General features: G+C 42.9%; 2 pseudogenes; both read left to right on the top strand.

The window, feature by feature from the left end:
• The first annotated feature begins 36590 nt into the window (after nt 1-36590).
• On the top strand, nt 36591-36709 carry LOC120602688 (uncharacterized; annotated as a pseudogene).
• Nucleotides 36710-41813: 5104 nt separating this feature from the next.
• On the top strand, nt 41814-42306 carry LOC120602138 (glutathione peroxidase 1-like; annotated as a pseudogene).
• Nucleotides 42307-72089: the final 29783 nt, after the last annotated feature.

Genomic DNA, 72089 nt, shown 5'->3' with positions numbered 1-72089 from the left:
GTGCACTCTCTGTGCAATCACAGAAATGTCTTCGCTTCTTATCGTAACTTGGGTCTCAGTCAGTCCTCCCTGTCCTTTCCATCCCTCCTTCCCACTTCTTTGCCCAAGACTAAGACCAGCTTCACTAGTCCCAGAATCTTACTTCTTCTCATTGACCTGGTCAAGGTCCATATTCACACAGTAGCTCAGGCTTCAGGTGAGTTTCTGGATGAAGGGGAGAAGGTGAATTGAGGCTTGCAGGAATCCCATTACAATGTCTGACAAGTTAAGCTAATTCCTAGAGTGGAACAAAGTGGAATGTGTACAGAAGACGGTCAACCACCTTTGACACGAACACACCAGGGAAATAAACAGTTATGGGCTTGAAGTCTGAAAAAAGAAAAAAAAACACACACACACGTAAATTACATGCACATGTACGCACACAGGAAGACATGCTTGTAGAATGAGAAATAGTTAAGAATAATAAAAGGCAAATAGATAGTGCTCTTAAGCACTGTCTGAGAGGGTAAGACCTCCAGCCTTGAATTCCTACCATCTGAGTTTGCAATCCAGCTCAGCCACGTGCTAACTACCTAAACCTGTTTTATTATCTGTGTGATGGGGATAATAAAAAGATCAAAGCATCATTATGAAGTTTTGAAGATTAATGTGATAATGGAGGTAAAGTAACCACAGTCATTATTCATTAAATGTTAGCTAGCATTGCTATTATTATAGATATACTATGACAGTATCATGATAAATGTACATTGTGACCTTAAAAGAATATGTTACGGGAGCATAGTACATGCTGCATAAATGGTAACTGTTATTATTATTACAATTGTTAGTTCAGACAGTGTAGCAATTTGTCACTACAAAGGCAAAAAATTGCCAGTCTGGTTCTTGACGGTGGGTTTGCCATCCTTTGCTGCCTTTTTGGTTTTCACTCTTGGGGGTGGGTGGTCCTGGGTTTTGTCAAATCTGGTTTTCCTGGTGGAGTCTCCACGGCTCCCCATCCCAGCTGTAGATATAAGAGGCCCCGAAGTCAGTGCCTTCGCTACAGTTCTCCGGAATTGTCTGAGCCCAGCCTTCAGCACTTTCCAGTAGGAAATTCAAGAGAGTTTCTGATCTAAAATGAAAGGGAAGGAAGGGGCGGGGGATGTGTAGTTTAATACTAAGAAGGTTTTCCCCACTGGACATTTTTACAGCCTCATACTTAAGGAGAGTCCTTTCTGACAGCATGTTCTGTTTGTTTCATAGTTTGATGGCACGTACAGCAGCGTTTTTACACTGAAAAATGAAGGCTCTAAAATTAGATGGTGGCCGTAAATTTTTAATGGGTGCCTTGCACCGTTCACATTCTCGCTTTACCCCCGTGCTCCACTCAGCTGGAACGGCCTGAAGCTGCCAGAGACCTGCAGCTTGATTTGCAGCCAGCTCCTCACGCGGAGCGGCGCTTGAAGCACTGAGTGGCGGGCAGGGCAGCAGACTCTCTTCTTTCTCCAGGTGTCATCACCAGCTGCCTCTGCTTTCTCTAGAAGCCATTCTCTCTTGGCCTCCTTAGACCACAAGCTGCCTGGGGTCGAGTCCAGCTCTGCTCACCAGCTGTGTAATCCTGGGCAGTGGTTTGACCTCTGTGAGCCCATTCCTCACCTGTAAGGTGAGAATAACGGTAGACTCACCTCCTACCGTGGTGGGGAGTAAATGAGATAATGCATGGCAAGGCTCTGGGCCTGCAGAATAATTTCTCACAAGTGCCCGCCATTACTACTGAACAGACTGGCAATTACTGAGCACCTGGTTTGTGCCACGCCACCCATGCCAGGTGCCATACTGGTATCACCTTGTCAAATCTTCACAATCCTGAGGGGCAGTCACTGTCACCCCATGTATGTGTGAGGGAGCTGAGATTCAGGGGTGAAGTCCCTTCCCATAGACCCACCGCTGATGCGTGTAGAACTGGAATTCTAACCTGGCCAGTCTGATTCCCCACACGCAGCACACAGAGGCTTCGTAAATAATACATTTCTCATGGGGCTGAAAGTCTGTGGATGGCGATCTTGGCTTGGCTGTGGGTCCTTTCCCATAAGCAGCACAGCAGGGTCTGCTTTGGGCTTTGTGGTTCCCCTGGAGCCATTTGTCAGGCAGGATGCAAGATGTGGGGTGCTCACTTACCAAGCTGGCTTATCTGCTTTGGGGCAGGGCCTTCCTGGCTCAGCCCTGTGGGTTCGTGACTTGACACAATTACAGTGACCGCAATGAAGCCACTGGCTTTTGCCTGGGAGCCACTCAGGCCAGGAGTCTGAGAGGAAGCGGGACAGGGCCTTGGTTTATATTTCAAATCCTGAAGATGAAGGAGTCACCCCTACAACTTCCCACGTTGTTCTATTTAGTAGAAGCAGCCATCTCTTTATTCCTTTCGTCCTTCCATTATTTCAGGAACTGAAAGCCGAAATTATTTTTCCCTCTCTCATGCCTGAGTCTCTCTCTATTGCAAATGGCAGTTGTAGAGACAGTTGTCCAGTTGCTTGTTTCCACCTGTACAGGTCAGCTACTGATGGGCTACCTGACAGCCATTCCCCCTTCTTCTGTGCTACGTCTGGATTTTCCTCTGAGGAGTCGCAGCTTCCCTCATCTCAGCCCCACCTGACCCCCAGGCTCACGGGTATGTCACGTGACCCAGCCCAAGCCAATCAAGGCATCGCCCTCCACTGACCACAGGGTGGTCCAGGACTAGACATCAGTCTGCCAAGATGGAAAGAAGCCTTTGTCAGAAACCTCTTCATTTTGAACTGGTTGCCATCAAAGAAGGAAATAAAGAAAGTTTTCATCCATGTTTATGTACTCTGGCATACACTGGGTACGCCTGGAGGTACATGTCTTCCATTTTGAGAAGCAAGGTCCTACAGGTAAAGTCCTAGCTCCTGAGTACTCCATATAAACATCTTTACAGTTCAATAAAAATCCCCCTTCTCAGCCCCATCTCTTACCACACTGAGTTTCTTGCTGTTTCTGGAGCAGCCATGCTCTTCCACTCCTCTGCATCTTTGCTCAAACTCTTCCCTTTGCCCAGAATGCATTTCCCCGTCTATGCCTCAAAAATTCTACTCAAGCCTCTCTCTAGTCCCACATCAAATGTCTCCTCCCTGAGAAGCTTTTGAACCTCCCAGATTTTTATCTGCTTTCTCTTCAGTTAGAGCACATACCTTGGCCTGAGCTTGTCTGATTCTCTTCCTCACAGAACTATTGGCACTTCCCAAGTACCTCTGTATGGTCAGAAGCTAACGCAGGTACTGAATGAAGGCTTATTGGCTGGCTGGCTGGCTGGCTGGCTGGGAAGGTGAACAGATAGGACATTGTGCCTAGAAAAACCAGCTTGTGCACCTATCACAGCATCCTGACTCAGAGAGCATCCCTTTATGTCGTAGTAGTGGTGACTAACATCTAACCTGCTTGTTACATGAGCATAATTCCATTTAGTAATTGCCAACTTTATGCCAATTCGTTTTACTGTCCATGCCTGTAGAACTCTTGAATGCTTAATAAGGAAAGGGAGGCCAGCTGCTCTTTCTTCTTAGTCTGCTTGCTTCTTGACAGCAGCCAGGAGAAGAGTCAGTCTTAGTGCTATGGCAGAGCCTGGCTAGCTGGACTCCAACGCCATTTCTATTCCTTGTGGGTCACATAGCTAGATTATATTTCCCAGCCTCCTTTAAGTTAGATGTGGCCATTGGACAGAATTCCAGCCAGCGGACCATGGACAAAAATGATATATACCATGTCTAAGCCTGGCCCATGAAAACCACCCATATGAGATGCTGTGTTCTCTTTCCTCAACTCCTGGTTGGAAGTGAAGGGCTCTGAGGTCCCTAAGGTGTAATAGAGATTCAAGATGGAGGGAGCCTGGGTCCCTAAATCACCATATGGAAAGTTACTGCCAAATGTCCACATTAAACTAGGTTATAAATGAGAAATACCATGTTATACTCAAACCCAGTGATGTGCTACAGCTGGCTAAGTCTAGCTCGTAGAGTCAATTCATTTTGATGAATTTTGCAAATCAACTGTTAAATACAGTTACTATGAAAAGTTAAATTTTATAAACCAACAATAAATGCATTATATTTTTAAAAGGTAATAATACTCAAAATTCATCCCAATCTAATAAGTTTACCATATTTCACTATTATACAGCTCTCGAGGTTATTTTTGTGAAAATACTGTATAATAGGAGTGTAACAAATATCTCTTACATTTGCATTCAATGGTGTCACATTGTGGCTTTGAAATCAGCCACGATGGCAGTATTTACACCATGGAAATTGGCAAATGCTAGCAACCAGGATTCCCCTCTACGAGAAAAGGTTAAACATTTACCAGCACATCATTCTAAGGTTTATCGCTTGTTGGAGCAAGTGTTTCCTTAACATGTTGACTTTCTACTTTAGGTAAAAAGAGCATAACAGATTAAATGCATGTTGGCTAAACGGAGCTTAGCAGAAGGGAAAAGAGCCAGGCTGTCCGCAGCAGCAGCCCAGAGCCCTGGCCAATGAAGCATCACGCGGTGCCCCACAGGCTGAGCCGAACGTGACATTGCGTGCTTGAGATCCTCACTAATCTGCAGAGCATGAGATTATTAGAAAGGAGACATGGCAGATGGCATTGCCTCTGCTTTCATGTTTATTGGGTGACAAGTGTGAATAAGTGGGAATGGAAATGTGGACGCCGATTTTCAACCCACGCTCTTGAAGGAGAATACAAAGTGGGGACGCTCTTGGTTTCTGCCCAGATTCGCTGGGGAAAGGGAGTTTCTCCATGTTTTAACTCTCGGCAAATGCATATACTTTGGCATTTGCGTCTGGAGTGGACCCATGCAGTGCAGAGAAACCAAGACGTCCATGGCCAAGGCAGATCCTGGGCTGCAGGTGTGAGGATAGCAGGCTTTGGGCCAGAGCCTGATTGACAGCGTTTGAATTCACCAGGTTCACACATGGCAAAATGATCGAAATAATTATCCTTTGTGGAAGCCATAATATTTCACATAGAAGAAGGCAGTCGGATCCTGGGGCAGCTCAGTCCTCCCCTGCAGGATATAAACTGCTGAAGAGGACCCCAGAGTGCAGGGCCATTTGCGAGAGACATCACACAATTCGCAGGACGTTATCCGTGCAGACACTGAATGAACTAATTCTGCTAATAGAGTATTTGATTTAATGGCACATTAAAGGGGAAAGGGGAGCTCCGCACACATCTCTCAGCTCAGCAGCCGATGGGTTACTGGAGATATTATGAGCGAAGGAGCCAAATTCTCCTCTGCCTTCACCAGAGCAAGTGAGAGTGGCGGGGGCAGACACGGGTCATTTTGCAGGTTGAGTTTGGGTTCAGGAGCTTGGAGCAAAAATCATCAGGTTAACACAGTTCTGTGCATTGAGGTTATAACGACTGGTTGGAAAGACTGACCCACACAATGCCCATGAGTTTCTTTCCCTTTTTGTTTAAAAAAAAGACATTTCTAGATCATGCCCTCGTGGAATAAATAGAAATAGGAGTCACTTAGTGGATTATCACATTTCCTTTCTGAATTTTTTGTTTTTAGTCTTGTGCTCTTTGGTTGCTTCTGTCATTTTTAAGTGCTTTTAATGCGCCAGGCTCTTTACATGTATGCACGTGCATTTTCATGTATTTCATTGTGTGACCTGGGAGGGACGTGTTGTCATCCAAATTTACAGATGAATAATCTGAGGTACAGAGAGGTCAGGTAAATTTCTCAAGGTTACATGGCTCGTTGGGGCCAGAACTAAGACTGAAATCCAAATTTCTAGGACCCTCGGACGCTGGGTTCTTGACCCTACAAAGTATTGTCCTTATAGCTGGAAGGTGGAAACAGCAGGACTCAGCAAACATCATCATCTCAGAAAGCCCAACAGAAATGATTTGTTTAGAGACTCAAACTGTGTGTGTGTGTGTGTGTGTGTGTGTGTGTGTGTAATGTATATAATATATATACATTATATATATAATATATATACATTATATATATAATATATATACATACATGCATATATATATCCTCAGAGATATATATTTGGAATAAACCTTTCAATTTTCAATTTCAAATTCACTTTTTCAATTTTTAAAAGTGTTTCCCTAAAACAATCTAATGGGAGTTATATGATAAATTTTTTTTTCAAGAAAAGTTTACTTTTTTTTTATAATGCATATAAGAACCCTAACTGAAAAAGGCGGCAAATCTAAATGATTTTGGTTTGCTCGTTCTGTAACTGTATAATCCCCTCTTATTAATATTTTCATTCAGCTGCCAAAATGCTCTTTCTGAAACTGAAATCTGACCAGATCAGTCCCTTCAAAGAGTTTTTCTGTTAAAAAAAATGGGGTAAACTCCCCAACGTGGTGCACTCATCATGGGGCCCAATGCACCTCTCACCCCTCCTGGCCTCCCTCTCCCTCTGGCTTGCGTCGTACGTGTCGACCACAGTGGGCTCTTTGGAGGCTTTGCACTATCTGCCTTCTCCATTTTTTGACTGAGTAATGTACGATTCTTGCTTCTCCTTTGGAACCAGGTCCGCGTCACATCCTCCAGAGAGTCACTGTGGACTTCTTCATCTCTTTGCCCTCTCCGCCTTTGGGCTGCTTCCTTCTGCCCCTATTGGAAAGCCGGGCTTACTTCTTTCCTGGCCCTTGTCGCATTTCATCACCCTTCTCCACATTAGGGTATCCGCAGTGCCTGGTACAGTGATTCCACCCTGATCGCATGATAGAATCACCCAGGAAGTCCAATGTAACTGGGCTAGAGTTGAGACTCTCTGGTCTCATCAAGGTTTGCTAACTAACTGATTGAATGGATGAGTGAATGAATGAATGAATGAATGAACACACAGGCACAGAGCCTGAGACTCTGGCCAGGCTCCACCAGCCCTGGAGCCTCGCTCTGCCCCAAAGTACTTAGAATTTGTCTGACAAGGCTCCTTGGTCAGGCACAGAGGTCAGGGGGCTGCGAATTCAGAACTAGTATGTTCAAGGACACTTGTTTGGCTTCAAGACCATGAGTGAACTTCCTCTTGTCCCAATACACAGAACGGGAATTATGATTCCTCCCACAGAAGGAACCTAAAAATGCTTTCTGGAGCTGGGTGGCAGATGCTGTGACATTAACAAATCTGACTCAGAGCATGGCCCTTTCCTCCTTGATCAGCTCATGTGAGATTGCAGCTCAAATTCTCTGCCATCTAAGAATGTCATAACCCTCAGCGGCTGGAAGGTGTAACAGCACTGCCCACTGACCACTGGAGACACCTCTGGGTGCTATAGGGCAATATCATCCGGACTCGGGCTACACCTATGGCAGAAGCTTCCTATGACCTCATCCCTGAGATCATAATGGAGCGAATCCCACCATCACAGCGGCCTCGTTCTGCCATTGCTGAGAACCGTAAGCACAGAGACCCCTTGCTAAACCTGCTCCCACCTTGTCTGCATTCTGAGGACAAAAAAGCCGGAAATCCTGGAGCGTTTAGCTCACAGAGCCCAGTCTCGCCCGCTATAAAATCGTTGGTGATCTCTTGCATTTGAAAACCACAGATGCATGCCGTGCTTTCCAGCACCAGGCAGAGAAATGAGACAAACAAGCCTGGAAAATAAATCTGACTCTCTTGCTGCTCCAGATAGCTGACAAGTGTTCGTCCATCTGCCACAAGCATTCACACTGTGAATTCATTGATTTGATAATACTCTCGCATAATTGATTGCGGATGAGCCTGGCTTCTTGACTGGCCTCTGTTTACTGTCTGATGTCTTCTCAGCAGTGCTCGCTCCATGTGTGACAGCAAAGGAAAGATCAAGGATTTTTCTGGCACTTTCTGAGGAGATGACACAGGCGCTATTGGCTTTCCTGAGACAGTATACTTTTGGAGTTCTTGAACAGCAGGAACCGTAAGTTGAGTGCTTCCTTCCACGAATATATTTTACTCATCTTCAGAATGCTGCATGCATTCTTTCCCCTCCAGCCATTCTATTGTATTTATAGGTAACAAAAAATAGCTAAGATCTGTTGCTACACCCGAAGTCTCTCCCTAATCAACAGCAACCGTGGACTGACACAGAGCAATGACTGGAGAACTGTTGTATGAGATATTAGCCTGGGGAATAGTACTGATCTTTCTACTCTCAGCAACCACAACAACTCGTCCGCCTCTCTGCAGTTGTGGCATTCAGATGTCACCATCATTTCATTAAAGGGAATCAAAACAGCTGTGAGGATGGCTGTTTTATTTTATAGTACAGAGTTATCATAACTTACTTTACAAAACAGCTAGCAGCTAGCAAGCCCTCCTGAAATGGAAAAGCCGACTGCAGAAGGATGACCAGGAAAAGGGAAGCAACTCAGAGGCTGGTGGAATTGGGAGGTGGCGAGGAGTCCCGAGGTTCACTGAAAATGACCTGGAGCACAAGATCATATGCTTCTCTGCAATTAACTAGTAGGCAAAGATTTACTACAGGATAAGTTAAGTTTAGTGTCTAATAAACAGATACCTAGATACTAAGATTCAGTTCAGCCTAAGATTAATCACTGTCTGGCCACCCATAGAAACAGAAACTCAGGCAATAAAGCATTTCCAGGTCCCTTCTCCTACCTGCAGTACTCAGCCCCAGCCTCGAGACGTGGAGTTTAAAGCTTGGAGGTACGCCAGCTTCTTCAGCTGGGTAGCACGGCCAAGGCAGTGTGGCTGAGTGGGTAAGCCATGGACTTTCAAGTGAAACAGAGGTTCGATTTGCATTTTGCCTGTGCCATTTATTACCTGCGTGTCACCAGGGAAACTGCTTAACCTCTACATTTCAGTTTACTCATCTGTAAAATGAGCTTCATAGGGATAGCAGATCTCGTCAGTGCCCTGCCCTTACCTTGAACCTCAGCACTTCCCATTGTATTTGCTTTAAAGCTTTTTCTGGTGCTTAGAGCCCAGTATGCTTGCTCACCTGGCAGGTTGGATGTACCGGAGAATTACTGCTCTCGGAAGAAGCTCTCAACCAATGAGCATGCGGTAGTGTATAAGTTGGTACTGGTATATAAATACCTCAACTCTCTGGCCCCTTGAGTGGACAACTTTAAAATACAGGTTCTATATCGACTCCCAGACTTCTATAGCAGAATTGATCTCCAGTTGACCACACGGTAACTTGCTTAAAAACAAACCCTTTCTTAGCTGCCTCCTTTCTTTGTCTCACTTTCCCATTCACCTTCCGATTAGAAATCACCTCCCAGATAATTTCGGAGGGTGCTTTCTTCTCATTGGTTTTGGGGAAGGGTGAGGGCTGCTTTTTTCTAATTGGTCTCTTCAGAGGGAATGCTCCTTTCTAACTGGGCTCCCCAGCAGGTATGCTTTTTAAAGCCTGGGACACCTTGCACATGAGATTTTTCAGTTCCCAGATGTATTTGGTCTCTCCACACAGCCACCTTCGAAATCCAGCAGTGATCCTTCCCGAAGGCATATTCATGTTTCTGCATTCATGTTGTTTAACTGGAAATATCCTAGGATTATCTTTTGAAAACTATTGAAAACATTATAAGGACAGTGAATTAGGTTGCACATTTCTATTTCTTTTCTAAAATTGGTACGTTTGGCCCCACATCATACTTCTACAGTGTGGTGGGTCAATATTATATTCTGACACTTGCCGTTCCCTGAGGTCACAATCTCACATCTCCAAGGACAGCACAGCAAATTTCTTTAGCACGAATTCCATTTTATTCTCGACTTCCAGTATATAATTGGGAATATTTCCACAGGGAAAAAAAGTCCATGAATTAGTTTTTCTTTCCTAACTTTGTAGGGTCTTGTGAGAATTCAGGCACTGAAAAAAATGAGCAACTATGCTCCAAGGGCTCTGGGTTCCTTGGTGATGGCACTAGTTGAGAATGAGCGGTGATCAGTGGGAAAGTCGAAGTCTAGAGCTTGTTAGCACATTTAGTGGGAGCAAAGGTGTTAATGAAAGTGGTATTTGCATTTATTCTTCATCAAGGCCAAATGAAACTGGGTAGAAGAGCCAGGTCAAGTTCATCTTCTGGGGAAAGAAACAATTCAGAACACATGCTCTCTTAATAGTGAAGCGGTCACATAAGAATAACAGCCAATAGTATTATTAATCCGCATTATTTTAACTCCAGCTTTCGGGTCAGGGCACTTATACAAAGCGGTATCTGTAGGCCTGGGCACCAGGGAGCCATATATAGCTACACGATGTAGTCATGGCATTTTGCCTGGGCCACCGCTTTCTAGATAGCGTACCAGTGTTGGCTCCCACTGGAGAGCTGACTCCTCTCTGAGGGTCTATAATCCATAGGAAGTCTGTTAATTCTAATGTGTGTCTCAGGGCAACACTTGTTTCAATTCTTCCCCCTTTTAATCAGCTCAAAGTCAGACCCGTTTCAGTGCTGATGGGCCAACACCATCCTTAGGGAGCACTCATGATCTGTTTTCTGCTCACTTAAGGGATTTAGGAATGCCTGACAGACAGCATCTTATTGGAACCAATGAGGCCCATATAAAGCTTAAGGGATGTTGACAAACCTGCTCTTGGCTTTCATAGAATTTCTTCCTCTGGAGTCCTGGATCACCCCATCACTTGTCCACGGAAAAGGATGCTTCAAAAAATTGCACACTTTAAGGCGGCCGTTCAGTCTCCCATCTGAGTCCTTGATAGTAAAGTATTTAAATTTAAAAGTATATTTTGATATAAAGTCTGTGCAAACCCACACCGTCCCGTCATTTGGATTCTCTTGCCAAGCAGAGTCCTTGAGACTGGCTCCTTCGTGACTGTTTCGTTTTCCCATTCAATCCATTTTCACTGAAAAGGAGACATAAGCAGTGAAGCCAATATAGTTTTATTGAATCCAATGCACTGCCACTAAAACAAATATATGTACACTCAGGCCAATACACTTTTATTAAAACAAATAGAATTTAATTCAAACCAGCATTCAATACATTTTCTCAAAGCAATGAAATTAAGCTCTACCAGTACTTGTGCTCAATATGTTTTCCCAATCAAATCTATTTGAACAAAGTGAAATATATTTACCATAGATAACACATTTTTATTAAAAACAAATTCACTGAAACCAAGTTTCCCTTTGAACTGATAGATAGAAATTCTAAGCAATTGTACAATTAGATCATAGAAAAGGATATATTTTTGCTTTAGCAAAAAGCATTTCTATGGAGGTCCACTTTAAAACACACTAATGAATAATAAAAGATGTTCCAACAATGTCTTTAATGGAGTATTTTCTCAAAAGCATGTCCTTTGGGGTCTAAGTACAACGTAAAGGGATAAAAAACACATAGGGAAAAAGAACAGTGCCGGGAATATGATTATAATAAATACAGATTTCTATTGCTTACATATTTAAGTCTACCTATGTGTACTCAGAGTGAAGTTATTGGATATGTGTGAATGCGTAAGCCAGGCTTGGGGACACTTTGTAGTTGTGTTTGCTACTATACCACATTATCCAGAAGAACCCTTCCTTATCAGTGTTGGAGTATAAATTCTCATCTGTTTGAAGTTAACTAGGGATTACCATGCATAGGGAGAACTTGATGGAATGGCAGCTCAGGTATTCGTCTGGCTCTTTGGTGCCTGGCACAAACTATCTTCGAGCCTTTCAAAGAACCATGGAAAGAGAGAACTCACTACATACAAACAAGAATATCCAAATGCATTGCACTTCTACTCAGGGCCACCGTGCTCCTGACAGGAGGCAGACCCTCAGGGAGAGAAGCACATTCAGAGAAATTAGAGCCCACTCCCACAGGGCACATTAGGGCTCTAATCCATGTCCAGCATGAACCCTGTCCTGTCTGCCTCTGCAGTGGTCCCCACACTGTCTTATCTGCTTCCACAAACACTCAAGCTGCAAGTCATAAGGACAGAAACAAAGAATTCTACTGCCTTCACTAAGCAGTCCAAGAATGCTCTTTAAATCAAGACTGTGGGTTCCCAGGACTATTTCTTCCTTCCTGCTTGGTAAAGTGCAAAAGGTACAAATTGTGCTCACTTGTCATTGGGCAAATAATTCATGGACCTCTGGGGCATCCTGGTCTTGAATGGACTAGACCTGCCCTCCCTGAAACACAGCTAATCATGAAGAATATTTTGAAAACAGCATAAGATGTTCACCACAGAATTATATAAAAATGTGAAATGTTGGAAACCCAACTATCTAGCACCCCGGGGATTGGCTAACCATATTCTACACATTCTATAGTATTCTATAGCTTTAATCTCAGTACAGTATTACAAACATTCAATCGTAATACTGTAGATATTGTAGAGGTTTTGCAGTGATATCGTAGAGAGATTTATTGAATGGGAATTGTTTGTGGTACATTATTTAATGAAAACGATGTTTAACAAAACATTATGTGTAGTAATTTCTTATCTTTGTCAAATAAACATGGCATGTCTGTGCATCGACGAAAAGACGAGAAGACGGCACTAAAATGTTAATGGTGGTTAAATGAGTGATGAAGTTATAGATTTCTCCCTTTTTAAAAAATCTGTATTTTATAAATTTTCTACAATGAGCATGTATTACTTTTGATATAAAAATTATTTTTTAAAAGATGATATTAAGTCCAATGTAAAAGGGAGTGACTAAATATTGGTGCTTCCTCGGCAATCTTTATTCTCTCATCCTTCCGGAAAGGGGTGCTCAGTTTTCCAGCTCACATGCTTTGTCTTTTTGCAAGACTCTCTTTGAAGATCTTGTTCAACTGGTCATTCAATATGCAAGAATCTAGGTAATAAATTTCTCCGAGTTCGTTCCAGGAAGTAGTGCTCAACAACAACAAAGAGATGCGCTTGATTTATTTTGTCAGATGATATGAACTATGTCACCCCAGATTTTCCTTTTTGCCTTAGCTCAAAGCCACGTCTAGCTGTTCTAATGATTTCATCTCAGATGTCTTGTAACATCTAATGGCTCTGCTCCTTCTCAGTAATTTCAGTTCTACTTTCTTCCTCTATCATTCTGGTTTTTTTTTTTTTTAAATTATACTTATTTATAAAAGAGATCCAAATTTATTTTGAAAATAGATTTGAATTACAAAAAAAAAAATCCTATAGTTTGCTCACTTGGACAGCACATATACTAAAATTGGAACAAAAGATTACCACGCCCCCTAATTCGTGAAGCATTCCATATTTTTTGATGATTGCTGGAGGGGAAGGGCGGGGGGGTGAATTAAAAGATGAAAGAGAATAAGAGGTACAAACTTCCATTTATAAAATAAATAAGTCATGGGGATGTAATATATGCTACAGGGAATATAGGTCAGTCCTTATATATAATAATTTTATACAGTGACAGACGATTACTCGACTTATCATGGTGATCATATCATAAGATATATAAATGTAGAATCACTATGTTATATATCTGAAACTAATATAATATTGCATGTCAACTATACTTTAATTAAAAAAAAAATCCTATAGAAGCAAATCCTAACCAAATAGAAATATTTGACCCTGATTATGCAAAGAAAGCTCTTGCTGCCTTCTTGGGGACATGGTGTGTCCACAGAACCCCAGCTATACTGGATGAGCGACATTTGAGGAGAAGCTTGAGAGTCATCTCATTCCCTTTGCTCTGTGCAAGATCCCAGTCCTCTGCTTGGCACTGACAGGGACCAGTCGGCTTTCATGCCCAGAGGAGCGGCTAGGGCGCCCCCTGTGGCCTGGAGGTATTGGACAGCATGCCCAAGAATGGAAGGTGTTCTTCCTTCACTATTCTCTCATCCGCCATGTTCATCCTCCATGTGACCTTCTAGGGAGGATTTGCTCTTCCAGACTTTATGGTCCCTGATCATGGGTTAAGCCCCTTCTGTTCAACTGTGTCCTTTGGTGTTTTCCTGCTCCTCACGCTGAAGAGGAGAATGGGAATGAGAAGGAAGAAATAGAGAGGGATGGTTTGGTGGATCGTGATAGAGAAAGAGAGATACAGACAGACAGAAACAGAAGAGAATAACACACAGGACACAAGACATGTTTAATTAATACATGTATCCAGCTGCAGTTGAAACACAGGTGGAAATAATTGCTGTTCGTTGTATTGTTTTAGATGGAAATGGTAAAAATAAATGGAACTGTCAAAGTTATAAACCTTCCTATCTTCATTAAAAATAAAGAGTGAAGAAATGGAAAGCAGTAGGCAAGGAGGCAGGCGTGTTCTGAGATTTCTTTTTTTTTCCCACAAGGCAATGTCCCCCGAAAAGATTGGCATCGAGACATCCTGTTTTCTGTCCCACTACTACAGTTATTTCATTTCCTCCTCCCTTGGCAAGGGTCAGTCAAAGCCCCACACCCACCCCGGGCCAGGCCTCCCTCAGCCTGGTCATTCACACTCCCCTTCAAAGCATCCCACTCACCAGTTCTTCCTTTTGGCTCTGGGGAAATGCCTTCTCCAGAAGCTGTCCGTGCTTTCACCAATCTAAACCTCTTAATGACCCTTGGAGGCAGACATCTCATCCTCATTTCACGGAAGTAGAAATGTAGGGCCAGTCATCTACCCCACCACACTGCATAGCTCAATATTTTCAAATACTTTAGCTAATACATTCAGATGCCAAAAACCTGCCACTAAAATTACTGCCAGCATTTTCTAAGAGAAAGCAGCTTAGTTCCAACCTCATTCTCCATCGTTTTTTTTTTTTTTTTAACCAGGCTCTTAATAAACAGCACAGCTGTGGTTTTGTTTCATCTCCTCTCATTTCCTATCCCCACCCCTCTGTGGTGGGAGGGGATGCTACGCATGACAACATGGTTTCAAAATGGGCCGAGAAGAGAAGAAAGTGCTTGAAGAGAATTGGTACTTCTCTCTCTCTCTCTCTCTCTCTCTCTTTTCATTCCAATGTCTTTATTGTGTCCCTGTGAATCCGACCTCAGTCTCTGGGGCTTGGGAATTGACCAAAGCCAAAGAATGGTCTATGAAGGAATGAGGAGGCAGACACGCCAGGGAACTGAGAAGACCTTCGGAACCGCATCCCACTTGCCATGGTGCAGAGAGCAGGAAGTCAGTCGCTGCTTCTCCTGGAGTGGGTGAGAGTCAATTTCCTGTTTCTACGAGATTCATAGACCGTATCAAAAAAAAGAGACCAGACAGAGACGCTTAATATTTGTTGGAAGATGAAGGTTAACTGTTGATCAAGACACAGAGGGTGGTAGAAGCATGAACTTGAGAATCGGATGGATTTTGTTCAAAGTTGGGACTAAGTAGTCAGTAGACCAATCACTCGGCTAGGGGTCTTGGGGAAGTAATGAAAAACTCTCTGAATCTCGGCTTTCTTACCTGTAAAATGGGACATTAGCACACAGTGGGCTCTCAATATATATTTGATGAATTGGAATTAGAGTCGTCAAAATCACTTCAGTTGCTGTTTTAAATTAAACAGAATAACCCAATTCCTGTCCATCTGGAATCCAAGTGTCCAGTTTGGAGTTTCAAAGGCAACAAAGATATCAATGGCTGAATGTCATTGGGGTAATTCTAAAATTTATTAGGAGGCCTGTGCACCCCATGATGGTTGTATTCTAGAGGCAATGCACAGTGCACATAGTCAGACCTCCGATAGGCACACTTGAATCTGCAGGACCACTCACTTATGAGTAATGGAGTGTGTAAACGTACACATGCGCACACACACGTGTACTAGCTCACACACAGGACCATGGAACTCACATTAAAAAGGAGGAATGGGGAGCAAATTACATGCAACCAACATGAATTCCTGTAGAGCTCAATAATGAGTGTAACTTTTCTCCCTAATATCCCAATAGGCTAGAATAGCTACAAGCTTTTCAATAATGCGTTTATTATCCAGACCCTAGCAGACATTGTACTGAAATCCAGAAGCATCCTGCCAGGAAAGGAACCCACGAAACAGAAGAGGTGTTTCCCAGCTATTTTACCGCTTCATAACTTCGACGAAACCGAGCCTGTCCTTGCCTGGTCCCTGATGGCTCCGCCAGCAGAGTGAGTGAATCGGGGCAGATTTCGGTTTTAAATTCCTCTTAATGTCATTTGGGCAAATTAGCTTACATGGCTGCACGTTGTGTTCCAGCCGCGGAGAATGTTCTTTTCCTGTCAGAAGCTCTGACAGCCCCATGACACAACGAAATATCATAACCTCTTAACATTTTTCTTGATTTCTTTAAGAGTGAACATTAGACATATTAAGAACAACAACCCAATCATTAAGCCCCTTGTGGTTCTCCTAGGAGCCGGCTCTATTGCTTTAATCAGATTATGGACAACTCATTCTCATCCTGGCCATTTGTCTTCTCTGTTTACGCATATACGAAGCGGCATTCTTCTTAGCATCAAAAAATAGTCATCGAAATTGAGAACAACAAAAGACCTTTCATTATTTACCGTTTAAGTAACATCTATTTGCTTTCACTAGTTTCCAAACAACGAAGTACACTGGTTCTGATTAAACCTGGCATGCATTAATTAAATCTGAGGTCTGGGGTTGTTTTGTCTCTAATGAAGGATTACTTCAGGGTGAAGCCTATGCTGAAATTGGAGGCTCCTTGTGCTTCCTCGGTGAAAGTTTCCAGCCACAGAATGGCAGAAGCGGATGTGAGCTTGTCACAGAAAGTTATGTGTTTTTTCGGTTTTGTTTTGGTTTTAAGCCCTCAGCTTTATCACCCGTTTTATGGGCTGGAGTTAAATGGCAGTACAATGCAGTTTGCGCTCTTAAAGCTCAGTGCTAACAGCCATCAGGAGCCATAATTAGAAGTAAAACCACCACATAAATAACATGGCAGAAAAATTGCCACTAGGACGAGCCAGACTTTGGCCATGGGAAACTTGAGCAGATCCTGGATATCCATCATACTTAAAGGCACTGCGTGTTTTAGCCCATATTTGTCTTACTAAAGCCAAAATGGGAGCCGTTTAGACTTTCAAATAAGCTTTTAAAAATAGACAATGCCGGTAGAAACAGACTGTCTGCTGCTAAGTGTGATATAGAAACCTTTCGCCTGGAGGCCAGGACAGCTGTAAGGGCCGAGAGGGAGAGGACAGGCGCCCAGAGGCAAGAAAGCGGGGTGAAAAACTGTCGAGAAAGAAGATGCTTGGACTTTCCCTAGCAGGGAGGTCTAGAAATATTTCACTAGAGAACCGAAAATTTTCTGTGCACCATTGAGCACGGTGGGTTGCACTTCCGCTGGGGGAAGCAGGACGTTGGGTGGCCATGCAGATGTTGCTTTCATGACTTATTCTCAGTGATGACTTGAGAGCCTAGGCATCTCACACTGATTTTCTTTAATTCTCATAACAGTTTTACGAAGTCAGAGAACGTAAAATAAATTGAGTCCTGTGCCTTAAAGGGACCCCGAGGAAACAAGACCAGCAGCCGGCTTTCTGCATTTGGCCTGTCCATTTGCGAAGAGACAGCAGATAGACCTTAACGTAAGGGTGCCACGCCATAACCAGAACAACCTCCTTTTCTTCTCTGACTTAGCCTCCCTCACGCCTGGGATTAGGAAATAAACCAGATAGAGTAAACCTGCCATGGACGGAACATGCTTTATAGTGAACTGTGTTTTTCAAAGCCTAAATATTTTTTTTTTTTTAAATTGATATAAGTACGTTCACTTGCTTTTTAAAACAAGTCATATGTATTTTTTCTATTGATCAGCCGAATATTTATGATCTAATCTTCATGTGAAATAAAAGAAAACATTCTTTTGGATATTCTAGAAGCCCACACGTATTCTCTAAAGAAGACGGTTTACTTTCTCCTTTTTCTTCCTTCCTTTGCAATATCAATCAACCAAAATTAAAAATAAAAACAAAGCAAAATTCATCAAAAACTCTGGGTTGAGATTTTTTTTTTAAAATGTGTCTGGCATTAAGCAGCACATTAGTGAAATGGTCTTAAACTTCCATAGGTAATAATAGCTCCACTTCACATATGGATTTTTGTCTGTATTTATATCTGTGTAGGTCACATATGGCATGGCACCGGCTTTTTTTAATTAAGATATGAAGTGCTCATTTTTTTGTGGACCTGCTATATTCTAACGAATTTACTACCCATTTCAGAAAACGTAGCTTTGCCAAAGTTGGTGAGTAGCCCAGCGCGGTTTATCTCCAGCCCACAGCTCTTTCCCTGAATTCAATACTGCAGGCACAATTTAATGCAAACCCAATTTATGACTTAATGCTCTAGAGACCGTAGTGGGAGATTGTTACATTATTCTTTTCTAATCCTATTTGTGTTTTAATTTGCTAAGTCTGTAATGAGGTGCATGCCTTGAATGGATTCAAGATCTTTCGCATTGCTTTTGACTTTGTTTAATATAATAGATTTTACAGTTTGCATTAAATACCCAGGTGTTACGGTCAGTATTATCTCTTTATTTTCTCAACTAGAGTGAATAAAATTACACCACGAAAGTAATTGTGTACATGTTTCCTTGTTTATTGTAATGGTTTATTTCCTGTTATAATTCTTGATTCAAATTACATCTTGTTCTCCAAAAGTCAATTCTCCGTGAGCTCTTCCTTCCCCTTCCCATACCACTGTTAGTCTCTGAAGAGAATGAAGTCTTAGCTGACAATCGATTAGCTGAGGAATAATAGAATAAGTTTTCAAATCTAAGTTATGATACTTCAATGAACCAGACAGGAAGAAAGGGAGAGAGAAAATGAGGAAAGAAAGGCGGGAGAGAGAGAGGGTAGAAGGAAGGAAAAACAGAAGGGAGAGAGGAAGAAAGGAAAGGAAAGAAGGAGGGAGGGAGGGGGGAGGGAGGAAAGGAAAGTTGCAGTGTCACCATAGACTTGATATTTTATTTCTGCTGTTCTGCTGCAACATACCTTCCCCAGTCAGAGCTGCTACATCACCCAACTTCACCGTGTGTCATTTGCTGTCCCTAACTGTGTTATAGCCAATTATAGCTACATTCTCTGTTCTGTATGCACAATCAAAGGGCGTCTGGAATGCATTCTGCTATTTTCTGAATCCTATTATTGCAGACATGTTTATTACATTCAGAAGATGGCTTTCTGAAATTACATTGGAATTGTACATCCCACCTGCCATTTACAAACAATGGACCTAAACATTTCTTAACAAGGAGAAAGTTCATTTAGCTCCTTTCCTGTTAACTCTTCCTGTGCTATCTTCTTCTGAAACCATTTTTGTGAAACTCATTGCTCAAGCCTCTATATACGTGTAAAAATATCTAAGCTCTCTTGTTAATGTTTATTTTTAAATTAATAACAGCGCGGCAGGTCAAAAAGGGGTCGTAAATCAGCTATTGATGCCCGGGGTAGATGCTCACTGCAGTGTTCATTGTGACATTTTCTCAGACTATGTAGAAAGGGATTACAAAATGGATCCTAAATTATAACTATTCGATTGCCCTGAAATAACTCATCTAGGCCGCCTGTCAAAAGAAAAACAATTTCAAGTTATGTCTTTAAATTTCATTTGGGGCCTTTTTAAGAAGAAAGTGACTGGTGTTAGAAAGACACATGATACCTATTGGAAAACCTAGCACCTCATCATTAATTATTAAGGGAGAAATGGAAGTGTTTCTAAACCACATGCTTTCTTTATCCTTTCTACTGAAGTTTATACTCTTAAATTCTCCCCATTCTAAGCTTACTTTATTACTGGTATCTGCCTGGCAGAGCCAGGGGATATTACTACCTTTTTATTTGCTATTTTTACAGGACCCAACAAAGTGCTTTTAAAATATATAACCACTTAATTTGAGTCGAGCTTCTTCAATACTCCTTTCCTTCAAGCCCTTTCTAATTTGTTTTCCTCCAGCCAGGAGCCTGGAGAAGACACTGTGATTTATGTTTTCATTTATTTATTTTATTTGGGCTTTTTATTTGAGAAAAGAAATTCTGCACAAACGCCACCACCCTCAATTCTACATCATGTCACCTACTCTACCCCTTTGTACTTGGGCCATTAAGCTTCTCAAGGCCAGACCTTGAAGTTTTAAACAATTTCCTTGGAGATTTGACCATGGTCAAGAGGAGTCTTGGCCTGGGGTGCTTCTGGACACACTGCGGTTGGGGTCTCTGCACCACTCGGGGTAGCAGTGAGCCCGTGCTTTAGATTGCTGTCATCTTGAGGACCAGCTCTGTCTTTTTCTTCCTGTATCGCTTCACTCCCTGCCCAGTACAAAGCTCCCCATACAGAGCCCTGGAGGAATCCATCCTTTCCCCAACAATGACAGATGCTTCGCCATGGAGCTTAAATCCTTACAAAGATTCAAGCTTTGTGCCTTGGCAGCAAGACAGATATTATTGTTCACATGGACATATTATTTATTTTGGGTGCTGAGTACGGGGTGAAAAAAATTTCTACGTGTCATTTAAGACCTTGGGTTTGACAGTTCCTCAGCCACGGGTTTGAGTCCCAGTTCCACATCCTGCCCAGTTGTCTTGAGCGAATTACTCCTAATTCTTTGATCAGGCCAGTCAGTCAGCAAATACTTATTAGGCACCTACTCTATGCTAGGCACTGAGTTAGGCTCAGTGGGTAACAGGTACCCGCGCAGACACAGACACAGGGTGCGACACACTGATCTAGTGGGGCCAACAGATAGACAAACATTTACAGTAAAATGTGACGGACGTGATAATATGGGGAGCCAAAGAAGCTTTCGAGAAAAAAAAGTGATGTATGAGAGACATGAGATCAGTTTTTCCAGGGGAAGAGAGAAGGTAATGTAATACCTGCCTCATGGGGGCGCTATGGGAATAACCGAGATAACAATAATGGTGCCTGTAGAACATTAAAGTGAATTTGAAGATAAATGAACTGAAATTAACAGGCTCTCCTAAGCAAAAATCTCTAGCAATCGACTCTATCAAACCCAGCTTCTTTCAGGAAGAAAGAACCAAATAACTCGGTTCTACCCACTTCGAAAGAAGACTCAATCCCCCACCCCCTCCCCTGTCATGGACATGCCCAGCAGAATAATGCTCTTCCAAAGCGTTCTAACCTGTTTCTAAAAGGTAATAACACTTACTCTCATTTAAAAATAGCCAGGGAGCATTTTTAAATGAATATTTATACATTAGGAATCATATTTTCTCATTATCACTTCAGAAATGCATTCCCCCCAGAGACGAACTTTTGGCTCCACCCATCACCAAACAAAATCACCCTCAGGAGACCAGTGGTTCATGCCAGGAACTGCTGTGTTCTGGTAGATGCAGGGTGGGCAATAGAGTTCTCCAACATAATTCCTGAAAATCATAAGACAATCAAGCATTAATGTGCAGGATCTTTGATTACTTACACGAATGTCACAAATATTTCAGGAAGATCATCCGTTAGTTGAGATGTATGTAGCAGAATTCGTTTTAGGGGAGAGGACTATCTTTATTTTAGCAGATACTTAGATGGGCCGTTTTGGTGCCTTCAGGTGGGGTCCAAGACAGAGGTGAATTGCTCTGCTTAGTAACAGAGGAATTTTGACGTTCTAGGAGGAGCCTGAGCGGCAGAGAGAGGTGGGAAAGAGCATTTGCAGGAAAGGAACAGACCAGTTGGTAGGAGCTGTTTAGGAGGAAAATTGACAAAGAAATTTACTTTGATGTGGGTATGATAGAGGAACGATTACCAAAAATGATGTCCGATATGCAATTCTTAGTTCGCATGTGTTGTCTGTCAAGCTAGATTGCTAGGTAACATTAGCACACACGCAGGCCCACAGAATTGTTTTCACCATAGGTCGATATACATAGCTTTATATGAGTAATTATTGGAGGCCCTCAAGGAAACTGGGGGTGTCTTGGTGGCCACAGGGCAGAGAAGAGAACAGCCTTGGGGTCCAAGAGAGATCCAGAGATCAGCAGGAACAAAGTATTGGAGGAAGAGACCCACCAAGAACACGAGCCCCTAATCACAGGCAAGGCGCTGATACTCACACAGCATGTGGACAAGAGGATTTGAGCCTGTTTTAGCCCCCTGGAATACATGTCTACATATAAACTATCGCAAGTGCTTCTTCCCAAGTCAAAGTAACCTGAAATGTTAAGCAGTGATACTGGATGAGCCCTCACTTCAGGCTTTGGAGTAACTGACAGGCAGAAAAGACCATATGGAGCTACATTTTCAGAGTTTCAGAGATGCCAGCAATAGCTTGTTTGTATTTTAATAGTACTATCCCTTTAAGTAGGAGAACCCTGTCATCGATGAATGGCTGCTGATCTAATGACTAATTGATAGCAGAGTCTCTAATGACCTAATAGCTCATTAGGGTTGACTGAGCCAGTAGGGGTCTTCGAAAATGTTTTTTATTCCACTCTGAGGCTTTGCGAGTTTTCCTGTACATATATTAAACCACTGCCCAGGTTATTAAACTTACAAATGTGAACCACAGAAAGAACAGGATGGACCTATACAAGTATAACTTGCGAGTATAAGGGCAAATATAGAACCCACATGACAGAGATTTATAACACTGCCAAAATCATACGTTGGGAAGCCAGAGAGAAACATGCTGGGAACCAAATGCGTTCCCAACAGCTAAGATCTTATGTCAAGAATTGAGCTGTCACCATGATAGTGTGGAAACAGCTTCAGAGTGGGCAAATTCACCATTCATTCATCATTTAATAAATCGTTTTTTATTAAATACCTATTACTCATTGGTAGTGTATATAAATGCTTTATATACATTATAGCAATTTATATAATTGCTATGGTCATTCCACATATGAGAAAATTGAGCCTCTTGCAAGTTAGGAGGCTCGAGAGAGTTGTATATATGCTATATATATATATATATATATATATATATATATATATATATATATATAATACACACACACACACACACACACACACACACACACACACTAAGGTAAAAGGTCTGGGACTAAATCCAGATCTCTCTCCAAAATCTCTGCTTTTTTGCCTCTCACCACAATGTCCCCTGGCAGGGTTCAAACAACTCAAGCATCTTATTTTTTGGAAAATATTTGTCTCTAAGGATATAAGGAAAGGTGATTACCGTTGGTATCCATTTAGAAAGAAATAGCCAATTCCAAAAGCAGGAATAATCAAAATATTTGGGTAAGCCCCAAGCGATAGTGATGAATTCTCATTCGTGCCCTTCCTTCATGCACTGAGCCCTCCATTCCTGGGCTGTCATCAGGACGTTCCATGGATGAACGAGTTCCCTTCCTGGCAACAATCCTGAAACTATCAAGAAACAGAAGTATCTACGCCATAGAAGATACTAACTCTAGTATTTTGTTCAGCAGAACAAAACCCACCTTATGTGTAACTGCACTGAAGTTTTAACTGAAAACAATCATTAGGGAAGCAACTTAAGGTATCAAGAGAACAGCCAAGGGACAGATTTAGAAAGAGAGGCATATCCACAAATTTGGTCAAGATATTTATTTTCCAACTTCGATCCACCAGGGTGAGGGCTGTTCCGAAAGGCATTAACATCCTGGAATTTTAGTCTCTGGCTGGCCCAGTGAAGGCTCATCTGGAGATGTTTGTTGAAGGATGCTCAAGGCAAGCGCCAAGGGCATATGAGCAGGCCTTGAAAAGCATCTGCTACATCTGCTTCTTTTTCTAGAAGAATGACCAGAACAGCCCCCAAGCCCACATCTGTTCACGAACATACGGAACAGGAACGTATTGTTACCTTGGTAGTGTGTAGTTTACTCTCCCTCCCCAGCGAGGGTATATAATACTAGCATAAACATCCCGAAACATGCCAAGATATGGAGAGGCAGCTGTTCATCCCTCTTAAAGGATTCAGGCAATGTTGGTTGACCTCTATTATAGAACCGGCATGTATTAGCTAAAATAATACTTTAACAGTTTTTTAGTACCCAACTATATGTTCTGTTATAAGGAATAGCAAATGTTTAATCATAAATATTTTAATGGCTTCAGGGATTCATGGTATTCAATGACCGTGTTAAATGATAATAATCACATCTGGTTTATTACTATAGTAATTCAGCAGCTTCTCTTCAGCAGTTATTTTTTATTATATGTGCTGTGCTACTGTCATGGTCATTTATGGCAGTAATATTTTAAAGTGGCTCATTTGTTTGTTTAAGGACAGTTTCACAATATATTTCTGTATTAATATACATTTCGCACTATTATTTCCAAGCTGCCACTGGAAAATTGATCCTAGCCTACTACGATTGGAGAGCCCAGAAGACACGAGACATATCCAAGCAGAGATGGAGTGGGGTGACCAGATGGGACTGTCCTGGCACCCACTGGGGTTATGACAACTGCTACTGAGCCTTATTCATAAATGCAGGTGTGCACTAAGAAAGAGTTAAGAAATAACAAATACAAAGAGAAGGCCCTAGATTTGGGGAGGTGTTTCAAGCAAAATACCACCCTAGAGGCAAAGGCATTTGGGGAGAACTCAAAGACCATGGCTTGCAAGGCCTGAGGCGGTCCTCGGGGCCTGGCAGGCATCTCCACTGCAGCAACAGAATCATCGTGACGGGATGAAGAATGAAAAGATGTGAGCTCGCAAGAGTGAAGCAAGGGCAGATCAAGGTCACCCGCTGGATGGTTTAGACACCGACAGCACTTGCAGATCTGCTCAAAGTGAGCACTAAGGGTACACTGCTGAGGCCTAGGCGAGGGGCACCCCATCCATGTCCTTTCATACGACTGGTTCAGAGCAGCAGGTGTTACACTGGACTTGTGTATGATGCCCGCTACTCTTTTGCACTGTATGTCACAAGGTATTGTTCGTGATGGGGTAAATATTAGCTTGAAATCATATAGTGCTCTTTAGTGGGGAGTGGGGGAAGGCAGGGGTTCTTAATAACCCAGGAGAGTTAATTTTCTGTGACATTCTGCTGAACCAGGTTGTGGAAATTCAGAGGAGCTGAGAGAAAACTGCCAGGCTCCCGCTCTGCTTCCTCTTGGCTGGATCCTGATTGGTTGGGTGACAGAGGGCAAATGGCTTTTACGGCTATGAATGATGTATGACTGTAAAACGGTCTGTAACCAGACGTGCCAACTGACAGCCCTGCTGATTTAACGGACACCCAGGGTTATGTTTGCACAGAGATGCTTAAATAAACACGTGCTAGGTTTGAAGTCGTTTACTAAGCAATCATTTCGCTCGCTCTTCTTTTCCATTTTATTTTACTTCATCATAAAAACGAGGAGAGTAAAACCGTGATTCCCTTTTTTATAATAATGAAGATCTATTCATTGCAGTAGCAGTTCCTCTTTCTTCCTCTCTACTAAGTCTGGCCCTTCCTCCCTCTTTCTACCTGTAATAGACTCGCAGGAGCCCAGGCCTGGTTGGCACGCGCAGCCGCTGAAATGAGCGGGCCCCTTGGGAGTGGAAGAGCGGTCGTCTAGTTGCTTTTGTACTTGGTGGTTTAGGAAAAGAAAGCCCTGAGGTCGCTCGCCGTTCGATCGATGGAATGGGAAGATTTCTGTTCAGCTACAAATCAGCAAAGGTGCCATAGATGGGGATGATGCTTCTGCCTTTGATGAGCCTCAAACTGCAAGGTATACCATGAGCTTGTTGGTTTCTGGTACATTTGCTAGGCCCGCAGCAGTGACAATTCATTCAAAGTTAGATTCGGGTCTGGAGACTTAATCTAGATGATTTTCATGTGGCTACTGAATGGTCATTAGAGAAATATAAATTTTACGGAATGTAAAATTTTCAAATTATTGATCAGAAATCCCTAAGACATCATAGAGTAATTCCTGGCTATATCTGTGGAAAATGTCCCAGAAGATCCATTTGACTTTATATTCCAAGCTGAGTCAGGGATGGCAGATCAAACCCCAATTTTCCCCCACCGGATCTCGATGGGGCCTCATAATCTCTTCCACAGGGCTTCTAACCAGACACAACCTGTTGATCTGAGTTGGCAGTCAAGATAAGACTTATTTGCCACTCCTGTTCTAGAACCTTTAGCTCTTTACTTTCTGAGAAGAGGAATTTACAGAACTTTCTGCATTTTTCTATGCCCTGGATGGTTTTTTTAAATCTAGTAGACTTATTTGTTTTCAAAAGAGTATGTAAATCTGTGAACCCATCTGATTCAGTGCCTTTTTCAGTGGTAAATCTTCAATCGACTTTCTTCTCTGGTAACTGGTCTACTCAAGTTTCATTTCTTCTTGGGTGAATTTCGATGTTTGCCAGGTAATTACTTTAGGTTTTCAAATTTATTGCCATGGTGCTCCATGTGGTAGTTTTACATTTCTAAAGCATTGTTTTTTGTTTTTGTTTTTGTTTTAAGAATCTGTGACAGAGATCATATGTCCCCCAAAGCTCTGGCCATTTACAGGAAAAGTTTGCCAATCCCTGATGAAAGCATTTAAGGCTATGCTTTCCCTTCTGATCACAGCTTTCACTCTGTCCCAGAGGTTTGTATGAAGTGTTGTACTTTCCCTTGCTTCTTAGACACTTCATAGTTTACATTTTAATTTCTCTTTTATTAAAGGGTTATTCAAGGATGTATTGCATAATGTCTAAGTATATTTTACCCACTTTTAATTATTCAAGTCTAATGTTCTCAGCTTATAATAAGAGAATGCAGCCAACAACTATTCTCCAGTTTGATAAAGTCCCTTCCAATCCTTTTATCTCTCTGTCTGGTCCTGACGGCAACTAAAGTTCACTACCTATGTAGTATTTTTTTTATGTAGTATTTTTTTTAAAAACTTTCTAAACCCGTGTTCTCCTGAATACTTCTTTGTGTCATTGAAGATTTTTTTAATTGAGATATAATTGTCACATAACATTGTGAAGGTTTAAGATGTGCGACGTGTTGATTTGATACATTTATCTGTCACAATATGATCACCACCAGAGCATTAGTTAATACTGCTATCATGTCACATAATTATTATTTCTTTTTTTGTGGTGAGAACAATTAAGATCTAGTCTCTTAGCCAGATGGCCAATAGACATATGAAAAGATGTTCAGTGTCACGCAGAGAAATGCAAATTAAAACTGCAATGAGATATCACCTCACACCTGTCAGAATGGCTATCATCAATAAATCAAAAAACAAGTGTTGGTGAGGATGTGGAGAAAAGGGAACCCTCATACACTGTCGATGGGATTGCAAATTAGGATAGTCACTATGGAAAGTTTGGAGGTTCCTCAAAAAATTAAAAATAGAACTACCTTATGACCCAGCAATTCCACTTCTAGGCATTTTATCCAGAAAAAAAAACAACAACAACAACACTAATTCAAAAAGGTATATGGACCACTCTGTTCACTGCAGCATTATTTACAATAGCCAAGATATGGAGGCAACCTATGTGCCCATTGGTAGATGAATGGTTAAAGAAGATGTGGTTCATATATATAATGGAGTATTACTAGGCCATAAAAAATAGAATCTTACCATTTGCACAACATGAATGGACCCAGAGGGTATTATGCTAAGTGAAATAAGTGAGACAGAGAAAGACGAATGTCACATGATTTTACTAATATGTGAAATCTAAAGAACAAGATAAATGAACAAAACAAACAGGCTCATAGATACAGAGAACAAACTGCTGATTGCTAGATGGGAGGGGGTTTGGGAGGCTGAGTAAAAGAGGTGAAGGGATTAAGAAGTACAAATTGGCAGTTACAAGATAGTTATGGAAATGTGAAGTATAGCATAGGGAATACAGTCAAAAATTGTAATAACTATGTATAGTGCCCGGTGAGTACTAGATTAATTGGGGAGACAACTTCATAAACTATATAAATGTGTAACCACTATGCTGTACAGCTAAAACTGATAGAAAATAGTATTCAGTATTAACTCTAATTGAAAAATAAAAACAAATCTAATCTCTTAGTAAATTTGAAGTTTGTAATACAGTATGGTTGGCTCTAATCACCATGCTGTGGATTAGATCTCCAAGACTTATTTACCTACTAATTGCAAAACCCTCTTGCTCTCCTTTAATAAATAATAGACATTTCGTCTAAGTTAAGTATTGGGATGAAATTAAAACAAGACAATGAGGCAAAACGTTGCTCTGTTTTCAAAGTGCACACTCCCGAGATAGTGATCCTCTGCCTGTAGGCTTGACAGACACTGCTCCAGGGGAAATTGCCCTAGTCTGACATGTTGCATATCTGGCCTGGTGGGACTCCAGGATTCCTTAGTCACTTTAGTGTCCTCGTTATAATCGAGATGACAGAAATCCTTGGTGGAATGTGAGTGATATAGACAAATACATTTGAACCTAGGCATCAATAAACCTGCTAGTTCAGTAAAATAAAGACATCCAAGAAATCAGGTCATGTAACACTCAGAATTTTAACACCATCACCATACAGTATGGATTAAATGGAAGAAATGACTTAAGTACCTGGGTTCAAAAAAAAGAAACTCTCAGTCTCTATGAGCTTGGTGTAACTTAAGCCCATAATAAACACCACAGGCTGTGGCCCGGAAAGACGACCTGGTCACCTAGACCGAAGGTGGCATTTACCTTGGCAAATTCTCCACCTAGAGTCTGGCTTCAGCTTGATAGAAATGTCATTGCACTTATGACTGCAAGCTGATTGCACTGAGGGACACTGTTTCATGCTAGTAAGTCTCGGAGAGACTGGTATATTAAATCCTACGCCAACTTATTTATTTACTATGAGAAATGATACCATTGTATAGATGTGACAGTCATATATTCATGACCAGGACATTATAATAAAGTCTTTTGTCCCATAAAGTCATTAGCACATTGCATCACTCTTTTTCTTTCAGTGTCTTTCTATGGTTACTCCAAAGTACCACTAAGTTTATCAACTGATGAATGAATAAATAAAGTATGGCGCATCCATCCAATGGAATGTATTTGTCAATAAAAAGGGATGAAGTAATGATACCTGCTACAACATGGATGAACCTTGAAACATCATGATAAGTAAAAGAAACCAGTCACAAAAGATCACATATGTATGATTCCATTTATATGAAAAGTCCAGAATAGACAAGTCCGTAGAGACAGAAGGCATTTTAGTGGCTGCCCAGGGATGGAGAAGGGGCTGGGAGTTGGGGAGTGGAGGTAACTGCTAAAGGTTATATGGTGCGCAGGTGCTTTGGGTATTCATCACTTCTCATGAGGATTATGATCACAGTTTTCTAACAGTGGATTTATAGAAAGATACCATGGTCTGGTGCTTACATCTCTGTTCTCTGGAGTCATGCTGATAGGGTTCCATCCAAGTGGCCCCCTTAGTGTGTGACCTAGGGACAGTTTCTTCTCTGTCTTTCAGTTTCTTCGTTGGTAACGTGGTTTTCGTATCCACTTCATAGGCTACTTTTTGAGACCTAAGTGAATTGAAATTAGTTATTATTTCTAACTGGTCTCCCTGCCTCCATTCTCAGCCCCATGTTTCCTACAATGGAAACCTGATGCTCCTATTCCATCAAACCCTGTAAAGTTTTCTTAGTGTATACCTGTGAAGCTCCAGGTCCTCGGCATGGCCTAGAAATTTCTCCATAATCTGGGGTCTGTTGTCCATACTTGGCTTGGCTTCTGCCTCTCCCACATGTAACCTGCTTTGGCCCTATCATACCTCTTAACATCTTAGAACAAAAAATGTCATGTGCCTCTCATTCCTTTCCCTATGTTTCCTCCATCTCAAGGTCTTTCTTTCTCTCCTCCTTTCCTCCAATCAGAGATAGCTGCCTCCTTACCTGGCTTCAACTTATTTCCTATATGTGACATGAAATGATATGACCACTGATGTAAGTAGCTGTCTCTCCGCACTAGAACGTGGCCTCCCTGAGCACAGGAACCTAGAGGATACAGGTCTGAAGCCATAGGAAGACGATGTTGTGACTCAACATTTATTGAATAAATGAATGAACACATCCAATACTACATAAATACTGGGCAGCAGGCAAGAGAATGAAAGAGGCATTACAAGAAGAAAGAGCTTAAAATATACTTTCCCCAAGTTACACGCTCTATAAAACAAAGCAAAATACCATATGATTTCACTTATATGCGGTATCTTAGAAACAAAAAGAACAAACTAATCAAAACGGACTCACAAATATAGTGGACAATTTGGTGATGGACAGAGGGGAGGGGGTTTGGGAGGCTGAGGTGAAGGGTTAAAGAAGTACAAATTAATAGTTGATAGTTGGGCACGGTGATGGGGAGCATGGCAGAGGGAATGCAGTTAGTGTTAAAATGATGGCTAAGTGGAGGGCCAAGGGAGGAAGGGAGCAATTGGGGGGATCATTTTATGAACATTATAGATGTCTAACCAATGTACTGTATTCTTGAAACTAATTTAAATAAATAAATTTATTTTAAAAAATGACATTACCTAAAGCGTTAAAAAAAAAAAACACAAAAACCAACAACATAAAATCTAACGCCAGTAATCACTTCCCAAATAGGAAGAGTACCTTACAGCCAGGTTTCATTAAAAATCTATTGTGACAAAGACTCAGGAAGGCACACCGTCTTGCTCATTTCAAGGTTTGGAGACTATGATTAGCTGTTTCTGATCTGCTGTCAGAAGGTGTGTACTTTGCTGCTGGCCATAATAACAGCTAACATTTATTGAGCCTTACTCTGCACCCGCACACATTATGGTGTTGCCTTACTTAACTCATAATATCTAAGAGGAAGATACTATTATTGTGCCAATTTTATCAATAAGGAACTTGTAATGTAGAAAGGGTAAGTGGTTGAGCTGGGTTTGGAACTTAGGCATCTAACTAGATCTCTAACAATGACTGCCCATCCAAGAAGCATGAAAGCACAAGTAAGAGAGAGTGAGATGAAGTCACTCTGAGGGGGCGGGAACATATTATTTTCATGAAATAGCAACAAAAAAACTTGCAATTGACCTCCCAACCAATAGAGGTGTACTGTCACCATGCTGTCTTCAAAAGCCATGGCTCCAGTCCTTTTATGCCCAGTTTGGCCCCAACCGGAAGACCTGGGAATCAATGTGCATTGTGGAAAGTTTGGGGGCCAGCTAACCCAAGTTCAAATCCCAGTTCCTTCACTAACTATAAACTTTAACACCACACTTTCTTAGCTGGGTTTCCCATCTGTGAAACATTATAATCTACAGATTATAATGCTTTCTTTCAGAGATGTCATGAGAACTAAATTAAATTATATAATACACACAGAAAGCCCAGAACATAATGAGCGTCTTATAAATAGGGGCTTTCTCTTTCTTCTCTAAGGCAACAGGAAAAAAAAACTCAGAATGGCTATAAATTATCTAAAATAAACAAGCCAGTTGCCCTAGTTTAGCTAAAATTTGCGGGAGAATTATTAAGCAAGGGTCTACACCCGAGAAAGACAAAACACCTGTGCTTTGCACGCCGCAGTCTCTTGAGTTTTACTCTTAACTCAAATGGCAAATTAGTTCAATTCCAGGAGAACCGAATTCTGCTCACTTTCTAAATACATGTAATTGCTAAGCATAAGAGATTAATCAATTAAGAAGGAAGGGAGCTGATCTCAGAGTCAGTTTGTTTAAAAAAAAAAAAAAAGAAGCCAAAGCCATCAAGTTCCAGAAAGCACTCTGCTGAAAGCAGCAGAAATTCCCACCTTGCCTCACTCCTAGTAAAGGCCAGGCCTCTGGCTGAGCTCTTAAGAAATTGGAGGGATTAGTGACTAGAGATAGATTGGGGAGATTTTATCAACCAGACAAGAGACTCGTTGGGGCATCAAGTGTGGTCCACATATTTCTAATGAGAAAGCCAGTTAAGCTGCTATAATTAAAGGTGCCGGAAGTGCCTGCAGTAGCCAGTCCTCGGACCACTTGGCTGTTCACCTTCTGGCCCCTGTGGGTGGTTGTCTCATGAGGCAGTGACTCCACATGGCCGTTCACACCAGAGCAGCAAGGAGAGTAGGAATGCACAGCTTTTTCCCAAGTGTGGGAAAGCAAAGACCTGCGCCTTCTCCATAACCCCTGCCTTGTGTTCCTAGTTTGTGTGTTTATCATCTAACCTGGAATGAAGATTCTTTGTTTCGTTTTACTTACCCCACTACACCCAAGGCCTGGCCCCTTCAGGCTGTAGACATTAAATCACCCACAGGGAAGCTGGCCCAGGGTAAGAGCCCCCTACTCTGTACCCTGAGTGCTCACTTCCCGCCATCCCCTCTCATCCTCTAAGGGAGTAGGGTTGGCAGAGGCATTGGAAGGGCGTGGACCCCACAGGTCCACAGAGAGGCAGAGCCCCTGGGTTTGAGGGACAGACTGGGGACTCCTACCAGCAGTTACTGCTCCACAGGCCTTTCAGTTTATAACGTGCATCGTGGGCACATGCGCGCTTAGGACTCAGAACACCCCTGTGAAGCAGCGTGAAGTGATCCCTACTCACTTACGTGAAAGGGTTACAGTGTCTGTTTAAAGGCAGGGGTTGGGAGTCAGGCCTGCCTTGGACTCCTCGCTCTGCCACTCACTCACTGAGGCCTTGGTGAGTTCACTAAGGCTCACTCAGCCTCAGTTCATCATCTGTAAAATGGGACGACGTTATCCATATCAGAGAGATTTTTCAAGGATTAAATGAGATAACAGATTAAAAGTACTTAGCCCAGAGCCTAGCATGCGGTAGGCTCTGAAGAAATGATAGATGTAACTATTATAGGTTTGAGAAGTGAAATAACACACCCAAGATTATGTGGGAAATGGCGCTCGCTTCTCTGCCTTGGCTGCCTCTAAAGCCAGACCCTAAAAAAATCGTATGCAATGTTTGATATATTCATAGGAACACATGTAATGTGATGCATGCAATATCAGACATGATGCGAAACAATAAAATAAAGAAATACTTGTCAATCTACTGCCCAACTCGGGAAGCAGAATATTAGTGATATTGTTTGCACATACCTGTCTTCTGCTTTCCCTTTCTCTCCTGAATTACGATTATCATTTTTTTATTAAAAAAATTTTTTATTATATATATGATATATATATCAAAAATAATCACAAATATATAATATGTATATAATCCTAAACAATACACTGTTTAGTTTTGCTTTTGGAGCTTTAAACACTATTATCATACTTTAAGTAGCCTTCCAATACTGGCTTTGTTCAATGGATATTGTGTTACCTAAGATTCAGCCAGGTTGCAATATATAGTCATAGTTTATTTATTCTCATTTCCATAGAATATACCATTATGTGCAAAGATCATCATTTCTTTATCTAGCCTTTTATTGAAATTTGGGTTGTTTCCAATTTTGTTTTCTATTTTCACACATGCTGCTGTGAACATTTTTGTTCTTCAAGTTCATATGTGAGGAGATTTTCCAGGTGTATAACATGAGTGGAATTGCTGGGTTGTCATGTGTATCGTACATTCAGTTTTACCGGACAGTTCCAAATTGTTTTCCCAAGTGACTGTGTCAATTTACACTCCCACTGGCTGTGTATGAGAGTCCCCATTAGTCTTCAGCCTCCCCAACACTTATATTTTCAGACTGCTAAATTTTCGACAATCAGGAAGATGTAAATTATACATCCCAGGTGTTTTTTCTTTCATCTTTATGGAAGAAGGCCATTAAGAATTTGTGAAAGATGGAATGACATGGCTCGTCTGAAAATCCTACCATCCATAGAGAACTTGGACTTTCAGGCTATAAACGCCCTGAGCTTAAGGACTGGGTCTTAAAAATTCTTCCCCTTTCTCTCCCAGCACGTGGTGGCCTAAAGTGCTCACTTAATGCTCACAGTAAATGATGTCCCAGTGAGACAGCATAAAAGGAGAGCGTCATTGTGACCCTACTGTCCGGAAGCAAGTCCAAGCATGGGGATGTAGGAGACAGAGAAACTCACCAGAAAAATCAGAAAGATGGAAACACTGGTCTCCCCTCCCACACGCTCATTGTGGTCGCTGCCATTTAATGAGCACTTCGTACATGCCAGGCACCGTGCCAGAGTCTTAACGATCTTAGCCTCTTTGTTTATAACAACCATTGGAATTATACCTATTTTACAAATGGGGAAACTGAGGGTGAAGTAGACAATTTACTCAAGATCAAAAAGCTCATAAGTGTCTGAGTTAGGATTTGAGCCCAAGTTCTGCCTGCTGCGAGGTCTGTGCTCCTCAGGCATCGTTATGAGCCCCTGCCTCTCTCTCACCCATCTCTTCTTCTCCAGCCTCTCCGAAGGAACGGGGTCTCCTCCCACCACTTCTCCCTTCTTCGCTGGACGAAAGGGTCTGATAACCGTCTCTCAGAGCACAGCCCGCACACGGCGCAGGTTTTCCATCAGTGCTTTGTGCAGTGATGTCGGGAAGATTTTAATAATGGTGATGGGGTAACAAGAATTCAGACATTAATGACTGCTCTGCTCCCAGAAACACTGGCACCCTAAACGGGAATACTTGAAGATGCTTAACTCAATGGGTGAGTTGCTAAGAATGGAATTCTAATTCTGTGTTACGGAAAGAGAAACTGGTGACAAACTGGGACGGGGGGTGGGTTTTGAGGGTGGGGGGACACCACGTAAGTCTCTGGGATGCCCAAGCTCGGAAAGGGCTAAGTTAGCTTCTCAGGAGGAATGGTCTGAGCCGTTGTGCCATTCTTCAGCCCGTTACACGCTGGGCCCATTTTTTGTCACAGGCCAGGGTAATAATGGGCTCCTGTGGTGTGATCTTGGCATTTTCTACTGAGTACCAGATTTCTCCCCTGGGGACGCCACAACTGCTGAGTTAAGTCTGCTGATCAGGGAATGTCAATGAGGAACGTACCACAGTAGCAGTTCTCTGAGTCACCTGAAGTGCTTGTTGAAACGCAGACTGCTGGGTACCACCTCAAAGTTTCCGAATCATTAGGTCTGGGGGGAGGCCTGAGAACATGCGTGTCTAACCTCTAAGTATTGCTGATGCTGCTGGTTTAGGGACCACACATTGAAACCATGGGATGAAAGCAAGGAAGGGGAGGGTGCTGAATTTATTCTATATCACCTCTTCCTTGGCAGAAGCTTCGAAAATGACTTTTCTCTGAGAAATGGAGCCAGGTTGGTATGTGGATAGGGCTAACACATGAACGGGTGCCTGCCCTTGGGCGTGGGTCCCTTTACTATTTATCTCCTCAACTAGGAATGCCTGCTTCCCACACTGTAGTCTCTAACTCACACACAGCCTTCACGGCTCAGGTCCAATGCCATGTCCTCCATGAGTTTTCCCAGGCCCCCAACAACAGTAACCTCTGCACTTGTCACATTCTGCGTTGGGTTTTTGGCAAATATGTGTTCACCTTATACCCCTGAAAGTGAGTATGTGCATATGATCAGAAGAAGGTGCCTGGTTTGTTTTGGGGTCCCCCATAGCCTCCTCACAGTGACTTGCACAGAGAAAATAACCGTGAAGTGTTTATTAAATGGAAAAGCAAATGGATATTCATGTTTAAGTCATTCTGCTTTTTCTCACTAATGCCTGCATCTTATAGTTTCCCTTTCTTAATTGAGCGAGAAGCAGTGTATGACTTCTCAACCAGAATGTTGAATTTAGTGGTTACGATCTCCATCCGATGCTCGCCTGTATTATTTCCTGCACTAGTTGTTCAAACATAAGATTAAGTCCCTTTGTTCTCAGAAGCCCTTGTTGTTTGTACATTTTCAGATTTCTAAGATTTTCATCTTACATTGCCTGCTCATACCGATTCAATGTTCTGTCAGCCACCCATCCATTCCACCAATTTTTATTGGGCACCAACTCTGTGTCCAGCAGGCACTGGGGATCCAGCAGTGAACAACAGCAGACAAAAGTCAAGTTGAACATAAATAGGAAACCAAAATATAGCATCAATAATATGTCGGAGGTTGATAAGGACTGTGGAAAAACTGAAGCAGGAAGTGCTGGGTGGCCAGGAGAGCAATGTCAAATGGGGTCGACAAGAAGGCCTTATGGAGGAGGCAACATTCGAGCAAAGAATTGAAGATGATGAGGGAGTGAACTAAGGGGCCAGTTGAAGAATGAAAGACTTCTGGGGGAAGAGTATTCCAACCAAAGGAGCAGAAGGTCAGCACGGCTGGAGCAGAGCGAGCAATGGGGCAAGGAGGAACTGAGGTCAAGATTAACAAGAGGAAGGGTGGCCGAGAGCCTTGGTGGCCAATACGAAGATCTCGACTTTTATTCCTCATCAGATGGGAAGCCACTGGAGCATTTTGAGCACAAATGTGACAACAATCCTGCCCTATTTTAAGAGGCAAATTCTGGTACCTATGTTGAGAATAGACTGTGTTGAGGCAAGGGCAGAGAAGCAAGGAGACCAGGTGAGATGATCCAGGTGAGCAGCGATGGCAGCTGGGGAAGAAGTGGAGGTCGTGAAGGTGGGGGAAAGTTGTGGCATGCTGGGTATCTTTTGAAGGTCTTTGGAAATGAAAACAACTGGGCTTAATTCTGCACAGTTCTCAGTCGTGGCTGCACATTGTTCATGGGAATTTACTTATGTGTGGAACCCATGCATAGAATCTGGGGAAAGCCAGAGTTCGGGGAAAGACAAAAATGCGTCTGGCTTAACCGAATTCAACCCCTTGTAGGTCATCTTCTAAAATGAAAATTCCTGCAGATTCAGGCTATGGCCATGCCGCTCTGAACAAATCTGATCCCATCTGATCTCGGAAGCTAAGCAGGGTTGGGCCTGGTTAGTACTTGGACGGGAGACTACCTAGGAAGACCAGGTGCTATAGGCATAAAAAATAAAAAATAAGGGATTGTAAGCTGACAAGGTCCTTGCAATCTGTGAGGTCAACCAATGGTTGCCTCGCTTAAAAAAAAAAAAAATCCTGCAGATTCTAGTTTCAGCATCCACTCAAACGTCCCCTCAGCATCCCTTTTCTCGAAGCAAACCCTCTCCACTTCTCCTGCCTTTTCCTCTGGATCCCTCCTGAGCTCTTTGTGAATTTCCTGGGGACATCCTGAAGCCGTGGCGACCCACGAATTTTGAGTCCTTTGACTGTCACCCTCCGGCGCCTCTGGACAGCCGGAAACCCAGCTGGCTGGCCACAGACTCTCCTGCCAGTCCTGGGCCACCAGCCAGGGCCAGGTTGCGGAGTTTGCCGAATGCTGGAGTTCGGTCAAGAGAACAGATGTGCATTATAGGCCAATCTGACTGCAGAGAAACATTTCCCTCTACCTTTTAAAGGTGCACAATTGCCCAGTTAAGCCAAGGCAATTTAACGCACATTACCTTGTTCATAAACAGAGAGAGAGAGAGAGAGAGAGAGTGAGAGAGAGAGAGAGAGGAGAGAGAAGAGAAGGAGAAGAGGTACTCCCTCCCCAAGGGTCAGAGAGCAAGCCAAGGACCTTGGAAACGCTGCAGTACAACTTCAGGAAACAAATGGCCATGGAAAGGGCCCAACAGCATATTAATGTCCTGGATGTTACCACACCCAGGCCAGAAGCAAGAAGCCATTGATCGTCTGTTCACTCTTCGTTTCATGAGAGGAGCTATCTTTACACAGGGGGATGAAAGCCTTCCATTCCATTTAAAGGAGCCCTCCCCTGCAGACTTTCACTCACTCCTCCAACACCTACCCAGCATCTGTTCTTAATCGTGCCTGCTACTTCTAGTAATTTCGTGGAATCCCAAGGAAGTGGCAGCATCTTTGTCCTTAAGACACTTGAAATAGAGCTGGGGAGACCAGATGTCCATTAAGTGAAACATCCAAGGCAATAGAGCAATAGCGCTGAGAGAACAGACTGCATAAATGAGACCAGGCCTTCATTCTCTGCACTCTGCCTGGAATGTTCGATCCTCAGCCACCATTATCGAGCTACCTGCTGTCTGCCATCGCTTGCCGTGCACCTGGTGATAGCCATCTTCTCCTTCGAAACTGAACTTGGTTCAGTTCCTGGGTGAAACCTCCCCCAGCATGTACCTGTCTCCCCTGCTGCCTGTTCCCAGGCACCAAACACATAGAGTCCTCTCCCCACATCTGTCTTCTCCGCCAAGCTATTCTCAATGCTTGGAGTGTGCGATGTTCATGAAATGAAAGTCTTAGCTTTAAGTGATCTGAGGGAGCTTAAAGAAATAGTTTCTTCGAGGGCATAGGAGAGAACGTGAGCAAAGACAAGGAGGTGAATTGAGCAAAAACAACTATTACCTACTATGTGAGACATTAAGCCAACTGCTTTTCACAATATATGGAATGGAAAAAAAACCTAGGATTACTCAAAGTGTGAAACCAAAAAAAAAAAAAAGTTGATTTTAAATACACTAAAGCTTTCCTGTGGGGAAACAACGATATCTGGAAATGGACATGACGTCTGTGTCACCAAAATGGTGGGAGACTTTTGAGGGGCAGCTGGGAAGGTGAGATCAGGGAGAGATGGAAGGCACGGGCAGATGCGAGAAGTCCTTGGAGCACTTAGAGGAATTAGGTGCATAGACAGAAAGCGGGAGGGAGAGAAACACTGTCTACCAGAAGCATCGTTTGGGCTGGGCTCTGAACGACAGGTAGGAGTATGAAAAAGGCCTGGACAGTGCCTTGCACATTGTAAGATCCATAAGAGAGTTTGCAATTAATATTATAAGTCAAGTCAATATATTTGTAATTCCCCAAGGCAATTTGATGGCTTTGTTCATAATACTCCTTCTACCTGGAATGAATGCCCTTCGCCTCCCTGGGCCCCTTTCTCCCTGGCCAACTCCTTATTTGACTTTCACGATCATGACATCTCCACAAACAACCCCCGGACCCCTGGAATCACGTCCTCTGTCACACCATCATGAATACAGTGGTCTGTACTCCAAACACGTCTCTGTCATATACTTGCCACTCAATCAGGGGCCTGTGTATGGCTTCCTTTAAGGTTGTGAGCATTCAGAGGGCCATGCCTGGGTTGGATTCACCTTTGCAGATGCCATGTCAGGCAAGAGCAGGCACTGGATGGATGAAAGATGAAAATGTGAGAAGAATGGGATTGCCGAGTGTCGAGAGAACAAATAGCCAGATTTTGGAAGCTATCTATATTTTGAAGACAGTACAAAGAAAAAGAAAAGCAGACATGATCCCAGGGAGAAGCCCTGCTAACCAGGTGGTGGCCACAGAAGGTGACCTTGAACATCTTTGAGGCTTCTCTAGACATTGTTTCATCAGAGAAAAATAGCACCCCTGTTTTCACAAGGATATCCATCTGGAAGAGATCGCCACTGCAAAGATTCTTATCTCCTGCCACCGCCGCCCCCAACATATTAATAAACAGTTATGTAAGGCAGTGTTTTTATTCTACGGTCCATACACCAGCTGCATCTATTTGCTACCTCCCAAATAGGCAGAGGCAAAGGCAAATATTGATTAATGGGGTCCTCATCCAGGACCACATGCAAATGGCCAATGAGTGCTGCTCCCCTGAGTCCAGACAGGACCCAGGTAAAAGGGGAGGGAGGAGTCCTTTGTTTAAGAAACTTTCAAAAAAATAATCAAATCCGCTGTTTCACACTTTAAGATACTGAGAAGACACATTGTTTAATGTTTGGCCCTGCCCTGTAAAACACTGGTTATGCAAGAGGCCATTTGCTTTGCCAAAAAATTCACCCCTGCCAACTTACTGTATTCCAAAAGGGTGACTTAGCTAAGTTTCGCAGTGAATTCCTTCTCCTTCAGAACATTCAGGTCTCCTCTCCCAGGATGCACTTGGGGCACAGCTTTCATTGTCTATGTACATTCCACAGAACACCACAGGCATCCATCCCACAGCACTAAGGCATTTTAATCTAGCTTTTGGGGAGAGGGACGTGCCCAAAGGCTGTTCCAGAGCCTTATTTATAACAGATGTCAGCAGCCTGTGTTATAAAATGCATGCTATTTGTCAATGAAATATAACACTCAAAGCAAAAGAAATATAGTATGTTTATTTCTACACTCTGCCATTTCACCAGACAATAAAGTTGTATTTGCATCACAGACTTTTCTTATGCCAGCGTGGAAATTCATTCTCCCTTCTCCTGGCTCTAATGGTAGGCCAATCTGTTCCACATTCTATACAACTGTAGAAATTCTAGAAGGAGAAGGGACAAAGCATATTCAGTATTTATGAATTTGTGGTGCCGTGTAGATAAATGGCCAGCTTCCCACTTCTCCTTGGCATCAGAGCAGTAAAAAACTCATTAAGTAGGAACAAATGATTCTTTCAAGGATTTGAGGGGAGCTCTTCCTCTCCTATTCTTTCTTAGTTATCTGACGAATGCATTATTATTTTCCAGATCCTTAGATTGCAGCAAGAACACGGTCAAGATATGGAGTTTTTCTTACATATAGTATTTCTCTAGTTTATTGTATGAGAAAATTTGATTAAGAAATTGGTTTGTATATTTTGAATCCTTTGTAAAAATAAATGCTAGTACTTACTCAGATGCTCGTGATTAGTTTTAATTTTTCATTTTAAATCAATTTTATTAAGGTATAATTGCATACAATAAAGTGCCTCCGCTTTTTAAGTATACAGTTCAATGAGTTTTGATGAGTGTATACACTGTCACATAATGATGATCTCAATTAAGAAACAGACTATTTCCAAAGAAAGAAAGAAAGAAAGAAAGAAAGAAAGAAAGAAAGAAAGAAACAGACTATTTCCAGCACCCTAATAAGTGTGCTGCAGTCTCCTCCATGCCTAACCCTGAGAAAGTGCTGCTCTGCTCTCTGTCACTATAGATTAGTTTTGCTTTTTCTAAGATTAAGTAGAAATAAAAGCCTGCATCGTGTAGTCTTTGGTTTCCGGCTCCTTTTCCTCAGCACAATATATTTGAGGTTCATCCATGTTGTTTCATGCATCAGTAGCTCTTTTCTTGTTGCTGAGTAGTATTTCGCTGAATGAATAGACTATATTTTGCATATCCACTCAACAGTTAATGGCCATTTGGGTGGTTTCCAGTTTTTAACTATTATGAATAAAGCTACTACGAACATTTATGCACAATTTTTGTAGGGATATATGTTTTTATTTCTCTTGGTTAATTACCACCCCCACCCCCCCGCACAATAAAGTGTCCTGTCAGCAGAAAAATAAATAAATAAAAATAATTGGAATTGTCAAGTCTGGTACGGTATAACTAACTTTACAAGAAATTGCCAAACTGTTTTCCAAAGCAGACGTTTTTATATTCCCACACAGTGTGTGAGAGTTCCAGTTGCTCCACATACTCACCAACACTTAGTATTGTCAATCGTAACTTTTAGCTGTTCTCATGGATATGTGGTGATAGCTCATTGTGGTTTTGATTTCTAGTTCTCTGATAAGAGATGTGGAACAGCTCTTCATGTGCTTTTTGACTATTTATATATTTTCTTTTGGGAAATTTCTATTCATATTTATTATCCATTTTAAAAACTGAGTTGTTTTTCTTATTACTAAATTGTAAGAAGAATTTATATAGTCTAGATACAAGTTTTTTGGGGAGGATTGGTGAGATATATGTTTTGTGGACATATATCTGGATTGCTTATTCAGTCTTTTATGGTGTCTTTCAAAGAATCGTAATTTTTTATTTTAATCAAGTCAAATTTATCTTTTAGATTATATCCTTTCTTTTCTTCTGTGTTTTATAATTCCAGCTTTTACATTTAGGTTTATAAACCACTCGAATTAACTTTCGTGTCCAATGTGGGATAAAGGTCAAGAATCATTTTTTTTTCCATATAAATATCCATTTGTTTCAGCATCGTTTATTGAAAAAACTATCTTTTTATAATTAAACTGCTTCGGTACCTTTGTCATAACTCAATTGACCAAATATATATTGATCTAGCTCATTGATTTTTTAAAAAATCAAATATTAAACTTCGAATCCGGTAAATGTTAAAAATGAAGTTCAATGTAACTGGAGACGGATCAAATCGGAATACGTTCAGGACATACACCCGGATGAACGAGCTGCAGCGGCGCCTCGGGCCGCGGAGTCTGTTGGTGCTCTGCCTCTGTGCAACCAGTGCGGGCATCAGGCCAATGCCAGGAACGAAGAGATCCTGAGGTCCCTCAAGTACGTGCGACCTGGCGGCAGGTTCGAGCCCAAATTCACGCTCTTCGAGAAGTGCGCGGTGAATGGCACCCGCTCCTCGCCTTCTGCCCGCGCCCAGTGACGTCACTGTTGCGCTCATGACCGATCCCAAGTTCATTACCTGGTCTCCAGGATGCCGCAACGACGTTGCCTGGAACTTCGAGGGGTTCCGGGTGGGCGGGGACGGCGTTCCTGTGCGCGGATAACAGCCACCGCTTTCCGTCCATCGACATCAAGCCTCGGGCATCCCTGCTGGCCCTGCTGCTTGGCAGACACAGTGCTGCCCTCTAGGGGTTTCATCCATGATGGTGTTTCCGCTAAACCTGCATGGAGGAACACCTGATGTCCAGGAAAATCCCCTGGGGTGGGCTCTGGGCCTGTCCATCACAGCATCCCCCTCCCACACCGCGCCCCCCGCCCCACCCCCGCACAATAAAGTGTCCTGTCAGCAGAAAAATAAATAAATAAAAATAAAAACAAAAACAACCCTGAAAGAAACTGCCCATACGTGTGTGTGCCCTCCGCAGGCACCAGCCTTTGCGGAGCAGGGACTGGGTCTGACTGGGGCTTGCCCATCCAAATTCTGGCACGCAATGGGCTCTCAATGTGCCTGTTCATTGAATAAACAAAAGGAAGAACGAATGAATGAATGACTTTATGGTGGCACCATAAAACGAAACAGAGCTTTGAGGCTATGGCTGCCATCCCCAATGGAGCTATTTTTTTCCCCCAAATTTATTCGAACTCACCATAGTCCCTTGTGGTCCTTTCCTTACATGAAACAGCAACTTGGACTAGAACCAGGAGATCCCTCCCATCCTTCAGGAGGGCGAGACTCAGTAGAGGGGCTTCCGCCTGAGGCCCGACCTGCTCCACTGCTTTACCTCTCTGCACCTCGGTTTCCTGATCTGTATTCAATAGCATTTCTGTGAGGAGTCACAGTGCCAATGCCTCTACAATCTTCAGTGTGCCAGAAAAAAATTTCTCCTGGAACTCAGTTCGCTTTCTGGTCGTGAGCCCTCACTTCTCTGGGAAGGCTGCAGGCAACGCACTCGCCGCCCTCAGTCCCTGCGGTTCGCTGCCGAGAGGTCTAATTCTTGCCCAAATGGTCCATCTGGACCTGGCCGCTCCCTGTCTCCAAGCTGTGTGGGTGACAGCAGCCTTTGTGACTGTCCCCTGGAGATGCCTTCCAGGGGTGACCCAGGCAGCAGCTCTGCCTAGGAAACCGGACTCAGGCCCAATGGCACAGACCCACAGTCCCCCCCACTCACGCACACCCGTCGCCTCTCAGAAAAACTGATTTCTTGTCTGAGGACGAAGTCTCTCTCTCTTCTCGCTTTGCCCAAACATTTTCTCTTCACCATGCATCCACATTTGTCCCCCGAGGTGATCAACACAGCTGACTAGCTGCTTGAAAGGGAAGTTGTAAGGAGAGAAACATCAGAGGCTAAAAGAACAAAGAGTCTCAAGAAGATAAAGTATCTCAAACATCGTATTTGATCAATTAATGTTAGTTGATTGTTGTCGTTGTTGTTGTTGTTGTTGTTGTTTAGGGGGGTGAGGCCCTAGAACATGAGGAGCCCCAGTCTCTGACAGGAATTAGAATGAGGCCTTACCACCGGGCTGGCCACAGGGGGCCTCCCTCCTTTCCCTGCTGTTCATGGAGTGCCGGCCAATTTTCAACCCATGTGACCACACTTCCATCCAAGACAATTTGAATTAATTTCGTGCATGAAATTTGGTGGGATGCAGTGCCAAATGTTTAACTGAAATCAAGACGCGAACTTCCCTTCATCGACTCGTTTTGTAAATCCTGTCAAAAATAAAATAAAAGCCATTAAGCTTGTCTGGCAACATTTGTTTTTTACACACCAAACCATTCGTTGTTCCTCATTCCCTCATCCTCCGTTTGCTGCCCACCCCCCACCCCTCCAATATCTGTTCTGTTCTATTTATGGTCCCCGGGCGGGCCCAGCACACTGTCAGTTTTACTGACTTTGCCAAGTTTAAGATCCCTTTTAGGGACTTATTTTATTTAAAGAGCACCCTATTAATGGGTTTAATGGCCTTTCAATCACTTAGTATGCATTGTCAATGAGGGAGAATCGATTTTCTGCGAATTCCTGTTCTGGGAGGAAAACAAACAGCCAGCGCTTCCTTCCCATGGCCGTTTGGCCAACGCACAGACAAGGCAGGACTGGCTCACAGGGTTCACGGGCTCCACTTACAGGGAGCGCCTGGCCAGCACCGCCCTAAGGACACCCTGCTCCCTCCTTCTGCGCTTCCTCTCTCCTCTGAGATCATTCCCTGCTGGGCCGTGGGGACACATGAAATTTGGATAAGGTTGACTGTTGCTCTCACAAAAGACCCACTCCTGGGTGTATGCCGCTGTCTTGGGGAAGGATCAGACCATCACCCTGGGGGCTTTCTCAGATCCCTTTGTCCACAGAATAGATGGAAAGAGTGGCTGGCGTTTCAGTGGTCCCTAGACACAGTCTTTTTAGAAGGGCACTGCTCCTCCACAGTCTCGAATTCCGGAATGATTACACACATATACTCTCACGGGGGTAACTTCTAATTAGCTAAACTCTCACCAGGGTAACTCTAATGCCGTAAATATCTGAGGACCGCTTCCTATGTGTAAGACACTACGCACGGCACCATGGGAGGTACATGCAGGGACGTAAGGGAAGGAAAACAGCCTCGGCCAACACTCGGGTTTGTTTCTTCCAAGTTAGGATGTCTCTTAGGTGTTGTTTACTAAAATACTCTCTCCTCCCTCTCTGTTTCTTCTCCCCCTCCTCCCTTTTTCTCTCTATCCTCCCTTCCTCCCTTCCCTGCTCCCCTTCCTCTCTATTTCCAGCCCTTCCCCAAAAATCCTGCATTCAATCCCCACATTCTCATCAATGACAGCTCTGTTTTACGGAGACTGACGATGAGCAAGAGTCTCCTTCCTGGCACTCTGCATGCAGCAGTCTACGTAACCCTCACCACAACTCTAATCAACGCTATGATGTTATTGCTATTCTCATTTTCCAGAGACAGAAACAGTTTAAGGGAGGTCGAGTCGTTATTTGTAGAACCAGATCTAACTGTCTTGAGAATCTTTTCTCATAAAGCCAATGGTTACTTTATCTTCTCCTACTCTTTTTAGGGTACTTTGCTCCCCAAGGAAGTCCTAGCTACCAAGCACCCACTGTCTTAAGGTAAGTGAAACAGGCTTGCTGATGTCTGGCTAGTTAGAATAATAATATTAATAATAATGGCTATAATCTGCAGAGTGTTCATCCTGTGCCAAATTCCTCATATATATATATATATATATATATATATATATATATATTTTTTTTTTTTTTTTTTTTACTTAATCCTCACAACTATTTTAGGAGATGGAGAAAAGCACACTGTGATGTTAAGGGCTTGTCCAACGTCTCACAATTAATAAGTAACAATAATGATGGAATTGCTAGCAGTGATTGAAGGCTCATTATATACCCAGTGCTGGGCTAAAGTTTTTATATCCATATATTTTTAACCCCAACAAGGTAATTATTATTATTTATAGTTTACAGATGAGGAAACTGGGGCTCAGTGATCTAAAGTGACTTTGCCCAGCCTGTAAGTAAGTGGTGGAGTCAGCATTTGACTCACGTGGCCTATGCCTATGCTCGTGAGAACAACGCCATGGTTGCGTCCCAAACCTCACATTCTTTCATATTGCACCAAAGCTGCCTCTGTTCCCTTCAAAAACTCTTTGGAAAATGGCCCATAAGTTTTCCCAAAACAATAGTTGAAGAGAAAGCTGAGAGACTCTGGGCTTTGTGGCGGGGCTGTCTCTTAACAAGCGTCTGCGTGGCACCAGAATCTCATTTGCATTTGTCCTTCTGCAGTCGCTTCCAATTCCCAAGCAGAGAACAATTTAACTGTAAAATTCGCCGTAACTAGGCAGCTGTCTGCTGCAGTCAAGCACCAGACTCAGGTGCGACTCCCAGGAGGGTCCCCGGAGTCAGCATGCCAGCCCCTGTAAAGCAATATAAAGTCACCTCCGAGAAATTAGATGCCACTTGGAAGAGGCATATGCTGCCATGCCCGCTTGTTGTCAGCTTGGAACGGTGCAAGGGGTGCCAATCATGACTCAATTACTCCCAGGACTTCTCTCCTGAAGGCTTCCTGTCATTGATGAAATCTGGTGCAGGGAAGACTACCAAACGTCCTGGACCAGGAGTGGTACTCGGGAGGGGATCTTGGAAGGGAGGAGTTACCGGTTTAATTGGCTTCCCTTCACCATAGTGTCAACAAGCCATCAAAATGAGGGCTCCCAACATCCAGTAAGCAAGATAACTCTATTCAACAAACGTCATCTGAGCCTCTACTATATTCAGGACATTATGCTAGGCAATACAAAAGTGAGTCAAAAGCTCAATCTTAGCTTGACATGACCCTACAGTTTAGACAAGTATGTGGAATGCCAAGTAGAGTAAGAAAAAGTGCCTTAGAGAAGTAGAACCAATAGAGTTCAAAGACATCTGTTTAGAAGTTTTAGTTGAAATGAAGGGAGCAGATGAGATTATTAGAAGAAAGATTATAGGGAAAGATGAGAAAAATGCCCAGAAGGGGATTTCTGCAGAAGCCCAAATCTGCAAGGCAGAGGAAATGGCAAAGTTGTCCTAGAAACGAGGCAAGAGAAGAGAGGGACATCTCAGAGTCCCAGGAAGCACAGGGTGACAAATGGGAGGGATGTGTCCATTGTCTCCAATGAGAACAGGGTTACAATACAGGAGAAAAGGCTGTGGAGCCTGGAGTTTAAGAAGATGCTCACAGCCCCTGGAAAACAATATGTGTAAAGGGCTGTGGATCCACAGTCTGTCCAAGGTCGTAGAGACAAGTGGGTTGTGAGGAAAGTAACTGAAGAGTGTAGACTGTTCCTTAGAAATGTTTAACAATGGAAAAAAGAAAGGGTGGAGATCAGCGAAGGAAGGGAGTAGCAGCCTGTGGGATGTGCTTTGAAGGATGGGGAGGTTCAAGCCTGCTTGCGGGTCCCAGGAAAGGAGATGCGAGGAAGATTCGAGGAGTGCATGTGTTCTTGATGGAGAGAGATTTAGAGCAGGCAGGAGGGGCCAAGGGCACAGGGAACAAATTCACGTTGGGAAGGTGGAGAGACACTTCAGACAGGAGCAAGGAAAGAAGGGAAGAGATGGTATGGCCATTTTGAGAGGGAGAAGAACTTATATCTGGTGGCCATAATATCAAAAATAATCTCCAGAAGAGTGATGGCCTATCAGGATAATGGGGGGGGGTGGGGAAGGGGCTGAAGAAGATGCTGGAGGAGATGGAAACAGATTCTCTGCATTCATTCATTTTTCACCAAACAAATTTTTATCTTTTTCTTTCTCATTAGTATTTTAAAATTACATTTATAATTACAGTAAATTTAGTTATTTCTGTCTTTACTTCTCCTTAGGAGCATCTTATAACCTTTATCTCAAGGATTTGCTTCCTCTTATTACCATCAACTCTAAAGTCTGCAGGGGCTAATTATCCAGGCTGAAGATTAGCTGAGTCTTTCTTGTCCTTCCCTCAGACTCTGAGTCTTAACCATTTTACTGCTCATCAGTCCTTCCACCAGACGTGGGCAGGGGAAGCAGGACAACTCAAACTCACATCAGTTCATTTTATTGCTTATTTTGGGATCTAGCCAAATAGTTTAAGCTATTAGTTCAAATGAGGTTGGGGGCTAACTTGTTCATAGTTGTTTCATTATCCCTGAATGGAGCTACCACTCAGGATTAGCCCCAAAGTCAGAAAGGTGAAAATGTCTATGTGAGAAAAAAAAACAAAAAAAACAACAACAACAAAAAAACACACACTTGGTGACAGTGCTACAGGCAGAGCTCTAAGGAAATACCTCTTGTGCCACAGTTTTGACTATCTCCTTGCTGTTTACTCCGAGTCTTGCTCTCTCCTTGGGGCTTTCTAATTTGAAATTCCATAGATCGCATTTCCAGATCGAAGGCTAAGAGTTAATGCTGCGTGTATTAACAGAGCGGTGTTTTTCCCAGTCCCCGAAATGTGATGCTCAGAGTATCCACCACCATCGTCAGGGCAGCGTGCTGTGCTCCGTCCTCTGCCTCTCACTGACAGCCGAGCACAGGGCACAAGCAGAGGGTTCCTGAATTCTGTTTATTTATAAAACTTGGAGAGGTGTGTATTTAAAAGGCTCCAATAGGTTGTGACGTTGTGCTGCAATTTTTTGTGACATTACCATTCAGAGAAAAATGGGAAGAGGATACCTAGGACCTCTTGTATAACTGTGAATCTACAGTTTTATTGTTAATGTATAATTGTCTCTAAATAAAAAAGTTTAATTAAAAAGATTCCAAGAACTTCTTACCATCAGAACAGCGAAAACAAACAAAACCTAGCAATGACTTTCATGTATTCAATACATCCACTGAAATGGCTAACATTAGAAAGACCGACAACAGCAAGTGTTGGCTCGGATGTGAAGGAATTAGAACTCTCATATACTGGTGGAATACGCCACCACCTTGGAAAGAGGCTTGGCAATGTCTTATAAAGTTCACATACACTTATCATACGACCTAGCACTTCCGTTCTCAGGTATTTACTCAAGAGAAGTGAAAACGTATGTCCTCAAAAAAGTCGTGTACACAATGCTGGTTGCATTTTATTCAGCCCAAAATGGAAGTAACCTCAAGGTCCATCAACTAGCGAACAGATAAACAAATTGTGATGTATCCATACAACGTAATACTACTCAACAAAAAAGAATAAGATCACTGACACGCGGATGAACTTCAAAAACATTATGCTGAGTGATAGACTGCAGACCCAAGAATACATACTATGATTCCATTTATTTGAAATTCTGAAACAGCAATGCAATCTATACTGAGAGATGGCAGATCTGTGATTGTCTGAAGTCATGGGGGGGGGGGGGATTGACTGCAAAAAGACACAATGGAACTTTTTGAAGGGATAGAAGTATACAATATCTGATTGGATGGTTGTGGTCATTACAAAGGTGTGTGTGTGTGTGTGTGTGTGTGTGTGTGTGTGTGTGTGTGTGTGTGTGTGTTATGTAAATTATACCTTAATAAGTTGACTGAGGAAAGAAAGAAGGCATCAAGGACCTCTAAGAAAATAAGGAAAATAAAATAAAATCTAGCAATAATTTTCTTATACTCAATAGCTTAACTTCCTAATCTTAAATGCATCTCTAACAATGAACAAATATGCAGAGTCAACAGACCCTGGCTTAGATTAGCCAGTAGAGGGAACTCTTTCAAATTGAGGCTCCAACAACTCAATGACCTATGAAATTAATCTCTAAACTCTGAAGATATAATTCTCTTATGTCTCCACATTTCTCCTCTTTCCGTAGATGCAGCCACTTAGCCCTAGGTAGACAGAGCTCAAAGTACCCCAATGGAGAAACCGACCCTGTTCCCATTGAGAGGTAAGGAACAGAAAGAGTTACAGACCACCAAGTCAACTTCTTACTGTGATCCCACTCTGATCTTTAGCTGAAACTGGTAATTCTTAAGGATGCCTCTAAGCGAGCACCCCTCTTGCTCCCCAGCCCCAGCAATAAGAGCCCTGTCTCAGTTGCTTAAGAGTAGGGTCCTGACTTGTTTTTGCCAGCTGTTCTATAACCTAGAGTCCCAGTGCCACTTAATGCCAGGCCACCCTAGAGCCAGCCTCGTCTGCCATTGCCTGCAGCCAGGTTCCCATGATGCTCCACTGTCCATTTGCAGGACCACAGTCAGGACTCCCTCTCTTCCTCCCACAACCCTCCTCTGCCTACAGGGACTCTGTGCTCTGATTCTCTCTGCCATAGCCCTGACAGGCCCCCTGCACGTCCTGAGTGTCCTTGTCATCATCTGAAGCCTTCCCAGATTTATGAATCCCAGTTTCACCCTCAGAGATGCCCACCTACCACCAACTATGCTCCGATTCTCAGACATTTCTTTAAGTCAACGTTCACCAGAAAATATCTTGATGAGGTAATATTAAGTTCTTAGAAAATAAATTCTGAGCCGCTGTAAAATAATCCTCTTGATGTTGCATCTAGAATCGTGAAACTTTAGAGCTGAGTTTTCAGAGCCCACCTGCTCTACTCTGCCACAGCAGGAATCACTGAGACATGGAAGTCCTACTTTTGATTATTTCCCGTAGGGAAATTACTTTTCAAGACAATCCATACCATTATTAACAGATATAATTGCTAAAATCTCCTTTATATGGACTTCGAATTTATCTCCTTGGAACTCCACCTATTACTTTGGTTTTACTCTTTTGCGAGGAACACAGAATTCCCTCTTCTATGCAAGAGCACTTTAATTGTTCAAAGTCAACACCATGTGCTTCTCTCCCTCCTGCTTCTCACATTATTTCTTCTCCAGGTACAGGAAAAAAATCTAGGCGGCATCCTGAGTGCATGAGATGCAAAGATGAGTAATTTCTGGTTTCTGCCTTCAGAGAGTTTATAGGAGAGAAGGGAAGAGTTAGAGAGTCTGGGGCAGATGGAACTCACCCAGAGGAAATAGCAGCACTGGGTGGGGAGGAAGAGAGGGAGAGGATATGCCAGGCACTGGAAACAGTACGTGCAAAGGCCCAGTGGCATGGCCGGAGAGCAGGAGTGAATGTATAGTAACACGATGTACAGGCTCGTGACCTAGGAGCAAAAGGCTACATTATACGGCCTAGGTGTGCAGTAGGCTAGACCATCTAGGTTTCTGTAAGTGCACTCTATAATGTTCACACAAAGATGAAATAGCCTAATGATACATTTCTCAGACGGTATCCCCACCTTTTAAGCATCAAATGACTGCATTTTTAAATGGTCAAAATGGTAGATTTTATGTCGTATATATTTTACAATAAAAATCTAACAAATAAAATAAAAACAAAACATGAAATCCAGCACTTATTGTGTGCCAGGTGCTGTTCTAAACGCTTTTCATGTCTTGCTTGAGTCGACCCTCTCAGCGAGCCTGTGAAGCAAGGACTGTTATCATCCCATTTTACAGGTGAAAAATGGAGGCTCAGGCTAAGTGTTTCACCAGTAGAAATGGAGAGAGACTTGAAAAAGTATCCTAGAGAGTCAGGCTCCAGGATCGGCCCCCATAACCTGTACACCACACGTCCTTCCAGCTGACTAACAAATTACGAGCATTATCTGTATTTTGGTGGGTAGAGGGCTAAGGAAGGAGGTGTGGGATCAGGCCTTCTCCCAGACCCCGGCTCCTGATTCGGCGGTCCCCTGAACCAGTCAGGTACACCCAGGCCAGGACCTTCATCTGACCTTTGCTGCTGGTGGCAGAGCCCATCAGAGAAAATACTGTCCCAGATAGAGTCACTGTCAACACAGAGAGGCATGTGACCTATCCTCTAAAGTGTGAGGCGAGAGGTTTTTTTAAAACATTCTCCAGGAAGAGACCTAAAAGGAGCATGTTCCATCTAATGATGTCTGGAGATTACTTGGCCCCTCATTCAGCTAAAAAGCCTTTAAAGTTAAAAAAAAAAAAAAGAATATCTAATGCTGTTGGTGTATCATTGACTAAAACATCTGCATAACCCGGTTTTGGAGAAAATTCTTACATTGGATATTTCAAAGTGTTAATGTTTTACTATTGTATATGCTGGTTTTCAATATATTAATAGATTAAATTAAAATGTCATTAATTAATAGTATGTTGGTTTTCAATATATTAATATATATTTCTTTTCTGAACTCTCTCTGGCTACAAAAGGGACCAGTGTTATCATGAAGGCTCTGTGTTATTAATATTTATTGCGATCTAACTACATGTAATCTCTTCACGTGTATTATTTAATCCTCACGACATCCTCATTTAATAGCTGAGAAAACACACAGAGGTTAAGTAACCCATCCGATGTCAAACAGCAAGGAAGTGGAGAGCTGACAGTCACACCAGGCAGTCTGACCAGGATCCTCCCTATAATTCAGCCCTGCGACCTCAGGAAATTCCCTCTCACACTCTTAGGGACCCATTTTCCTCATCTGGGAAATGAGAGGATTGGCCCAGGTGACAGGTGATGTGTAAGATTGTCTTCCAGCTGGAACAGATCTATTTCCTTGTCCACGCACACAAATGACATGCCACCAAGGGCTTTCCAGGTGGGTGTCCACAAACACTCCTGCTTGAATTATGGGTGCCAGTGACTCTTTAGGACTGGAAAGGAGAGTTGACCTCAGCTGAAATGAACAGTGCCCATGGGCTATTTATCATTCTTCCATCCTGCCCCAAACACCCTTTATTCTTCAACTGCACTCAACCCCTAACTACCTAAAATAAATATCTCAACTATCTTAACAAACTCTCCCCAGACTCTGAAACAACCTCGTAAAAAAAAAAAGCAACAGACATAAAGATTCAAGACCAAGGAGGAGAAAAGAGTTCAGCTTTATATTCTCATTACACTTCCTTTTTTTCCCCACTGGAGTCACAGAATTTCTTTTCACTTATGAATTTTCTAACAAGCCTGGATAGTGGTATGCTGGTAAGTATTTAACAACCAGGTTGCCAAGAAAACAAAAAGGCCTGACAGATAGCATCCGCTGAGTTCTGAAGTTTATATAGTCCCACCATGGCTGATTTCAAGCTACCAATACCAATGAACAGGAATTGGAAAGGGATATGAGCCAATTGGAGCCGGCACTGGCACACTGGGTCTGCATCACAGTACTGCTTCATCTGTAAGCTTTGCAGGCGAAAGTATTGTTCATTCATCCATTCAATGAACTTTTTTTTTTTATTATTAAACTAAAAATATGAACGAGATATCTATAAAATTGTTCTTTATTACAAGTCAAATGCCCTATTGGCTTTATTAGAAAATATTATTTTCCAGCACTTCTCCTCAGAAGTTCCTTGAAACAAAACAGGTGGAATGATGGCTTTTCTACCTTTAAATAATGCTCTTACCCAAACCAGATGAGATGATTTTCTTCTCTTGGGTTAGTAATTCTTATTAATATTCTAAGCATTGGGTATCAGAAAAGTCTTGACTTACAACCCCAAACTGCTTTATTATAGAAAGTTTGCAAAACCAATGAAAAAGAAAAACATTGCCTCTAGAAAATGCTTATGTAAACATAACCCTTCAATAATACTTTTTATCTATGTTGGTATATTGAAGGTAAGTGTGAGTTATAAATATGGGCTTTGGAGTTTAATTATCTGAATTCAAATCATAGTTCCCCCATTTATTAGCTGTGTGATCTTGGACAAATTACTTACCCTCTCTGTGCTTTGATTTCTTACTATAAAAAGTGGTTCTTGATAATAATAGTAGCTATTGTGAGAATTGAGTAAATATACAAATAACTCCTAGGACAACATATGGGAAGTTCCCTGTAACCTATAACAGTTAATATCAGCAAACACAATCAAGGGTTTCTTGAATGGTGTCTGAGCGTGTCTTTCCAGCAAAATGGTGCAGTCTTCAAAGTATTTTTGCAGTCTCTCACAGTGCCTAGCACATGGTATGACTTTAATAAATTCTTGTTGAATAAGCAAATGAAGTAATTGATTAAATATGATTGAATCAAAGTGACTCTAGAACATTCTTGACACAAATAGACCATTCGATCTCTCATCTGGATCCTGGGCACATTTATATCTTCGTAAGCCTCTCTGAGGGTAAGGAAAGTAACCAAGAATAAGTACCTAGAGTAGTTTGTCAGAGCTGTTAACATGTATTTATGTTCAAGAATGTTTATTACATATAAACAAGAAAAAATGAAAACAACCTAAATGTTCGACAACAAAGGAAATGTTGAATAAATTATGGTATAACCATTACATATTTGTTTCTAGTAAGTATTTATTAACATGAAAAAAATGCCCTAATTGTAATAAGTGAAAAAAGTGGCATATAAAATGGTATAAACAATATAATCCCAATATTTGTGTTTTTTAATGTATTTGTATTAAGAGAGAAATAAAAAGAGACTTACCAGAAATAAACAAAAATCATAACAGTAGCTATGTCTGATTAGTGAGATTTAAGGTGATTTTTTTTTCCTTCTTGATATATTTCTGTATTTTCTAAAAATGATAGAAGATGAAATAGACCTGGACTATCAACCATGGAATTAGTGTCTCAGGAATGAAATGATGTGTCCCTATATGTATATAGATTCTCTGTGGGTCAGCTACAACACTAACCTCCAGGCCCACTCTGTCTGACATTTGCCACCACCCATCCCCATCCACTCACGACCTCCCAAAGCATCCCAAATTGGATATGACAGCATAATCTATGACTCCAACATGCAGCTATTTGGGAGCATCCATGATGATCTTAATTTTTCACACTCCTTTCAGATCTCTGGCATTGGGTAAATATAGTCAACCTTACGTAGACATATTTTCAGCTATTAAAATCCAAGCACATTTGTGTTATCTTCTGCCCTTGAGGTGCCTGATACAAGAAAAGCATGATTGAGTACCCTGCTGATAAGGCTGAACAAATATGTCTTTTGAAATAGGCTATAGGAAAAGCCCGGGTTCAGACGTGTGATATACATTAAAATCTAGCTAAATTTGGGTAAAAGGTGGGTCTCAATTTAGTGAAGTGTGAGTTCTAGAATATTTGCTTAATAAAAGCCATTTTATTACTCTCAAATCCAAAAGGGTTGCTTCAAACCCTTTCGGATTTGAGAGTAATAAAATGGCTTTTATTATTATTATATCTTGAAGCAAGATATTGTGAGTCTAAACTGAGGTAGCAAGTATCTAGTTGGCTCCTGCTTTTAGGAATAGGTAAGAATTATTTAAAATGAGCATATAAATCAAGTGTGATGTAGTCCTGATGTGTTTAAGACAACTTATTCAGAATAATAAAAAAGCAACTTATTCCCTTAAGTAGTGCAATGTTTAGCAATCTTGTTTTTATTCTTAATTTGCTTACATCCACCTCTGTTCAAGGCAATCTCAAGCCAAAGCCTATCTAAAGCATCATAAATTTTAAACTGCTGAGTTAAATCAATAAGGTTTTATGGTACATCTTAAAAAAAAAAAAAAGGAAGAAGAGGCATAACTTAACTAAATGTAGCTGGAGAAATGCACAGAAGTTATTGCTGTCTCGGCACCTTTGCTGTGGATCAGGAACCAAGCAGAAGTGCTATTTTCATTCACAGGGAAAATCTTACAACATGGGCACATCATGGGAACAGTTAACCCAACTAAGAAGAAATGAGAGAACAGCTTTATCAGCTCCTGAAACACTTTGGGGGAAGAACTTTCTAATACCAAAGAACGTTTGACTGTGAACCAAAATGTGTGATCTCTGTTATTATGTCATTAGTTTCATGGAAATAATTTATTTACCTAACATTTGTTAAGCCCCTCCACCTCTGATTTATTCTTCTCCCCAGCATGTGGCACTAACATCTTAAATATTTTACTTATTATTTTTATTGTCTGTCTTCCCAGTTCGAATGTAAGCTTCTTGAAGGAATGGATTTTTGTTTTGGATTTTGTTTTCTGGCTTTGCTGTATGCATTTAGAATGTGCCGGCACATGGGAGGTACCCCCAAAATAGTTGTTGAATGAATCGAGCTGTCTCATTATTAAAGGAAATATTCTGAGATGTCTGTGGTGAAGCAGAAAGAGCACGGGATTCAGAGTCCAAAATAAGAAGTACTTTGCTTAACTCTTAATAGACACTCGATGACCGTTTTTTGAGGAGACAGATAGGTGGACAGATGGATAGACAGACAATGGACAGATGTTGTATTGGTAACTTTCCTTATTTGTAAAATGGGGATAATAATTTATTGTGAAAATGGCTGTGACATCTTAGTTATTTAGTGACTCTTTTTTTTTCTTTTTTCCTTGTAACTGATGTAGAGGAAGCAGGAACCAGGTAGTAAGAATCCTAGCCATACAAGACAAGGGAAGAAATCATTTTATCTCCTGTGTAAATGAGAGGAGACAGGAATTTGAGTAGAAGTGTATGTTTTTATTCTGTCTGGTAGTGCTGCCAAGTCAAGACAGTGTTTGAGCACAGAGGCAGGTGAGAGGCAGCCCAGTGGAGCATGTGAGCGGGCCACCGGCTTTGGATGTGACACGAGTGAAAAGCAGCCGTCAGTCTCACTTCAGTGGCCACCTTGAACTGAGAGGCATCCAACTGTCAGGCAAGGTGATGAAAGCCCTGGACAGACACTCTGGATCTTAGTTCTGGTCATTAAGTCTCAAGGGTAACCTGGCCCCAGAGTCCTTCTTCTTAAGCTTGTGCTTTTCGCCCCAGAGATAAAGCCTTCCGCTTTCTTCCTCCTTGCAGAGCGTTCAGATCTGGGGTGCGAGTGGTTTGCTTAGTATGCAGAGAGCAGCACCCTCTGCTTTGGTGGGCAGAGCGAGGGACAGGCACCTCTGACTGGATCTACTCTGTGTCCAGATAGCTTGGGTCACTGATGCTCTCGAAGTCATTTCTGCCCCTGGAAACCAGAGCTGAGAGGCAGTAATCAGCCAAAGTCAGAGCAGCGGAACTTGGCTTCTCAACGTTTTTGGTTGGCCACTCCCCTTTCTGGAGACTATCTTGGGAGAACAAGGTGGAGTATGGGAGCTGAAGAAAGCCATGGGCCAGCAGTGGGATGAGACCAGGGTCTTGCACATAGCAGGCAGATTTGGGAAGAAGCTCCAGGGCCCGGGCACACCGCTCTGCCTGAAGAAACCAACAATGCCCATTGGTAGTGAGTCGGGGTACCTGGCTGAGAAATGAGTTTTCTTCCTGCTATTGCTGCCTTGGGTTTGGGGATCTCGAAGTGTCCCAAAGCTGCACCTAATGATGTGATGTGCTTGAGAAAATCCCCTTGTCTCAGGACCTCAGCCTCTCCTGCATTCAGTGGTTCGAGATGCAAATTCTCTTCCTATCAATAAGGGGCCCCCAGGCAGTGTCATTTTGAGAGTGGATTGCTCCAAATCGCTGTTGCGGTAAGGGTTGTGGCAAGCTAGACAGTAGGCAACCTTTGAAACCAAGCCCAGCATTAGGAGCTGGCAGGAAATCCCAAACATGCCTTTCTTTAACACAAACTCTCTTGTGTTCACAGAGTCACTCCTACCTCTGTCTGGGACCAGTAAGTCTGCACAGATGTCCCAAAACAGAAAGGAACCCAGAGCAGTGTTGAGCTGGCTGGTTTCCCACCCCTGATTAACATGGTAACTACATGTCTTAATTCCCAACAAGCAAAACAACTCCCATGGGGATGTGGCAGATCTGTGGCTCAAAATATAGTTATTTTTCTCCATGCCTTTTTGTGGCTGTCATTCCAAGGAACAGCCTGTGGTAATGAATGTGCCACCCTAATTTCCACATGATCACCCCTATCCTTAATTCTCTTTGGTGTTAAAATCTTAGCTCTGAGAGCGGTGTCTGGCACTGTAGGAAACCAGCCAGGTAGGGAAGGCAAGTGGAAAGAAAGAGTAGATGACGGGAAAAGATCTGGAAGCCACTTCCGAAAGGAGTATGAGTCCATCCCTAAAGAAACCCATTGTTCTGGCAATGCAACTGAGACCTAGAACGAGGGCAGCAGGTCCAGAGCAGGTTCCAGATGGTGGGCAGCTGGAGGTGACCCGAGCTAGGAGCAAGGTTGGGAGATGCACTCCACTATGTCATTGGATATGCTCTATCCCATAAGAGGAGAGGGGATCCAGACACTAGACTCAACCGTGAGAGTTTGTCAGTCCAGAGTGCCAGCTACCGGTGGGTGAGGGACTCAGGGTCTCCCTCAGGGTGTGGGCAATAATGTGGACACTCTCCCTTCTCCCCCTCCTGCTGCTTACTCTGGGGTCTCTGCAGAAGTAGTATATTGAGGTTATCATATTGTAATCCCAACCAGGCTTCTCCCCAACCCCACACTCTGCCCACCCCACTAGGATCCCATAAGAAGAGCTACCATTTACTGATGTGATCAAATGCCTAGAACAATATCTGGTACATAATAGGTGCTTAATAACTATTTGCTGAATAAATATACTTAATGAACACTTCCTGTGTGTCAGTCACTGTGCTAAGAACTTTATAACTATTGTTTCTTTTAATTTACACAAGACCCTTGTAAGGTAAGTCTCAATTTCATTTTTCAGATGCAGAAATTGAGGCCCAGAGATGTTGAACAAATTTGCAAGATCCCATCACCTGGTGTAATGGGAAGTTAAATCTGAAACTCTCCCCACAGCTCCAGAGACTGAGCTCTTAGCTACGATTTTATACTGCTTTTCTGTCCTATCATGCTTTCGGGGCAAGAACGAGAACCAGAACACACGAAGGAAGGAGGAACAGGAAGTGAGTGGGATTGTCACACCCTGAGCTCTGGCAATGGCCTCCTGGAGCTGGGTCTGGGTTCTAGAGGACCAGAAGAGGTCGTCACATGCCCGTTTGCAGCTGAGTGGCCTATATCCTTTAGAAAGGTGCTCCTTTCTTTCCTTTCTGCCTCTTGGACCCATCTTTCAGGAGAATCAATTAGGAGGGGTGGTCTCCATAAAATTTCAAATTGTGTTTCTCGGATAGAGCAGAATGTCACTGCTAACACCCTAGCATCTCATTCACCAGTTCTTTTTTATCCAGGATGGCACACACGCAGCTGCCTTTCAAGCAAAATCATAAGCCCTTCAACATACGGCATCTCGCTCTGTGTGTGAGTGTGTCCCTTTAGGGCAGCTTAGCTGTAAATATTCACCTGGACTTATGCCAGCAGAGCTTTTAAACATATCTCCTTGTGGAACGAGTTGCTTCGGCATATACCAGGCGACACCTTTGGGTAGGTATGTTCTACAAGAAGACGCCACTCCTGGTATTATCCCACCGTGAGGCTCCAAGACCGATAAGTCAAGTTGCCCTTTCGTCTTCTGGGAAACCTGGCTCATGATCCTGTCTGTGGTCTTCATGGGCTGGATAATCAGAAGAAAAAAAAAAAAGGTATGGATCAGGAGCAACCGGAAATAGGGCATTCCCAGAAGCTGTTCAGTTTCATTCACTGTATCAGTGTCATTTGATCAACCAGCATGGCCTTAGTGCCTGTCCCATGACAGGTCTGGAAAAAGGTGCTGTGGAACCTGTAAAGATATGTACAACCCATGCTCGTAAGCAGCGAGGCACACAGGCAGATAGGTGTCAAATATCACAGGCTATGAGGAATTGAAGGATTCGGGAACCGGATACGCTTTCTAAGGGCTGGGTTGTCCAGGAAAGCTTGGAGGGGTGGGGAAGCGGGGAGCAGCAAGGCGGAGTGGAATAGGGTCTGTACACGTGTGACATGAGGATGCTCAGTTACCTTTCCTTCATCTCAATCCAAATAACTGTGACTGTCACTGCCTCTGATTTGCGAACTCAGCAGAGCACCTGTAGGGTACATTGGTGTTCCTACTTTCGTTTTCATGACACCGTACACCCAAAGCAGCTACATATGCTGCCGAATTATATCTTTTAAGGCAACTCTTGACTTACACCATGAGCTAAACTTCTGACTAGTTCTGTGAAGAATTATTGCGATATTTCCAATGCTTCGCACAGCACCTTTATGATGGAAACCAAAGTCATTTTTGGCTCAAGTCTTTCAGGTTCTCAAACCACACCCATCACCAGCATTTTTTCTTTGCTGAGTGTCTTGGATTCACATTTTCTTTTCTACTTCATAACCACTACCTTCTCCCAGTCATCATTACCTTTGGGGCTCACTGTATTAGACTACCATGGCCTATCCCACTGTCCCCAGCTACTCTTTATAACTCCTTCACTAAAAGTTTTGGAAATGTGCACACTCTTTGACCCATTAATTCTGTTTCTCAAAAAGCATCATAGCCTAACTTTCCTCCGCCATTCATTCTTTCATTTGTTCATCTGAGGTGTACTGGGAGTCTTGCCAAGGACCAGGGCTAGGCAATGATAAACAAGCCAGAAACTTGAAGCCCCTCATGGAGCTTTGGGCTAGAAGGTCATTTGTTTCCTAAATCCAGTTTTTTGGGGGTGGGGGGGAGGGCTCTTGGACAAGACATGTCTGTAATAATCTCAGAAAAAATATATAATCCCTGCTTCATATCATAATAAAATAAAATCCCATGGACCATGCTGCAGACACAAAACAGCAGGTGTAGACAAAATGAGAAAAAAAATTGTTCTAGCTCAGAGATTTTCAAACAGAGCGCCACATCCCATGAGCCTCGGGGGTGAGGTAGGGTGGGTGGCGCCGCCTAGCAGAGAGGGGAGCGGGCAGTTCATCCATGTGTCACATCTGGACTCTCATGTCCCAGGCACCCCCACCCATCGAGCAGTTCTGTGTAGCTTTCTCCTTGTTACCATGAGCTTCTTGGTAAGGTTATTTGAACAGAATGTCCTATGGCCGAAAATGTTTGAAAACCACTAGTTGTCTCAAAGTTCTATGTTTAGTCGGGAAATTTTCTAGACTTGGAGATTTTATTCCAGATTCCCTTTAAATTCTCTTTAAGGATTTAATTTAATTCCCTTTAAGCTTTTATGTTTAATTAATGGGCTTTAATGATACCTGATATGTGTTGGATGTGCAATGAATGGGCAATAATAACATGGGATAAGTAATAAAACCTCATCGACTACACAGATGCACTAGAAACTAAAAGCCCTAAAACAATTTTGCATGATATGTAACAAGAGGAGGTGGGGAACTAGTTTAGTTAAGAAGATATCAAAAGCAACAGCAAAAATTTAAGTGGTTTAACCATTTGACATGAATTCTGCGTGGTGTCAATTGATTTTTTATTCATTTGCTGAGTTCTCACAATGTGCTGGATAATAACCTCTTTCCTCGAATTCTCTTTAGCACCTTGAACCAGCAGATTTTACATCTAAACTTTTAGTATTCACATACCACCATCGTGATGATTTTTTTTTTTTTTTACAAATCTGCTGGCCACTTGTACTAGTAAATATTTTATTTAAATAGAATTTAAACAAACTTATTTTAAAAGGAAACTTTATATCAGTGCCTATACGTAGAAGACCAGAAACATTTGCCAAAAATAAAAGTTAGCTGTAACAATAAATTCAAAATGATGAAAATAGTAAATATTTTTCTGTCTGTACACCACCTAAAATCCCCTTGGGTTGACCAGGGGTTTGGACATCACATATGGGAAACAGTGTTTTAGCGCCTACCACTGTAATATTCAGCTAAGAAATTAGAAAGTAAATATGGCTGGCCTCTGCTCCCTCCCAGCTCATCTTACAGCTCTTATTCTACCCACATACTCAGATTACTCTCTTCTAAGTACTTGCCTTGCGCTAAGTTAGCTGATAATTACCAATCTTATTAATCTTCTACTTTTGGCATATTGATGAGAATATTAACTTTTCAAAACGCTATTGGAATTTTAGACATAACACAAGAAAATTGTACCATTTAATTCAAATCAGATACACTAAGTGATCTACTAACTACCTAAACTCACAAACTAGCCCATAAGGGGTAGTTTTCCTACAAGCTCCTATTTAGATTTCCCCAAAATGTGGAAATTTGTCCGAGATGTATTAAAGGCTTTGGGACTTGACAGATATGGTCTTTTCAGATTACGATCACATTCTAGATAAAGAAATATGGATCGACCACCTCATTAGCATACACTTTATTATAATCCCACTCATGGCAATATTCTCCCCCGACCCACCTAGGACAGAGGGAGAGGAAGGTGGTGTAGGGTCTGAATACTGAATTAATATCACTGATGATGGTCGCCCTTGCATTTTCTCCCTCTCGCATTCCAGAATTCTTCCCTCCCTTGATGCTAACCAGGAATTCCTCCTCCTAGGAACTTTGGGAGAGTTGTCACAATCAGGTTTCCTGGGAAACAGACTCTGAGATGACATTATGTGTCATCTTGGAGAGTGGACTCGGGAATCACACTGTAGGTGCATAAGGGGAGCAAGACGAGGCAGGAGGAGAGGCTGAGCTGAATTACGGTCACGACAGAGGCCTGGGCCAGCCCACAGAAGCTGGGACGACGCTTCAGAGCTGGCCCATCTGAGGCAAGAAGGTTGAGCCTTTGTACCCCCTACATTGACCAATCATTGGATTCAAGATGCCCCTAGGATGGAGTCGTAATTCTGGGCGAGGCACCTTCTTTGGCCAAAGGCAATTCTTGGGCAGAGATTCTACTGTAAACTACCAGCAGGCAGAGCCCCTGGCAGTGGAGGAACAATACTTGGGTCCTGGAAGAGAGCACCAGAGCATCAACCTCAAGAGAAAACCTACACACCTCACTCCCCAGTTTCTTCCAGGTGGTGGCAATAAGGAGAAGCCATGAGGCCCGATTTCCAGGCGATTCCTCACAGTGACGAACCAGGGGACCTGAGAGCTGGAAGAGAAGGTGAGAGGGAAGTGACCGAGTATGCACGTGTGTGCAGGGGTGGGGACAGTCCACGCGGACAGTGATATTCCTCTCTACACTTCTCCATTCATCCCTCCTTCACTGAGAAATTGCTGGGCAGGAAGCAAATGTGGTCTTGATGCCTACTGGCTTATCGATCTTGAGATATTCCATTTCATTTCAAACTTATTTGACAAAAGTCGAGTTACAAATCCTCAAGGAAGCTGATTTTCCAGAAAGGCAAGGACATAGAGAGGCACGAACTGGAGTGTACCTTATACGGAAAGTCTCGGGAATCTTCAGTTGCCAACAGTTAGCCAAGTATTTGCTGAATTGCTTTCTTGCCTTAGGGCTGGGGAATTTTTGAGTAGAGCTGGGACTTTTGGTGCCCAGCCTAGAAGCAAACGAGGAGAGGAGCAGATTTCCTCCTTACTCTCTTTCTTCCTCGGAAAGGCAGACCAGAAGGTGAACAATGAAGTCATATGTCACAACCGATGACCTTGTCTTCAGTCACTTTGTTCTTGGAAACGTAGTAGAACTTGGAGTGTTTCTCCTTCCACTTCTCTTAAATGTGTCTGACTCAAGTGGGAAGAGGACCACCATCATTTTGGACTGGTGGCTGCTCAGCCACAGGAGAATGGGCCTCAGGCCTGGAACACTTTCTTACTGAGAAATAGAGCCCACATGGCTTGCACTTATCACCTGTGTGGGAATATCTTTCTCTGTTTAAGCTCAATAAGTGTTTCTTTGTTCTGCTTAAGCGTGTTCATCAATGACCGTTGGCTTTCAATATTTCAGACTCCATGAGAATGGGGATAAGACAGCTGCCTTGCACTGGTGACCAGGGGCACCTACTAGCCGTGACAGCCATGAGAGGCCAAGGCTCACTCTGGAGCTGGTTTTGATCTTTCTCTTCTCTCTGTCTGAGTCGAAGTGTTGTTCCATCCAGTGCTGCACTGTGTTGTGTTTTCCTTGGTGACCCCCAGCGGCACAGGGCAGAAGTATTTGGATTTCTCTTCCTCGGGGCTAGCACTATGATGGTCTTTGCTATCCTCCATGGAGAGGGAGGCCTCGCCTGGCTTTGGGAACTGGTGCATGGTGTTCTGCTCAATATTTCGTGGTACTCAATGTCTGGAGGATGATAAGGTGATAGTTGGACTCCAGTACTAAAAGCAGGGTAGAAGCCTCATCATTTTCAACATCGCTGACTGAAGTTAATTGCCGTAAGGTCTATGTCAACTGGGATCTTTCAAAATGGGACCAGAACTCGTAGGAGTGTCCAAGAGAAGGTCCAGCCAAGGCACTTAATAATCTTTTTGTGATGGCAGCAAGTGAAACCATGAGACTAGAATGAGCCACTTCCTCTCGATATGTTCTCTCCCAAAGGTTAGGGAGATAATCCTTGTGTGTAGGGAGGAAGAGAGAGGTGTTTGATTTGGGGTGCAGATGGGTGGGCCATGCACAGCCCTCCGAGGAGACTGAGTAATGCAGCTCTGAGGGTGGTGGAGCTGCAGCAGTTTCTCGTTCTAACTGGATCTTTAGCTGGCTGCTTCAGTGGGTCAGAAAAGCGCTCTGCAACGCCAGGTCAGCGTGACAGGTGTTAGTATAGCTCGTCACATAGTTACCGGACATTTACCATGTGCCGGGCACCGTGCTAGGTCCCTGCATGTATCCTCTCATTTGAATCTTATAAACACCCTCTGATGCAGATCAGATTATCCTCTTTTTCACTGAGTGAAATCAAAGGTCAGAGAAAGCAAGGAATTTGCTACGGACTCACAGACACACATCTTATAAAAGGCAAGGTCAAGATGTGAACCCAGATCTCTCCGGTTCCAGCCCATTTCTACTGATAATCAAGAAACCCTAATTCTCCCATCGCCACCCTGGGGCTGCCCTGTAGTTGTCCTTTCACATAAAGGGGACATGTCATGGCAACTTTTGGTGTGCCCAGCTCAGATCCCCTGGGCTCCAGGCCGGTGCTTCTCTGCATATTTCCCACCTTCCGGTCATCCACTGCAGTGCCCTGAGCGCAATAAGAAACCAGCGAATGTTGCCAGCTGACTGACTGATGTACAAGTGAGGCCGAGAGATAAATCAGCCAAGGAGAGAGCCAGCCCATATTTTCACAAACTGGCAGCGTGTCATTCCACATACGATGCTTCTCTATACCCTGTTTGGTTCTCTGGACCCAAATCACCTTTCTTTGCTCTGAAAATCTGGATCTCCATTTTCTTATAGTATGCTGATGACTTATTTTAAAATAAATTTTTTAACCCGGGGAGAAAATGCCACTGGTAATTAAACCTGTGTCTGTAATTAATTCCTGTAATGGGTCTAATTCTTCTCCCTCCTGGTGGAGGCTCGTCGGCCCACGCAGACCCGGGTACGAGTGGCCGTACCTGTTTATATATAGCCTGTCCTTCTCTATGTTTCACAGATGATAGGATACGGTCCTGCATCTCTTCATGTTAATTCTATTTGAAATACTCCCCACCAACATCTTAGGGCTCTGCCATCTAATAAGTGCAGCCAATTTATTGATAGTAAATCTAGGACAAGACAGACTCACATCGATGTGGGCCACAGGGCATTTAAATTAAACAGGAACTCTCCAGCCATCTGTGTTTTAACTTTTTTATGCCTTGATAATAAGCCCTGTTTAGAATAATTTGCTGTGGAAACTGGGACTTCGTGACTGACAGAGAAAGGCCGGGTATAAACAACCCAAGCCGGCTCCTGAATTTGCGAGAATGTCAGGCGAATTTAGACTCATCATAAAAGAATTCTCAGTGACTGTATTTCAATATGACACTTTTATGGTTTTTTATTTTCTAGTCCATTGCAGCCCCAGAGCCCTGGCGTGATTTATATAGCCTGGCAGTGCATAATCTTTTGTATAAGATATACAGGCCTCCGGAGGTTTAATTTCTTTCCTCACCGCCACTGACAGCATTTGTGCTTCCCTTCTCTTCTATTTTCATTTCTAATGAGATATTGGACTTTGCTCAGTGAGAGGTGATATTTCCACATTTGCAGCCTGACAGGCTAAATCACCAGATCTCAGTGGTGAGGATACAAACCCATTTAAACTGTGTCAAAATATTCATGGAGCCCCATTGATTTGGGCAACGGTTATTAGGAAGCTATTTGGAAGGTTCAGGTTTAATTTTTGGAGCTTTCTGCTGCAAAATCACTCAGTTACATCACAGAGAAAAGGGTATCAAAAGATAAAGAAGAGTGAGGGGTGTGGGGTGATGCATTGGTTTGGCTGGGATTATTTTTAGTGCCGAGATGACCTTTGTTAAAAACAAAACAACACGGCAAGTCCCACGATGATGCATTGGTAAATGTACGGCATGAAGCAAAGTAAATTCTTCCCATTGCATATAAATGAATAATACGTCAAGCTATTGAAATGTGTTTTGAAAAAACAACAGTGAGCACAGCTGACACAAGAGATTAATGCTTCGCATTGCCGCACTGACTCACCTCTGTGCCTTTGATCTTAAATCTGGCTGAAACTATTGCGACAGGAGTTGAGCTTCTAAGTGGGATGGGTTCAGAGAGCCCCGGTTCACTTAGTATTCAGAAGTGTCGCCGAGGAAAATTCCCGTGAACGGGAGAGATGAACATGGCCACCCTTCCAAGGGGCTGCCGGGATAGAAATGCAACAAATGGCCAACTGAGGGCATTTGGGAACTCCCAGCAGAACTCGGGAGATGCACATGCTGAAGGGCCCCTTGATATGAGGCCATTGGAACAAAGTGCTGGGATGTCCTTAGACCCTGCAAAAGATCAAAGTCCTTTGATGAGACCAAGCACATTTAACCTTTAGATGATAAAGTTGTTTGCAATAGTTACTTGATTTATGACCTGGGACGTTATATGAAGATTATATTTACCAGGGTCCCCAAGTTCACAAGGACTTCCTTAAATAGCACACACAGGGGGAATCGCTTCGGCAGTTTGTGGGCGATAAAGTGTTTTCGTAACACTTTACGATAAGCGGACATTAATGAATGCTAAATTACAGTGGAATTCCTATGGAGCGACATATTACATTTGCATTAATACCAAATGAGTTCATTGTGAGACACGTTATTGCCGCGAAAATCACCGGAATTAGTGCAGAATTAGGAAAGGCACTACATGAGACGCGTGTGGTGAGAAGTGGCCGCTTGTTCGGTTGGTGAGCTACTCACATACCAACGCTTTCTGAGCTGGCGAGAAGGAAAACTTTGATGCCCAGCAGCGTGCAGAGACCTCTGAGGACGCGGCGTTTCTCTGCTAACACGCTCGAGAACTTCTTAGAACCCTCGATCCAGGAAATCCCCAGGGGCTACCGCTGTGTGTGTTCTCTGAGGACACGCACCCTTGATATGGGAAATGCGCTCGAATGTGGCGAGAAATTCAGGACAGATGTAAATTAGAAATTCTTGGAAGTGAAAATTGTTTAACAGTAGAGCAAGCCACTTGAGGAGTGCTCCGAAGTGTCCCTCTCCGGGGTACTGTAAGGACAAGCTTGGCACGCAACAGACTTCCTGTGATTCCATCTTCCTCCAACGCCCGAGAACTTGACCTCAGTGAAAGAAGCTGGGAAAATTCCCAGCCCGGGAGCTATCAGGTGGTCTCCAGAGCTGCAGAGTCTTGTAGCAACCCCTCTCGGTCCAGAAATTTCCTAATGTAACAGTGACACATGAAGCTTAAAAAATTTTTTTAAAAAAGCCTAAATGTCCTCTTAGAGCAGGCTATAAACACCAAAATATGATCCCAAACATTACCCATGGCCAGGACACAAGGAGGCATGGGAAAAGAAAGCCCTGGGTTATAGCCAAACCTCATTTAATCAGCGAGACAGCCAGCTGGCACAGACTCCAAGACCAGGCCTGTGAGGTGGGCTCTGCTCCTGACTGGTTAGGTGGCTTAACCTCACCGAGCCTCAGCTTTTTTCCGTATAAAGTGGATTGATGATATGGCTTCACAAGGCTGGTTGTGAGGTTTAAATGTAGAGTATGCTGCACAGTCCCTTGCACCTAGCGAGGATGTCATGTGCACTAGCATAACTCGCATTACTAATATATCCTCCCCTTCCCCTCCTCATTCCTTCTCCCCTCTCCTTCTTCATCCAGCTGCAGTCTTCGCCTTGCCCCAAAACGTGGGTACTGATACCAAAAGGAAGGTGGCTTTCAAAGACTGCACCGTGAACAGAGAAGATAGTTGAGGGATGAAGAGCCTGTCTCGGCTCCCATCCCTAGTGTAAACTATCAGAGAGCTTCCTGCAGATAAAACAGCCACTCGTCCCAAGTGTTTATCCCAAATTAGGGTGGAGCATTTCTTTGCTCCATTTTCTGACCTTCCTGTGTTCTACTCTGGTCACGGATATTTCAAGCAATGAACATTAATTGGCATGCTTGTGTCGAAAGATACTATTTGTTGACTATTTCTGAGCACTTGGTGAGTACCGGCTCTGTTCTAGGCAAAATAGCAGATAAAGGGTTAAATCGGATAGGGGCGATTTCCTTAAGAAGCACGTCATCCTGTAGATGAGCTAAGACTGCCTCTGAATAAGTTTGTCCCCCACTGGGGGGTCCCAAGGAGGAGTCCACTAGTTTATATTTGTAAACGTGACTCAGGCAGCGACGTGCTGGGATGTGTTTAACAACCAGCTCACAGCGTGTGGGGAGTCGGAGGGGAGGAAGATGGCTCCATATATGTGCACATAAGTTTATTATAAATTCTACTGATTTGAAGGATATGTAGCACAGGATTTACAAATAAAAATAAAATAAGCAAAACTCTATTGTAATTCAACGTAGTCGGGAGGCTTTTGCTGATTTTTTATGAACTCATGTATCCATACCCGTTTCAGGTTGCAAATGATGAATGAGTGTACTTCCAACATGAATAGTGGTTGATATTTTCATTTACATTAATGAGTAGGACAAAAGTGAAAAACGAAGACATATGTCAGAACTATATTCGTTCATCAATGACACGAGCGACTTCTTTGCTGAATCAGATAATGGTTTTCGAATACTGGAAGAATATTTCCTCATGTTTGTGCTAGTCGCAATGTAGCAGCTACAGACATGACACACTTTTAAGTTTAATCTGCATTATTAACGTTTTCTCCGTCACTTGCTTAAGTCTAGATAGTAGACAAAACAATAAATCAAGTGCCGATTTGCAGTATTTGCTTATTTTTGAGGTGTAAATATGTCTATCGTGGTCAATTTCAAGCTACTGAGATGTCACTAAATGCAAAATTGGGATATGACACAGAGTAACTCACCATTGTATAGTATTTTATCCATACAGACACAATGGAAATAAATAACCTCAAGAACACAGATAATAGTAAAACACAGTAAAAGAATTAGGAACTGGTGAGTCTGAGTATTTATTATTTTTGTTTTTAATATAAATTATTTAACTGTAGACGTTTCATGAGTTTTCTTCCCAAGTCCCAGTGAATTCTCACGAATCCGCCCCATCCTTTTCAGAAGCTACCTGTCAGCAGGTATTACCTGAGAGCAAAAACATATTTGGGGTACTGCACACCCAGAGAAACTCCCACGCCAGCATCTGCTCTCATCTGATCCTTCCCAGACACTCCGAGGGTTTCTCCCAGTGACCCAGCCTCAAGGTGATGGGTCTGTTGCTTCCTTGAAGGCAGCGTTTTCCTTGGGCCTCTGGAGCGCTTTGTGAATGAGTGGTAGTTTGCATGTATTTTCATTGTAGACTATTTTTCTTCTTCCTCTCCTCTCCTTCCTGTCTCTTTACCAAATCCTACTCTGCCCAATGCTTTTGGAAGGAGAGAGCAGCATTAATATCATTTCTGATTTGGGCCTTTCTCCTAAGTGATTGTGTTCTTTCATAAATGCTGGAGAACAGAGATGTAAGATGTGGATCCTTGAGGAAGCCTATGGGGAGGAGACGGGGCCTGGGTCAGCTGCTTCATCAGGAGACATCCGGGACAGAGCCTGTGGCCTCCTGCCAGCTCCCTGCCACCCCTGATTGCCCCCCATCCTGACCCCACCTCACCTCCAATCCAAGCTTTTTCCCACGCATCACCCAACCAATTACTAAAGATGGCTTTGATTGGTTCTCTAAGAATCAGGCCTTCAGGAGTAGTGAGAAATAAATAGTACGAAATGATGGAGCAATTCTATTTATAGGCCAAAATAGCCAATAAAAGTAAAGAAAGCTGGCCTAAATGACAGGAGAAGGCAATAATCAATACCCTAACATAAAGCCATAATGCAGCTGGTACCATAAAGCCATCCCACCGGGAACAGTAGATTGCATCCTTAGCGTCCCGTTATAATGAAGCCCACAGAATGCAGCACACATTAATCAGGACAAAGCCTCTTCAATGCTGAGTATTCTGCCACGTCGCAGGAGCATTTATTTCATTTGAAAGAAGAATGGTCCCGTTGCCAAGCCATCAGATGGTAAAAAGAGATATATTTGATGGATAATAAAAAAGGGTCTGCCACAGCCTCACAAACCACGTTTGTAATGGAAATGCATCTGGTACGTGGAATCCATGCCTCTGATATGTCGATACTTGCAGAGAAAGGCAAGTAGGGCCTGGGAGAGCCGTGAGGGTGGGTCAGGAGTATGGCAGGAGAGAGGGAGACCATTATGTTTAACAATAACAAACAACAACAAAAAACCCACTTGGCAAACATCACTCACTTTTCCCCCAACCTGTTCTTGTGATACAGATTGACAGCCCTTTTAATATGAAATAAATCAGGCAGGAGAAGGAGTGTCTGGAAGAACATACAGATTGAGGGCTGACTGACAGAACGCCTCCGAAACACGCTCTGTTTGCATTTGCCTTTGTAACAGCTAACTTGAAAGGATGTCAGGTACTTTGAAAGGCTGCAAGGATGTGTTTTGAACCTGGAGGACGAGTGCACCGTGTGCATACGTGAGCCTCCTCCTGCAGGTGGAGCCCTGCTGTGTGCCTGCCAGAATGCAGAGCAAGCAGACTCTGCAGATGCAAGTGGCCCTTTCGATCTCCCTCCCACATCTTGGGGTAAAAAGGCATTTTGTCTAATAGCTGGTTTCATGCGTAGTTAGGACCAATTGTCCCAAGCCAGTTTGCTGCCACGGGTGCATTAGGGTCTAGTCAGTTCTGACCAAGAAAATCGGCCGGTAATGAGCCATGGCACCTTTCAAGGTGTACGGTCGGTGGACATCCCTGTCAAGTACACCTCTGCCCTAGTCCAGCCTTCGAGATGTTGAAGTTCCTTTGGTAAGCTGTCTTCTTGGATTTCCTGCACTGTCCAGTGCTCACGGTGACCCTGCAAAGCAAATACCAGTATCCATCAGTCACGAGACAACCAAAGTCGGTTTCAACATCACCCATGGCACAAGGGGAAGTATTTCTTCTCTGAAGCAGGAAAATGCTTGAGAGTTATGGGGTGAGTCAGGAGGAAGCCTGGAGGAAAAGCAAGAGACCAAGGCAGCAGGCAAGCACAAGCACAAAAAAGCGCACGATGCTTGAAGTGTGTCTTCATCCTCAAGCCCCACTCCTGCCCTCTTTAGCACCTTTGCTGTCTTCTGCCAGGAGACCCTGCCCAGCCTTCGCATCTTCTGTGCTCAGGTATCTAATCTGAGGTCTTGCTCCCTGCTTATCTGGCTCTTCGATCATTCAACAAATAGTGGCAGAGCATCTGTGAAGTGTGGTACACTGTCCTAGATGTTAGAGCTAGAGTGATAAGTAATTCAGACAAAGCTGCTCTCCTCGTGGGATTTACCTTGCAGTGGGAAATGATAAAGAAACGAAACACTATACCAAACAAGGTAAGTATGGATTGCGATGAAAGTTATAAAGAAAAGAGGGTTGACATAGTAACTGACACTTATCCAGTTAGCCGAGTGGCCTACTTTACATGGAGTGATGGCCTATCAGAGATGGCCTATCACTGATGACATGTGAGCTGACACCTAAAACGTGGAAAGAACCCAGCAGGCCAGGCAGAGGGAACATAAAGTATAAAGGCACAAAGCCAGGAGTGGTCTCCAGTGGTCTCCAGATGGAAAAATAACACCTATTTACAGCACCTACGTCATGGGGCTGTTGCTTAGATTATAGGAGATGAGGTGGTGCCTGCAAAATCTTTTACACTGTGCCTGGCACCAAGTCAGCATTCAAGAAATGTTACCTACTACTATTATTTTCAAAGACTTGGGTTCATTTTGGGGTGGAATGGGAGTATTAAAGTCCTTCTTGGAGCCATTCTGAGCCAGTATGCCTGAGTCCCTATGATATCAAGCCGCCAAAAGCATTCAAGTGCAATTATAAAGAAATTACTTTCCCAGCAATTAATCATCAGTATAAGACTGCCAATACATATCATTGCCACATTATGCCACATTGCATCACATGATGAGACTGTAGAGTAGAAAGGGGCCATTTGTAGCTGACCTTATTTAAGTCAAATCAGTTCAATCAATTGAAAGTCGGTGGGAGTTTTGCCTGAATAAGGGTCAAGATCAATTATCGAAAGGCATAATGGAACGGGATGTTTTTGAAGGTATTACATCTTACAGTAATTTTTCACAGTTCAGGAATATGTTAAGGTGGCTCCTCTGTCATACGGGAAATACATTGTTCATAAAGGTTTTCTGTCTAGTCCCTTATTTCATGGAAGTCTACCTGCATCT

Source organism: Pteropus medius, unplaced genomic scaffold, assembly GCF_902729225.1.
Source record: "Pteropus medius unplaced genomic scaffold, Ma_sr-lr_union100, whole genome shotgun sequence".
NCBI lineage: Eukaryota > Metazoa > Chordata > Mammalia > Chiroptera > Pteropodidae > Pteropus > Pteropus medius.
Note: the sequence above shows the minus strand (reverse complement) of the source record. Positions and strands in the feature narration are given on the sequence as shown.